A 72,089-nucleotide genomic window follows, 5' to 3' on the forward strand; every position below is an offset into this window, starting at 1 on the left:
AGTCCTAGTTTGAATTATTCAGCCTTTTTTGAAAATGAAAGTAAAAAGGTAAAGCGGAAAGTATTGAGAGTATGAACGCACTGTTGTTTTAGTCTGATTTATGATGAGTTGGCAATAAAAACATAGAATAACTCCAGCTTTATCCTCTAAGAAACTAAAACTAACAGATTGTATCTGGAGCGAGGCAGCTTGGGTCATCAGATCATGTTTCCCTCCTCTCACAGATTATTATTTGTGCTTCTGTCTCTGTGGAAACGTGAGTGCCGTGCTCGCAGATGCCAGATAAGCATCTTCTGCTCTGATCGTCAGCGTCTCGACTCGTGGCAGACGCAGAGTGTCTGGTGGTATCTGCGGCCCGCTGCTCTGTTACAGGAAGCCTCTCTGTTTCCTCGTGGATGACGGGATTTTAAAGATGGATGAAGGGCGGGTCATTTCCTCTTGGATCGCTGCCACCAAAGCAACAAGATATGGATTTGATTTATATGTGATTTAGTTCCACGTTTCATGATGGCTTTTCAGTAGCCCTTTTTTATTTATACTATCACAAAGACATGCTCAATGACCACAACATGACAAAAAGTGACTATAGGGATGCAAAACGAACATGAAAAGATGCTAAATGAATAAAAATAGACACAAAACTACCATGTAGAGAAACAAATGACGAGATAGAAATGCAAAATATCCACAAACAGATGTGAAACCACCACAAAAAGATGCAAAATATCTATGAATAGATGCAGAACCACTACAAAAAGATGCAAAATTACTAAAAATGGATGTGAAACCGACACAAAAAGATGCAAAATGACTAAAAATAGATGTGAAACCATCACAAAAAGATGCAAAATGACTGAAAATAGATGTGAAACCATCACAAAAAGATGCAAAATGACTGAAAATAGGTGTGAAACCACCACAAAAAGATGCAAAATATCTATGAATAGATGCAAAACCAACACAAAAAGATGCAAAATGACTAAAAATAGATGCAAAACCACCACAAAAAGATGCAAAATGTCTACAAATAGATGCAAATCAATTACATACATACAAAACGTCCTTTAATAAGTGCACAAATACTACAAAGGGACCCAAAATAATGGACGGGGGTTGTAAAAGACACAGGTGCAACCGTATAAATAAGCCAAAAACACAACATGGAAAAAAAGAAGAAGACATGGAAGTAGTGTAAATGATTACAAACCACTTCCTCACTAAGTAACTCCTGCAGTAAATAGGACATCTCAAACCAACACTTTACAGTGCTAAGGATGAATTTCTACATTCATGATTACATTATACTCACGTCTTTGTGGCAATGTCACACCGCCGCGGTCAGAGCAACTCTATCTGCCGCATCACTCTGAAATTAGGGTTGAATTAATCTGTTTTGCCTCTGCTGAGAAATGGCTTTTCAGGGGAAGCAAATGACCCATTTACACTCACGCGGGCGGTTTATCAGATCCACGTCAGTGTGAAATTAAACCCACAGTCAACCCACAGAGAGCCCGGGCCGTGCACGAACTGCGCAATGATCCCTAAGTTTGCAGAATCACTTTTCCACTGGAGAAACGTGGTGCTGATTACGTATGGCCTGCTGGCTGCTGATAGTAAAAGCCAATACATCACATCCCCACTTAGTGCTGACTGTGGGAGCGCTGCAGATATATGTGTAGTGGCCAGTATTTCTTCACAATGATTACAAAATAAATGTTTACTCAAGCTGTCATGGTTTAAAAATCCCATCATCTGCTGAGTGCAGCGGATCTGAGTTATCTGAATGAGCTGTTGAATGAGTTCAAGGTGCTTATTTTTACGACTACGACCGGCAAAAAAATATGATTTTAAAGAACATGACAGCTACACATTTGTTTTTGGATAAAAATCACCGGGGTGTTGAATTTACGAGCACGAAGCAAGAGATGAACTTTTCAGCTCAAACGGGGTCTACACATGTTTCAACTCACTTGAAGAAAAACATTTAAGAGGTAGAAAACAGTTATTCTCAGTTTTCAGAGAGGAAGATTTACTCAAAAGATCTAATTGTACTGTAAATCTAAGGTACTTGTGACAATCTGATGACAATTTAGCCTCCATTCTAGGCTAATGTTTCAGGCTTTCCGGTGCAGCCAGTGGATATCTGGGCCAAGACTTCCTCTTCTGAGCAGCGGTTCAATCATTTACGGTGCGACTAGAAACTTGAGACATGACAATGGAGTTGGAGTTGAGAAGCTTTGTCTAGATCAGGGGTGGGTAATTCCGGTCCTGGAGAGCAACTGTCCTGCATGTTTTTGGTTTCTCTCTGCTCCAACACACCTGATTCTAATGATTTGCTTGTTATCAAGCAGCTGATGCTCGTCACAGTTTGATTATTGTTAGACTCAGGTGAGTCCAACAGCCTCTTCAGCCTGCTGCCGTCGGGGAGGAGACTGCGGAGTCTCCGAGCAAAAACCAGCAGGCTAAAAGACAGTTTCTGCCCCCAGGCAGTCAGGAGACTCAACTCCCTCCCTACTCTGCCCCCCCTCCCCCCTCTGACTCTGCCCCCTGCCACAGCCACCCTTACACCTCCCCTCCCCTCCGTCATCTGACTTCATGCCCCCCCCCCCCCCCCCCCCCCCCACACACACACACACACACACACACACACACACACACACACACACACACACACACACACACACACACACACACATTACATCTGAACTCGGACTCTAACTGCTATTTGCACTTCACTGCACTACCTCACTTTAATGAACAATACCGCTCTACCTCAATTCAACAAATGTCATTGCACTGTTACTGTCTATTTATTATTATTATTATCTATTCACTTTACAATCCACTGCCACTTTACATTTTTTTACTCTTTGTATATTTTTCACTCTTTGTATATTTTTATTATTTTTATTATGTTGTATGTATATTCTGATTGCACTGGGTCTGAGAGGACTGTAATTTCATTTTTTGCATTTGTATGTCATACATATTGCAATTTTTGACAATAAAACTGACTTGACTTGACTTGACTTGAGTTAGAGCAGGAAGGAACCTCAAACATGCAGGACAGTGGCTCTCCAGGATCGGAATTGCCCACCCCTGGTCTAGATGGTAACCCTGGGTTTGCGAAAACTTGCAAAAACTCTTACCTATACTGACCTTAACCATCATGCAAGACTTTCTTAAATCTCAAGTTACCATCTAGAGTTGACAGATGGCGTCTCTATAAACAGATAAATGTGCATGAATGTAGATAAATCATAATAAAAAAGCGAATGAAAGGTAAAACGCCGATAGCGGATGCCTGCATGCGACAAACGTGATTGGTCAATAATACACGGACGACAAACGGAAACAGGATCGCTTCCGCCACCCAAATCTTGTCCCGTTGCAACATGTTCTAAATTCACACAAGTGCCATCTATTAATAGAGATTACGTTTCGATTTTCAACCCCAGTAAAAACTTTTTTAATGCGTTATTCTCCTACTTCTTAAAGCTGCAGTCGGCAAGTCTGGCAGATCGAGTTGACTCGAATGTTTACAACTCTCACGCCCCTCCCCCTCTACCACCGAGCTCCTCAGCTCCCTTCCATCCAGTGCTCGTCAGTGCGTGGGCACCAGTTTCCTGTGAATGCGCCTGTGTCTTCTCTTATCGATAAACGGCATTGAGTACACGCTACACGGAGGTAGGCTGGCTGGAAAGGGAAAGGGAACAACCCAGAGAGATGTCACGAGATCAGCACGCCGCTGTGACATCGTTAGCCAACAAGCGTCGGCCGGTATCAGCTAACTGAATGAGTCCAGCAGACGAGCCACTCTCCAGTTACACTCCCCAAGAGAGAGAGAGAGAGAGAGAGAGAGAGAGCGCGCTACTTCACACAACCTGAACAAAGGGATAAATGTGTCCCTGGATGAGTGTCAGGCGAGTGCAGAATGGCTTCCGTGTGAGCTCGACCACCAGCAGCAGCAGCAGCTACATTAGACTGTCTTTTTAAACAGCTCGGTAATTAGCAGCTGGATGAAGTCATTAAGGGGTTCACTGCAGGAACTAATTCATCAACACCACAGGGCCTGTTTGATATGCTGAAATCAATAGAGTCTGTGCTTGTCTGCGGTGTTCCTTATTGGTTTTGGCTTCTTGCGGAACAGGAGCTGATCTGCTGCAGCGTTTGATGATCAAGATGTTCTCTGTGCTTTTTTTAATGGGTTTTAGAGTCAGGCTTGCGTCTTTGCTCCAGGGAGGTGGTTTCCCTACAGCGACTGGACGGATCGAAATCAAACGTATGCAGACTCTATCCACAGACCGAAGTAAGGACCTGAGGTTTGATGACTTGGTTTTGAGTCGACTTAACCCTCCTGTTGCCCTCAAATTTCACTAACACCATTTATTCTAGGGGTCAATTTGACCGTTAGACATCTGGAAAATTATCATAATCAATTTGTCACTCAAGTTAAGTCGGGTACTTTATGTATTTGAAATGAAACATATCACTGATCTTCAATGGCATGGAGGGATTTCTGTCTGTGTGTTTTAAAGTAAGTCTGTTATTTTAAGTGCTATTTTGTGTTATTTGTAATATCTGGAATGAAAGTAACTTCCGTTATCAAGGACAGTAGCATGAATTTGACCTCATATAATATTTGAATTGTAAAATAGACGATAATAATAATAATGATTAAATCATCCAGATTATCAAATTGACCCAAAGGAACACCGATGCCACAAGTACATGTACGATAAGAACAATAAAAAAATACATATAATCATGCCAATTTTAGGTTTTTATGAGTCGTCCCCATAAAATGAGGAAAAGGCATAAATATAAAGCAAAAAAAGACGTCATTATTTAGAGATTTTAAACATTAAATGGGGTCAAATTGACCCTTGGGATAACAGGAGGGTTAAGTCACCGCTTTGATGACTGACAGAAAATAAAAGACGTGAGACTCAGGGTGTTTTAAGAAAACGTGTCTTTTTCTTCTTTAAGATAATACAATTACTGTCCTTAAAGGGCTGTGCAAGACTCGCCTGGGTATACCCATGCTGCCTGCGCACAATTTCATTTCGCCCTGCTAGGAACCAATCACAGAACAGGAAGGGAGGGCAAGACGATGACGACGTCTACGCCATACAACGAATGATAAAAACAACACAAAGACACAAAAAGACACAAAAAGACACAAAAAAGACACCAAAAAGACACACAAAGACACAAAAAGACACATAAAGACACAAAAAGACACAAAAAAGACACAAAAAGACGCAAAAAGACACAAAAAAACACAAAAAAACGCAAAAAAGACACAAAAAGACACACACAGACACACAAAAACACAAAAAAGACACACAAAGACACAAAAAGACACAAAAAGACACAAAAAAGACACCAAAAAGACACACAAAGACACACAAAGACACAAAAAGAAATCCCTACCTTCTTCACGTTTGTCTTGCACAAACCGTAATGATTGCTCAACGCCATCGTGTCCACATGAATCTCTGACCCATCGTCTTCCTCCTCATTGAATGTCTGCCGCTCTACATACGTCATCTACCGTTATTGATAAGATTGGCTATGACCTACGTACAGACGTATTTGGTAGACATTTGTAGCGCCCAGTCAACGGCTCTAGGCGACCGTGAACCACGCCTCAAATATAAGAAAATGAATGGGTGGTTCCCGAAACAAATCTTCTTGAGATGTTGTAGCGTTAGCCGCAACTCAACACAACTGCAAACTCACTCTCTGATATTAAAAACAATGTTAAAGAAAGTCAAAATGTGCAAACATTGTATACAGTACAAGGTATTTAGGGCGCACTCACACTGTCGTTCTGTCCCGGGCCAAAACCGTTTTTTCAGCTAAAGCCTAGTGCGTTTAAGCAGTGTGAGTGCACCCGTTCCGCGCATAACTTTAGCGGTGGGCTTTAGCAGAGCCGTTTGCACATGTACGAGCACGAGCGTGCGCACGTGTACGAGCCCTACAGCGGTAGCAGTATGTGCGCCTGTTCGGACAAAGAAAATAGAAGGACGGACCATGCGCGAACATTTAACAACAACAACAATGACGGTGAAAGGTTCACGTTGGTGTGATGCGGAGGTGGAGTGTTTACTGCAGATTTGGTCGATGAAAAGATTCAAAAACAGTCGACAAGACGCACAAAAACTCAGAGTTCTGTGGAAAGATTTGTAAACAAAGCCACACACACGCGATCAATGCGTGTGACGTGTTACGGCGTGATGACGTATAGACAGCAAGAAGCATTGGCCGGCCCTGGCAGTGTGAGTACAAACGGGGCTGGGGCGCGGGGGGAGAGGGAGGGGGGACAAGTACCCTAAAGCCCGGGTCGCGGTGCGGAAGGACAGTGTGAGTGCGCCCTTACTATACATGGACATATATACTGTATATCTCACAACTCTATTGATGCAAAGCTTTAGTGATGAAGCCTTTTTCCCAACAGCAGCAGCAGGATGAAGAGGTGCAGGATAAACAGAAGGCGTGCTGGATTGTTAGCATGTGAGTGTCTTTGTCTTTTCTTCTCTCATCATTCCTCTTTAATCATGTTCCCACAGCGAGGAGGACCGTTTGTTTATAGCCCCCTTCCACTTAAATTAGCCTGTTCCTGTGTGGCAGGTCAGGTCAACTTCCTTCAGAGCAGAACATAAAATTGTATTTAAGGGCGGAAAAACTTGACACTTTGACAAATGCCTTGCAGCTATTAGCAGCTAATCTGAAAATGCATCCAGATGTGAAGACTTTCTGGTTGACACTACGGGGCTTGTTAGTGCTTGTTAATGGCTTTTTGTCTTAAACTTCTGACTGTGAAAAGATGACAAGAGTGCATTCTTCTGCTGGAGGAGGACGGAGGATCACATGCATTCATATATCAGCACCTGGGGGCCTTTGATGGTAATTGTTTCGGGAGAGGAGAGTGTGCTAGTCATGCTCGTTTCTAAAGGAAGATGAAGTGTTAGCCGTCTCTCTTTCGCCATCCAGATTATTGCAGATCTGCAGTTACGGTAGCCTCGTGAGGCCATCCTTATCTCGCGAGCTCCCTTGCATCAGTCTGGTAATGTGTAATGTGACAGAAAAAATTTGGATATGTTTGCCAAACGAACGTCCAATCAGCGCTGGTTTTGAGACGGGTTTAAATGTGACGCAAACATAGACTGTATAAAAAATGTACGTAGCGTCTCCGTCGAGATCCGTTCTCTCAACTTGGTCCAATCCTCCGCGCCTACGGGAGTCGCCATCTTGTCAGACTTTGGCTCCGCCCCATTTCCTCTTACCAAAAAAGGCCATGTATGTGACGTTGGGGGGAGGGAGAAACGTCCATCTCGCTGATGTTTACCTCCGAGGAGAAGTGAGGGCCAGAGGCTAGCTGTCACTCAAGAGGTCGCGCTCCTAATTATTCATAAACTTTAACCTCCAATAAAATAAAAACTAGCCTTGGAGAATTTCTTTTGCCCCAGGCCTTAAACAGGTTTAATGATGCTGTGTAAACGGCCTCTTTAACATGGGGGTCAATGAGGAACTGCTCTATTATGAAACTTTCCCCTAGTGGACACTCGGATAACTGCAGTTTTTGGCACTTCCTGTCTCTTTGGTGGAGGTTTGGACGCAAAGCATGCAAATCCGACAGCGGTAGCCCTAATTCTGTTAGCCGCTCGCTAACACTTTTGTCTCTTGGATCCTTCGGTTGGAATATGGCCCGGGCACCTGAAATTGAGCCTTTTACCCGTAAATTCGCATTACACAAACGGCAAATTTCCTATACCGCCATTTTGTTTTTTATACCTCCTGTGTGTTTTTGTAAGCTGCTGGAATCTCAATTTCCTTGCTGGAGTCATCCCAAAGGATCAATAAAGAGAAGTCTGGTTGATTTGGCCTGTCTATCACCAACATATGGTAGGATGTGATAGACAGATGGTTCATCCAAACAACAACCAGTATTTTCGCCCCTTCCCAAAAGATCTCCACGCGAGAGTTCCCGGATGGAAATGCTGAGCAAATGCGAATCAATCCATCTGGAAGAGTTACAGTCACAAGGCCACTTCTCTTGATATCCCCTCAGTGTAAACACAACAAACCATTAAAGGCTCAACACTTAAGAGTCAGCAGCATTCAGTCTATTAACGTCTTGTGTCCGTTTATCATTCAGCTGCGACGCTGCGGAGTGAGAGTTTGCAGCAGCAACAGAAGTCAAGTGCTGCTGGAGGTGAGACAGAGTCCCTGCGGTGCACAAACTCAGCAACAGAGGAGAGAAACACGATAATCAGACGCCGGTTGAGTTCATGTGTAGCTTGGATGTCAGACTCGGGGAATTCACCTCTCTCTTGTTGCACTTTTTGCTTTCTCCCACCGTTGTCAACAAATAAACAGGTCAATAAGGTAAAGACGCTGGAATAATGTTTAGAAAGTCCTGAACCAGAATTCAAATCCAAGGATTGAGAAAACAGTACTCCGTCACTGGGATTGCTCCTTAAATTTCTTGCTAAAATAGTATTAAAATGATACATATTTATGCTTTATAACTGTTTTCCTATATTACATTTGAAATGGATGTTGTACTCACTCAATTTTATTGTGGTATCCTGGTTCGAATCCCGGCTGTGGCCTTTCTGTGTGGAGTTTGCATGTTCTCCCCGTGTCTGCGTGGGTTTTCTCCGGGTTCTCCGGTTTCCTCCCACAGTCCAAAGACGTGCAGGTGTTCGGTTCATTGATGACTCTAAATCACCCGTAGGTGTGAATGGTTGTTTGTCTCTGTTCGTCTCTATGTGTCCTGTGATAGACTGGCGTCCTGTCCAGGGTGGACCCCACCTCACGCCCGACGTCAGCTGGGATCGGCTCCAGCCACCCGCGACCCCGATAAGCGGTTGAAGATGAATGAATGAATGAATGATATCACCTTAGCTGTGTTTCTACTATTCTACTGTATTAACTGCCATAACATATAAGTCATATTCACATAACTATAGATATCATTATAGTTACTGTTACTTTTGTGGTTTGTTCGCATCTCTGGGACTGTCTCCCGATGTCTGTCCTCCATAGAGCTGGGTCTGTTTGTTCCTGCCTGTTAAAGGGTTTTCGTTGCCACTGTGTGCTCATGATTGCTGGAGTAACACTGTATATAATAACTTTAATAATTATTACTACTTTCATTAAAGATAGTGCAACTTGTTGCTGCTCATGGGGGAATTGTTGGGTCTCTGTAAATCATGAATAAGTCATAGAGTGTGGTCTTTACCTGCTCCTTATGTAAAGTGTCTTGAGATCACTTTTGTTATGATTTGACACTGTAAATAAAACTGAATTGAACTGAATGTATTTCCCTTTCCATTGTCGTTGTCTCCTACGTTGATGTCCTTGGTCTGTTTCTTATATGATTTGCTGATATGTGCTGAAACTTTAATGAGCGTATATTGTTTCATAGGTGCGGGAATCAGGGCATCAATCCCTCTCCCTGTTAAAATAAAGGTTTCAATCAGTCAATAAGACGTTACAGAGAAAAGTGCTTTATGAATCCACTTAAGTGTCTCGTTAGACGGATAAAAGCAGTGACTCCTCACCGTATGCAAACTTGAACTGGGGAAGTTTTGCTTTTTGTCAGTACACGTGAAGACTTCGACCCGTAAAACAAAAGCTCAGAGATGTGATGAGTCAGCACGCAGTCATGCCGACGGCTGCTTATAACAAACAAACTTCTCAGGAGATATTTCACAACACCTGGCTGACTCCGCTAACGCAGCTCCACTGTTCTGATCTCCTGTGCGAAGCTCGCTCCGTCTCTCCCCTCTCAAGCTCAACCACACACACACACACACACACACACACACACACACACACACACACACACACACACACACACACACACACACACACACACACACACACACACACACACACACACACACACACACACACACACACACACACACACACACACACACACACACACACACACACACACACACACACACACACACACACACACAGATTGGCACAGGGATAACTGATCTGTTCTGGAGTTTATTATCAGGAGGTTTTTCTCTCTGGCTGTCCAAACATAGTGAAGGCAGCAGCGAGGGGCGGAAGACTTAATGGTCCTGGTTCTGGCGGTTTCGCACGGACTAAAAGCAAATTCAAACGATGGGAAGAAAGAGAGATTAAAGGGGAAAATGGACAAAGACAGATGTAACAAATATAAAACCTGAGTGTATTGTAAAAAAGCTTCTTATTATGAAAGAAATAAAGAGCAAAACTGGATGAGGAGTCCACTTTACTGTCAAACTGCCCTCCAGCGAGACACTCCAACAGTGGATCCACACCCATCCAACCTCCTTTGATGAGGTTTAAAATAAAAAATCTGAAGAATGAAAGACGCAGAGAGAAAAGAAGCTGCATCCGAGGGAAAAAAGAGGCGGATAAAGAGAGAAAGTGCAGCAGTGGGAAGCCTGATACTCTCCCTGGTGCTCGCCGGCCCACTCATTGCTTGCAGGTGTAATAACACGGACTGATCCAGTGCCGGGGTCGGGGGTTCACAGCAGCTCACAGAAGATATTTCTACCGCCCCTCTCCTCTGGAAAAACAGCAGCTCCGCTAGTAAAATGTCTCATATCTGCAGCTACGAAGACGTCCGCCATTATGAGATGAGCCCAGATACGGTCCTGTTTTATTATTGCTTTTATGGCTTTTGCTGTTGCATTAAATCATGTTGAGTGTTCTGGCCTGGAAGCGACGCAATTGGAAGTAAATCATCGTTCAAGGCGCCACGATGGGCCAAGTTTGGAATCCACAGTCATATTTGTAGAGTGGAGGTTTAAACTCGGCATTTATTGTGGTTCAGGCTGCAGAGATTATTGGTAATATTTTGACGTTATTGCTCTCTGGAGGGGGAATTATGTCCTCTGCTGCAGGTCAGAGGACAAAGGTCAGGTTTGTGTCTTGTTTTGAAACGTTTCCTCCATTTTGATCCTAGTTTGCAGAAGAATGGAGATGAATACGCTCTCCTTCAGAGGAAAGGTTTGATTTTGATTGGCGAATATATGTGATATGTATTTAATGACAAATTCCAGTTTAAAGAGATTATTTTACATGTGAAGAAAGTCACACTGCGTCGTTGGTTTGTCAGTGAACTACATCGTTCGTCGCACACAAAATACGCCATCTTGCTCCCTCACTAGCTAGCTAACTTACATTCCGCAACACGTGTAACATTAACTCACCTGCTGCATTTGATCCAAGCCCCCAACACAGCCACTTCCTGGTTGATCCAATCAGGAAGTGGCGAAAACTGCAGTTCTCTGAGTGTCCACTAGGGGCATGTTTCATAATAGAGCAGTTTCTCATTGAGCCCCGTGTTAAACAGGCCGTTTTCACAGCATAATCAGAACCATAATCAGCTTTAATGGCCAAGTATGCACACACTGGTACTGCTAGACAGGTAGACATATACAATAAAGACACTTAGTACACAAATAAAATAATGGGAGAAATATACAAATATATAATCCAGGTGGCATAAATAGACAAATAAGCGAATAAGTTATGGATATATACAAATACATAAATTTAATATGAGGTAGGGTCTTATATACAATAATACATATATAAAACAAATGTACAGGATGAACATGCTAAATGCTAAATGCAGGAAGTAGATTTAAGCGGCTGTACAACAGATCAGCTGTTCAGAAGAGTGATTCATCATTAAACCTATTTAAGGCCTGGGACAAAAAAACATTATGGTCTGTATGTTTAGCTCATATCTCCATGACAACACTGAGGGAGGGGTGAATGATTTTTGTACCAGGCTAGTTTTTATTTTATTGGAGGTTAAAGTTTATGAATAATTAGGGGCATGGCCTCTTGAGTGACAGCTAGCCTCTGGCCCTCACTTCTCCTAAGAGGTAAACCTCAGCCAGATGGACGTATCTCCCTCCCCCCCAACGTCACATACATGCCCTTTTTTGGTAAGAGGAAATGAGGCGGAGTCAAAGTCTGACAAGATGGAGGCTCCCGTAGGCGAGGACGATTGGATCAAGTTGAGAGAACGGACCTTGACGGAGACGCTACGTCCACTGATGTGGTTGCAGTAGCACAAAGCGTTCAGGAGATAATATGACATGTTTTGCATTGTTGAAGCCCCGCCCACAGCGTTTTGAGCAAACTTTGATGGGTCAGCTGTCAAAAAACTGCACAGAACATCAAAAATCTGAAAAAGGTCACTCTTTTCAGCTCGGCCCAGAGATGTTCTGAACCAAGTTTTGGCGACGATTGCTCAAAATTTTTGGGAGGAGTAGAGAGAAAAAACAAGATGGAGACTAATGTAGGCGAGGATGGTCGTATCAAGTTGAGAGAACAGACCTCGATGGAGACGCTACGTCTGTTTTTAATGCAGTCTGTGGTTTTTGTGGTCGTGTGAGTGAAGTTACATCACAGTTAAACACACACAGACATGACACGAGCCAGACGTCACTTGTGCAACTTTGCGGCATTCAATCACGGATTTTCACAGCGTTATGACAAACAGAGGCTTTCTTGACTTGCCACATTATCTTTTAAATTGACGAACATCTTATATGTAATTATGTATAATAATAAGTGTGATTTGTAGCCCAATTCAAACAGGATTAAAACATAATCGTCCCTCCCTGTTCACCACCGTACATATGTGTTTCTGACATAAGGTCCCATGGTGGTCCACTGGAAGGGGAGGGGCTTCGCCTCTCTCTCTATACCCAGTTATGAATTACAGCTATAACGTTTCTTCATTTATCACCCACATTAACGTGTCAGATAATATTTCTCTGCCGAGGCCTCTACACTAATTTTGCATCACTTCTGCAAATCTGAAGGTGAAACGGCGTGCGATGGAAGTTACTCAGGCGTTAAAACGAGAGCGGGATCAGATAAGAGGAGAAGTGGAGTAAAGGGAACTGAGGGAAATTTAAAGCAGATGCTGGTTTGACTCCGGGTCACTGCGGCGCTCGACAGGAGTTCATACAGCATCACACGAGGGGTTTTCACATGCAAGGGGTTCATTTTGGTGAGTTGGTGAAACAGGAAACAGAAATTAGAAAACGTGTAATATTTAAAAAAATACTAGATTCTATAGATGTGCAAAAGTTTACTGTATTAAGAATGAAAATATCCTCAAAGCAGTTTCAGTCAAAAGCAACTGGACTTGGTTATTAGTCTAGGAAGACGTTTCACCTCTCATCCAAGAGGCTTCATCAGTTCATGTACGCATCTGACGAGGCTGGGACTGGACCAGGACCAGGACCAGGACCAGGACCAGAACCAGACTGGACCAGGACCAGGACCAGGACCAGGCTGGGACTGGACCAGGACCAGGACCAGGCTGGGGCTGGTCCAACTACCTGGTGTGGAGATCCAGGTATTTAACCTCTCACAAGGCCGATGATGTCACTGGAACCCTTCGTGCTCCAAGTGCCAACGACCATCGTTAGAGTGGCACTCGTTGGTGGGAAGTTGGTTTGGACTTGGTTAGTGCTCTATTGGGTCTTAACGACAGTCGTTGGAGTCACAGGAGGCCATTTGTGAACCTTTGTTCTTTGAGGTTAGATTGTTGAATCTCCTGAAGGGATGAAAGGGCAGCATTGTAAATTGGAGATAAGTGGTGTCTCAGGGCGCACTCCCACTGTCCTTCCGTCCCGTGCCCCGTGCTTTAGGGTCCTTGTCCCCCCCTCCAGGCCCGTGTGTACTCACACTACCTGGGCCTCGGTGAATGCTTCTTGCTGCCTATACGTCATCACACCGTAACACGTCACACGCATTGATGACGTCATCGCGATGCATTGCTTTGTTTACAAATCTTTCCATAGACCTCGGATTTTTTGTGCGTCTTGTCGACTGTTTTTGAATCTTTTCATCGACCAAATCTGCAGTAAACACTCCACCTCCGCATCACACCAACGTGAACCTTTCACCGCCATTGTTGTTGTTGTTAAATGTGCGCGCATGGCCTCCCCTATGTCAAAACAGACGCACATTAATTACGTCAGAACCGTCGTAGGCCTCGTGCTCGTGCTCGTACACGTGCGCACGCTTGTGCTCGTACATGTGCAAACGGGCTCTACAAAAGCCCACCTCTCTCAGACGGGGCGTGAGAGAGGTGGTACACGATGGAAACACGTCTTCCTGACTTTAACAGATTTTACACAGAGTTAGAGCTGAAGGTACACCGAAATGACGGAACTTTCTATTTGGGAACGATGATCACAGCAGGAATAATTAGTTCAGAGACGCTCGGGTTCATAGCGAGGTTAAATAGTTTGTTTGTGTGCGTTATGTTCGTAGGGAATATTCTGTTAAATCCTTTAGAGCAGCACTTTCTGAGCTGAGACTCCCTTTGAGAATCAAGCGTTTGACGACACACGGACACAATCGTGTTCAGCAAACACAGAGGCCTCCTGGGTAACTCAATCACAATAACTCAATTCATTACTTCTCTAAACAGACTGCTCCGCTGTAAGTGAATTTGAACCGATTTACGCAACACAAGTGACGGACAGCTGACGCTAAATTTAGACAAAGCTGCCTCAGTGTCCCTCTGCAGGAAGTCACTTTAGACAAGAGAAGCAGAAAAACTCAACGTCTCTGCGAACCACAAACAGTGTGTGTGATATCAACGTTTCTGAGGCCGTCCTCTTTCCCTGCTCGTCACATACCGACACATGATTAACGTTACCCAGTATAAATTAGGTTTGAAGTTGTTTTGAAGTCACTTTGGCTCTCTTTGTGGTCATTTTACGACCATTTTGAGTAGTTTTGTTGTTGTCTTTGTGACTGTTTTGCCTCTATTTTTAGTCATTTTGCATCCTATTGTGGTGGTTTCGCATCTATTTTTAGTAATTTTGCATCTCTTTGCCTTGGTTTTGCATCAATTTTTAGACATTTTTCATCTTTTGTGGTGGTTTTGCATCTATTTTTAGTCATTTTGCATCTTTTTGTGTTGGTTTTACATCAATTTTTAGAAATTTTGCATCTTTTGTGGTGGTTTTGCATCTATTTTTAGTCATTTTGCATCTTTTTGTGGTGGGTTTGCATTTATTTTTAGTCATTTTGCATCTTTTGTGGTGGTTTTGCATCTATTTTTAGTCATTTTGCATCTTTTTGGGGTGGTTTTGCATCTATTTTTAGACATTTTGCATCTGTTGTGGTGGTTTTGCATTTATTTTTAGTCATTTTGCATCTTTTTGGGGTGGTTTTGCATCTATTTTTAGACATTTTGCATCTTTTGTGGTGGTTTTGCATTTATTTTTAGTCATTTTGCATCTTTTGTGGTGGTTTTGCATCTATTTTTAGTCATTTTGCATCTTTTTGTGGTGGTTTTGCATCTATTTTTAGTCGTTTTGCATCTTTTTGTGGTGATTTTGCATCTATTGTTAATCATGTTTCTGTTTCTGGAGCATAAAACAGTGATTCGATCGCATGTTGACCAACTTAAATTCTTGATCACGGGGGCGCTGATGTTCCACAAACATTTCTTCTGTCAGAGAAGGGTTGAAATATGTATTTTTTCACTTGTTATTCCGTGCCAATCTTTCCTCCACGCATGAACACATCTGCTTTCACCGTGGGAGATACAGAAACGTCTCTCTTTCCTGTGTTTGTTTGGTTTGACTCAGTGAGACGGCCGTTTGACGCAGGTGAAGCTGAGAGCAACGGTACCACAAACAGTCCCCGCAGGTTATCATCTGAGGGACTGAGGAGAAAAAGGAGAAGCTCGGGGTGAAAATAAACAGAGGAGAGCGGCTTGAAGAATCTCTCTGGGTTTAACCGAGGAGGAGAGATTAAAGGTAAGAAGAGAGGAGAAGAAAGGGTTGAGGGTAAACGAGACAGAGACAGACGGAGGGAGCGGCGCTGACACTGACAGATGAAGATGAAGAGCAGGTTCAGGGGTGTTTTTCGCACTGAGGTGCGTCCGATCATCAGTGATTCTGACGACGCCGTAGAGAGGAAATTAAAGATGGTGTGATAAGCAAACACTTCAGATCCAAGATTACACATTTTCTCAACTTTACACCCAAATTCATCTGAAGGAAAGAAGCAACAACAGGATCCTTTCATCGCCCGTTGATCAGAACGTGTAGATTTACTCGGCTCTGCTTTTAACTCTAAGACAGTCTCATTAATCAGCTGCTCGTCGGTGAAAGATTGAGTCAAATACGTCAAAAACAGTCGCATAATTCTGACACTGAAGCTGTTTCCACATATGCATGGATGTATTATGAGACAACGGGCCCCTGGGCACAGACATGTAAGAGGCCCCGCACTCTGTCTACGGAGGAACAAGACACACAGATTCAAAGAGTCGACTTAAAGTTGTTTTTGTGTCTCTTTGTGTCATTTTACATGCATTTTAGTTGTTTTATATGGCTGTTCATTGGTTTTACATTTATTTTTAGACATTTTGCATCTTTTTGTGTTGGTTTTGCATCTATTTTAAACATTTTGCATCTTTTGTGGTGGTTTTGCGTGTATTTTTAGACATTTAGCATCTTTTGTGAATGCTTTGCATCTATTTTTAGTCATTTTGCATCTTTTTGTGGTGGTTTTGCATCTATTTTTAGTCATTTTACATCTTGTTGTGGTGGTTTTGCATCTATTTTTTCAGTAATTTTACATTTCTATGTCATCGTTTTGTTTCTCTTTGGTCCTTTTACATCTATTTTTCAATAATTTTCCGTCTTTACATAATTTTTTGTCTCTTTGTGGTCATTTTTGGTCGTTTGTGTATACTTTTATGATCATTTTTCAGCAACATTTTATGAGTAGTTCAATAATCCATCCATGCAAAGGTCATTTTTATGATGCTGATGTTCAAGTGTTTGGTTTTAGTGAGTTATTTGATGCTATAAAACCCTCGGTGACACATGATTGACAGCCCTGATGGACTCACGTTTGGTGATGCCGTTGTATGGACGTCACTTGGATGACTTCTGCGTAGTGTGTGGATAATTCCAGGTTTGCAGTGAGACAGAGATTTAACATTTCACCTGGGTCTGCTTTAAAGAGTCCCTGTGCTCTTAACTTCAGACTCCAAAATGTGTTCAGGTAAAAATCTTCCTCCGTCTGCTGTGTGCTGCAGCAGGGTGCAGTCGTGTCAGAAGCACATTGTTAGTCTGCACGCTGCTGCTGCTGCTGCTGCGACACTCTGAACTGCAAACTTTGCATTCTGAGATTCTTTTCTTCCACGAGCCGAGGCGGTGCTCTCCTCATCCACCACTCTCCAGAGGCTCAAACAATTACGTCCCTGCTCACACTTCCTCACACTCTCGTCTCTTACCTTTCTCTCAACGCTCTAACCGGCAATGACTGTTTCTCTTTTCTCTCTCAGGCCGCATTTCAGCACATTCACAACATTTATATGGTCATTCATTCATTCATTCATTCATCTTCAACCGCTACCACATGAAATATGCCGTTGCTGCACAAGACCTCTAATTGACCCAGTAGAGTGTGCGCCCAACGTGCATGAGAGTCCTGTGCAGCGGCTGGGTTCAAATCCAACCCTCAGCCCGATCATTCTCCAGCTGTTCTGCATAATAAAGGCCCTGAAAACGACCATTAAAAAAATGCTGCACAAAGCATGCTGGGACCAAGGAGTTCAAGCGGCCGCATGGATCATCGAGGCACACGTTAAAACGATTTGGTGCAGTGGATGAGCACCGCAACGCTGTGAAATAGCGACTGGTACGTGTGTGTGTGTGTGTGTGTGTGTGTTGAGTTTAGGGAGCAGAGAAATAAGGTTGTGGTTTGCTCAGTACTTCAGGGACATGAACACCGGTCTCCCCGGGTGAAAGTCCTGTGTTTTAGGACCATCCGGCACCCTGGCTACTAGTGTCTAAAAACACACAATAATAAAAATTATACAAGTTTAGCATTTTGTGTGTCTATTTTTCAGACAGTTTGCATCTTTTTGTGGTAATTTTGCATCTATTTTTAGTCGTTTTGCATCATTTTATGGTGGTTTTGCGTCTATTTTTTGACATTTTGCATCTTTTTGTGCTGGTTTTGTGTCTATTTTTAGTCATTTTGCATCTTTTTTTAGTGATTTTGCATCATATTATGGTGGTTTGCGTCTATTTTTTGACACAAAGAGACACAAAAACAACTTTAAGTCGACTCTTTGAATCTGTGTGTCTTGTTCCTCCGTAGACAGAGTGCGGGGCCTCTTACATGTCTGTGCCCAGGGGCCCGTTGTCTCATAATACATCTTTAGTCGTTTTGCATCTTTTTGTGCTGGTTTTGAATCTATTTTTAGTCGTTTTGCATCTTTTTGTGGTAATTTTGCATCTATTTTCAGACATTTTATGTTTCTATGTTTTGTTCCTCTCTCTGGTCGTTTTACAACAGTTTTTAATCATTTCGTGTCTTTTTCGTCATTTGTGGTCGTGTTGCATCCCTCTAATCATTTCTTTCTCTTTGTGATCATTTCTCAGCAACATTTCTGCGACCAGGAGACGTGTTCATGTGTTTCTTTCTTCTTCTTCTTTGTAATTCCTGCAGTAACAAATCTGTAGTTTACATGGGAATCACAGTGATATTTTCCGTGGTTATACGTATGAACAGTGAATCAAGACAGCCTGCACGTTTCCAACTCTCCATCATTTCTTCTTCTGTTTCTTCCGCGTTGCCTCCTTCTTCATCATTTCTCTTCTCCCCTACGGATGCAGAGAATTAGAGCACAACTTCCTCCTCCATCGGAGACGCTGTGAGCTACATGATCATTAAAACCAGGAGGGGGATCATCCATCATCACCCCCTCCACCTTCAGGACACTTGGTTCTTCTCCTCCTGTGAGCAGAAAGGGCTTCATGTCGATGTTCAGAGCCCGGTACCATCTGTTAAACACGGGTTGGTGTTTTTTATTACTTTAATCAGCTGTTCTTTAGAGAAGTGCCTCTTTTTTCTTGACAATTATGGTTTTTATTGGAAGAATGGATCTCAGATTTACAATGCCGCTCCCCCTTGTGTTTCTTTGTTACTCACTGATCACCAGGACTCTGCCAGGGTTGAGGGTTTGACTCCCTCAGTAGATCAATGTGTAGAGCAAGGCACCAGAACGGTCAAAAAAACGTCAGAAACAATCTACAAAACAAAGAAGAAGAAGAAGAATTACTTTATTTATCCCGCAACGGGGAAATTTAATTTGTTCACTCTTATTATTAATCATGTTACACACACAGGCCCGAAATACACACATGCACAGACAGGACCTATACATGCAATTAAGGAGAGATGTTAGAGCGAGGGGGCTGCCAATGACAGGCGCCCCGAGCAGTTGGGGGTTCGGTGCCTTGCTCAACAGCACCTCGGCAGTGCCCAGGAGATGAACTGGCACCTCTCCGGCCACCAGTCCACACTCCATACATGGTCCACACAGGGACTTGAACCTTGAACCAGCCAAGTCACCTATGGACTGAGCTACTGCCGCCCCCAAAGTAGATTGTTGTAAATCTACGAAACGAAGCATCTGTCGCCTGAAAAACCCACAACCTGTCGTATTGTGGCACTCAAACATCAGCACATCACAGAAATGTCCTGCATTCTGCTGGAGAGTGGAGATTTGGATGAGTCTGGTGACTCACTCGCTCCGTGTCACATCCTCCAGCAGACTCGCTGTGACCGACTGTTTCCTCTTCACTTTTCCACTTTGGAGAATTATGGAAAAACTTTCCAACGTCTCTGTTCGTATGAATGAGACTCAGTTAGTCCGTTGGAGGACGTTTCTCAAACATATTCCCTTTTACGGTACATATGACATCAACGTGTGCACTGCTAGTCATTTCATGCTCTTACTTCGCTCCTTTTTGATCCAAAATTGTACAACATTAAAGGAATATCTGCAGGTTTCATGTATTTTCGGTGTCTTCAACAGCAGGGTAACAACAGAAAATCGCCAACCTGTTAACACCGGCATGACGTGCATGACCAGTGCACGTGAGCGGTCGTGTGATGTGTGTTTTCAGAGTCTACCTCTGCAAACTTTAAAGTGTGCGCTGTGTTTTATGTGTGTGTCAGACAGTAGGTGACTAAAAGAAGGAGAAAGGGAGTGGTCTCTGTGTCGGCGATAAGCTGCTGCCGCTCTACTCCCAGAGAGATGACAGACGAGGAAGTGAAACCTCCTGAGACCCTGAACAACACATCAGCTCATCAGTGTGTCTGTGTGTGTGTGTGTGTGTGTAAGTGCATGTGTGTGTGTGTGAGAGAGAGGGAGAATCGCTGCTCACATCAATTTCCGAGAAGTTAAGCTCTGGTTGATCATCCCGGGCTTCCTGGCAGCGTGCTGATGATAAGTCCTCCGTGAGTCAGGATGTGGTCAGCTTTGATGATCACTTTTAATATTTAGACTTTGAACCAATCAAAGCCAGACTCAAGATCGGCTGAGTGAGCAGTAACTGGTTTAAGATGCTTTACTTTCAAATCAAACCAAATCAACCTTTATTTATACGACGCTTTTCATACAGAAAGTGTTGCAAAGTGCCAAGTCACAGAGATGTACAGAAAAAGAGAAACATCAGATCAAATCAGGAGAAGAAAGTTAAAAGAACCCTCCCACCCCCACAGTCATGCACAGAGACACACACACATATGTGTACGTTCATACACACATTCACACATACACACACACGGCCACGCTGACACACTGACACACAGACACACACACTCACACCTACACAAACACTGTGTAGGTGAAGGTTACAGTTGTGTTTTCGTTAAATTAAGTTAAATTTAGTCCAAAGTGTCCAGGCTCAGCTGGTTTAAGACTGTAACTGGACCGAGTTCAGCACTAAATTTCAAGCTTTTAGTAAAAAGAAATATATAAATGTTGTGCTGGAAAGGAAAGTGGAAAAGAGCTCAGTGGTGAGAATGACTCAGCTGTCGCTCGGATCCAGTCTCATTCAGACCTGGATCGGAGAGCAGTTACAAATTATTCCAATGTGTTTGTTTTGTTTTGTTTATCCTGCAGAGAGAAGCAGGTGAGATCTGCAGCCAGGAGCTTCAGCTGACGTGACTTTCTGCTGAATAAGAATAAATACTTAAAACGGGGAGTCTGAAAAGCCACTCAAGCTGCAGGGAAGATTCAGGTTTCGCACAATCTGTGGTGGCATTGGTTGTACTCTGAACGTAGGATGTTCACACTCCGCCCCTTATCTCATCGATCTCCATCTTGTCCCTCAAATATCTCTGTTCATCCGATCCACTTCACACTTGGCAGGTGTACTGTTGAGGATCGTTGAGGATGATGTGCTTCGTGTCAAATTCGGTGCGTTTTAATCAGACGGTGGCGCTCCAACATCAAACTTTAACATCACAACTGTAAATCTCAGGAACAAAATTAGTTTTTTCTCTCTACTCCTCCCACAAATCTTGAGCAATCGTTCCCAAATTTGGTTCAGAACATCTCTGGACCGAGCTGAAAAAAGTGACGTTTTCAGATTTTTGATGTTCTGTGCAGTTTTTCGACAGCTGACCCCACAAAGTTTGCTCAAAACGCTGTGGGAGGGGCTTCTATAATGCAAAACATGTCATATTATCTCCTGAACACATTAGTGGACATCATAGACTGTATTAAAACAGACGTAGCGTCTCCGTCCAGGTCCATTCTCTCAACTCGATCCAATCGTCCTCGCCTACGGGAGTCTCCATCTTGTCAGACTTTGACTCCGGCTCATTTCCTCTTACCTAAAAAGGACATGTATGTGACGTTGGGGGGAGGGCGATACGTCCATCTGGCTGACGTTTACCTCTGAGGAGAAGTGAGGGCCAGAGGCTAGCTGTCACTCAAAAGACCACGCCCCTAATTATTCATAAACTTTAACCTCCAAGAAAATAAAAACTAGCCTGGTACAAAATAATTCACCCCCTCAGTGTTGTCATGGAGATATGACCTAAACATACAGACTATAATGTTCTTTTGTCTTTTGTTCTTTACATGATGCTGTGTAAACGGCCTGTTTAACATGGGGGTCAATGAGAAACTGCTCTGTTATGAAACCTGCCCCTAGTGGACACTCAGAGAACTGACGTTTTGGCACTTCCTGATTGGATCAACCAGGAAGTCGCTGTGGTTGGGGCTTGGTGGACATGTGAAGATATGATGTCGGAGTGTTCATGACAAGTTTGGTGCCATTCCACCAATATATGGCGCAGTAGTGGCTTCTGTTGCATCTTTTTGTGCATTAATGAACGTATGAACGTCCGTCACATATCTCAGGAAACATTCATCCAATCCACTTCTCACTTGTCTGGTGTATCGCTGAGGACCAAAGGGAGTGCCAAGGCAAGTAAGAAGTCGATCGGATGAGTGGTTCTTCACGCAAGCAGCTCTTCGCTACAGCAGCCCAGGTTCTGGTGAACTCTCAAATAAAGCCGTAAAAAAGGCAAATAACCATTAAAGTTTTAATAGAGTGAAGCAGATCGAGGCACAGGTATTTTCATTTTACGAGCCTTGTTTCTAAGAGGCTCAGCTTTCTTTGGCTCAGACTGCTTTCACAGAGTGGACTCTTCTGCGTCTCTGTTAACAAAAACAAAAAAATGCAACATTTATCCTTTAAAGAGGTCCTTAAAGGGTCATTGGATCATGATGGATGAGGTAACAGTACGCAGGGTAAACACACACTTTACATCCCTCTGGTGAACCTTTCTGCTCCTCCACACCTGCACCAGATGAAGTCTACCACCACCGCTGCCGCCGCCTTGGGAATAGGGTCGTCATGGCAACCGTGTCCCCATCTTCCCCTAACCCCCCCTGTGTGAAGAAGTGAAGGTAAACACCCGTGAGAGGAAAGGGCAATGAGTTTGTCTCCGCTGCTGCTGCTGCTGAAACAAGACGTCTCCTGTTCTCACCCTCCGTGCTTTGTGCAGCTCCTGCATTTACCTTGTGTGCATTGCATTGTGGGAGTTTGCATCAATGCAACAATCAACCAGATTTAGTCTGCATGCCGTCTGCTTCGAGTAACAGACTAAATACATGTTTGTAATGAGTGTGTGGGGAAGTGGGACGCAGCTTCACGTGTCAGTGCTGTCAGTTTATACTCTGCCGCCCTCTGCTGATGAGGCGCCGTCACTGCATGACACAATATGGAAGATTTCTCACTTTACACAAGATTTTATATTCAATTCATCTTTAGTTCGCTGGAAACGGAGTGCACGATGGTTTCCATTAAGTAAATAATGTTTTTTGTATAATACTGAATACATTCACCTCTTAAAGTCTCTAAAAATCCTTCAAATTAAACAATCAAAGAAGGAAAATCCACTTTACAGATAAGCTGTTCACATACAGGCTGTAATAATCTGTGATGTGGGGTCACAACTGTATTTTAAAGGGTTCGATCACTGGTTTAGTCGCTGCTTAGTCTCTCATCTCATCTCATCTTCAGCCTCTTATCCGGGGTCGGGTCGCGGGGGCAGCAGCTTTAGCAGGGGACCCCAAACTTCCCTTTCCCGGGCCACATTAACCAGCTCTAACTGGGGGATCCTGAGGCGTTCCCAGGCCAGTGTGGAGATATAATCTCTCCACCTGGTCCTGGGTCTTCCCCGAGGCCTCCTCCCAGCTGGACGTGCCTGGAACACCTCCCTAGGGAGGCGCCCAGGGGGCATCCTTACTAGATGATCCTGAACCACCTCAACTGGCTCCTTTCAACGCAAAGGAGCAGCGGCTCTACTCCGAGTTCCTCACGGATGCTGAACTTCTCCCCCTCTCTCTAAGGGAGACTCCAGCCCCCCTCCTTAGGAAACACATTTCAGCCGCTTGTACCCGCGCAGCTTAGTGACATAAATTAGAAAAAAGGGTCACGTTTTTATAAAAATTCTAAAAGTCTGATGTTTCCTGTGACTTTGACCTGTACCGATGCAGTAATCAGTCATTATTGCAGTAATTAATCATTAAGAGCTCCTTAAAAACACCATCTCACGCGTGTTTTTACTCTAAAATACAACAGAGAGTGAAGAAATTACAGCTCGTCAGATGCATTTAACAAAAACAATAGATGGACAAACTGAACGTAACGCTTCTCCACATAATTTATTTGTATCACAATAAAAATGCATAGAACAGTATATACAAAAAACAGCAAAATATAACTTTATTGAAATAATCAAGTCATTCTAGGTATTAAAAAAAAAGCCACCGAGGGGATAATCTTAGACATACAGTACAAACATCAGGCACAGGTGGGATCATCTCTGACCAGTGCAGGTGTAACAGTAACGACAGGCTCCTCTCATCACAAGCACTCTGAAACACTTGGAAATGTGAGTTAATGGTTTTGTGAAAACAATGATTCTTTCAAAACTTGCTCTCAAAAGACGGATACGTGATCCGACACATGATGAAACGCTCAATAACTTGTGCATTTAACACACGACGCCTTCTTTCTTGTTATTTTCCCGCCGGTTGGCGATCATGATTGAATCCCCCCCCCTCCCCCGTCGTGTCGACTGATAAATCGCCTTGTGCGTCACGATCCTACAGTTACATTTCATTGCATACAGGTGATCAAATTAGGTTTTTCTACAGCGCTAACTTTACGGTCCAGGCGCGGGAAACAACGCCAAGAATCTACAGAAGCTCAGAGAACGACACATCTCAACCGCGGGGACCCGGAGAAACACTGACTGTCGAAGAAGCGGGAGAAAAAGATCCTTCAAAATAAAAAAACATGAGGAAATAAACGAGAAACTGAAGCTGCGGTGACGGATCAAAGCTTCCCAGGTACAAGGCAGAAGGACCGAGACGGATAAACACCTCTGCAGCCGATCAGACAGAAGTAACGGTTATAAATATAAGTGATGATTACTTTCTTTTTTTAAAGCATGTAAACATTTCAAGTAGCTACAGACTGTGTGCAGCGAGGGCAGAATGTAACCTGTTACTGGTGTGTGTGTGTGTTTGTGTGTGTGGAGGGTAACCACGGCGCCGGTGTCGAGGACGTGACCCCAAGAACAAGAGTCAGCGGTGTTTCGACTTAAATAGAAGAGCGGGAAAAAAACGCACTCGCTTCTTGGCTTCTGTTTTACATCTTTGTTTTTAGTGTTTGCGTTATCCAACATGGAGTTAGGTGGATTATAAACGCATTAGGGGAATTAAAGTAGTGCCCAGTAAGTTTCTAATCCAAAATATACCTTTAAAAACCTCACTGTGATTGTCTTATTTAAGGTTTTCCTGTTTGGTAAAACCCCCAATTATCCGACACCGATGTTGGATAAAAGTACCCATAGAAAGCGTCACATTGCAGAAAACACAACCAGGCAAATAGAGTCAAAGACTGAGATAACGCACAGATCGTTAAAGCGTGACAGACATAAATTAGGTCCGCGGTTTGAAGTTGTCAGTGTCTTTGGAGAAATCTCAGTCTGACCGAGCGTAGTATCGCCACCCTGACCAGCAGGGGGAGCTCTAACAGAGGACCACAGCCCTTCTTCTCTCAGATTAAACCAGGTGCAACAAACCAGGTATTGAAAGGGTCAGACGGGAACTAATCAGTGTTGACTTTACGGACCGATTCACGGATATGAATACTTAAGAACGGAAGAATGAATGAAAGTGGACCGACCCTCAAAAACCTGGATAAAGATATACATTCATGTAACACACAGACACAAAGAGCATCTCCTTCACTCAGCTGTCACGTCACAAAAAAACAAAAAGAAAGGTGCATTTGAAGACGCTCGGTGTGTCTCTGAAAAAGCTGCGAGGCAACATCACGCAACGCGGATGCAAAAGGGAAAGGCGTGTGTGTGGAAACATTCAAATAACATGAAGACTTTCGCTTCCAAAGACTTCAAAGGGTTATGCACCATTTTAAACCTTCACCAACAAATAAAGCCACGGGAGGAAAGTGAAACAAAGACCGTAAGGAATCACTTTCCTCCGTAACAAAGACATTTTGAAATACAGCCTTCGGAGACAGTTTGTCAAGTAAAGGAAGCCGCGGGTCGCTCAGACGTGTGTTTTTTTAAAGCGTTCGACGTCGCAGCGAAGCAAACGGCACTTGAAGCTTTCACGCGGCGGCTGCAGACGCGAGGCGAGTTCATCAGACAGGAGCTCGAGACGACGGACGTCTCTGAAAATGCACTTTAGGGTTCGTGTGAGCGCTTTGTCCTTTTGTGTAACGTGAGCACCCGAAGCGGAAGATTAGACAGCATTTGGATTTCTCCATCCTCGTCGAACGCCAAGCCCAGACCTGCTGAGCTGCGCGGAGTCGGACTCGCATTCCTGTTTCCTGAAAGCAGAGTGTGTGTGTGTGTGTGTTCACTCGGCCAAACCACCCATTTGGTTTTGTCGTAACATGATTCATTAAAAATCAATGACACAGCTCAAATTGTATGGGACAACTCAGACTGGAGGTTAAAGTCAAACAAAGTGTTCTGTACTGTACCGTACGTTTCTTTAGGAGGAGAAACTGGTTTAGCTTGAGTCGGAGCGAGTCACAGGTAAATACTTTAGGGAGTGTGGATGGGAATAGCAGCACAAACTAAGCCTCCAGCAACAATTACTAGGACGTGTTCACCAGGAAGCTCTTTTAAAGCGAGCAGCAATAAACTGCCGCGTGTGGGAACCACTGGTTTCTACAGAGACGTGAAGTCTGAGAGCTTCACTCTTATTTCACTCTTGAAAAGTTTAGACCCTCAAGAGCGCTGAAAACAGTATTCTCTGTCAAGTCAAACAACATCCCAGTTCTTAGTCTTCCTATTTATATAATACAGCATCAAGACGCCCCATCGCGGAGCTGACACACAGTGTTAAAGCATTATAAAGGCCATATAAATAGTCGTGATATAAATATGTGCACGCAGAGAAAGATACGCTCACTTTGGGGTGGAGATCGTTCGACAGTAAAGCGGGGTTAGCTCGTTTACGGAAGTGACGTCGAGTCAAAATACTATGGTGGCCGTTCAAAAACAAAGACGCATCCGTCCTCGTCTTTAGAGCGATAATGCATCGGCTTCTCCGAGCTCAGGCTCCGGGAGACCGTGATAATAATATCTTAACTTAAAGCTGCCGACTCGTGAGTCTTGACCCTGTTCAAAATTAAATATTAGTCACTTTGACCTTTTGGGAACAACCTCCCAATGTCCTCTTCTTCTGGCTGTTTCAGTCTCAAACCGCCTGCCGCGGAGGAGGAGCCGTCACTGGCAGGTCAGGTCAGGGCTACTGAGCCAGGCCCAGATCTGGATCATCTCCTGAGGGGTCCGCGGGTGAACCAGCATTAAACTCTTGTAGGCGCAGGGGTTCGATCTGTACTTCTCCTCTATGTTAAATGTCCTGAAGCCTTTGTGCTTCTCGGGGGACAGCCCCAGCTTCCTGAGACACATGCCTGTGTAGACGTCATCTATGGGGTACAGCGCGACATGCTGCGAGACGTTGTGCAGACGAGCAGCGATGTCCCCCGAGTAAAGGTACCCGCCTCCTCCTGCATACGGAGGGTACGTCCCCGTGTACATGCTCTCCGGGATGAAGTATTTGACCTTCTTGTCTCTGTGTGGCCCCGCGTTGGTGATCAAGTCACCCACAAACAGGTCCCTGGCTTTGGGCCCCGAGAGGCCCTTGAGGAAGTCCAGGATGCGGTAAGTGTTGACGAAGACGTCGTCATCGCCTTTGAAGATGAAGCGAGCGCTGGAGCAGCGAGTCTGAATCCACTCCAGGAACAGAACTTCTTTGACAGTCAAGTTGAAGAACGAGTCCCTGTAATCCCACTGGATGATGTCGTTATGGCGGTCGCTCTCATAGCGCAGCATCCCGGACAGGTCCGGGTGGTGGTCCCCAGCTGTGGCGTTGCCGAGAAGGAAGATGGTAACCACCGTCTTGTTGGCTATAACACCCGCGCGTCCCCAGGACTGACGGATGGCCTGGCGGCGGTCGAAGTGCGGTGCCAGGGACTTGACCGCCAGGAGCAGGAACGGCGGCTCCTTGCAGATGTCCGGCTGGTCCACCATGATCGGGTAGGAGCGGCAGTGCATGTAGATCAGGAAGTCCTTGAAGCGGCCCGGTAGGGAGTTGTAGTCTTTCACCTGAGTAGTAACCCTGAAGTTAGGCAGGCAGGGGTCAGAGGTCAAACTGGTAGCATTAAGCCAGTCCGGCATGTCTGCGGCGCTGTAGTTCGTCGCCAGGATAGGATTGTTCTGAAGGTCCATAATCTGCTGCTGCCGGTTCCAGTAAGCGGCGCTGGGAAGCAGTTTAGTCCAGAAGGGTTTGGCGGGGACCTGGACCTTGTGACGGCTGCTCTTGTCCTGGCTGCTATGTCGGGAGACAATGATGAAGATGAAGAGGTTGACCATCATCACCGTCACCACGAGCTTCAGCCTCCTCCGCAGCAGCGCCATGAGAGCGTCCTGCAGCCGTCACCACCTGAGCAGACACACAGAGAGAGAGACACAAATAAAGACGAGGGACATACTTTTGTACCACCTGATCACCTGAGTGGACTTATGGACTCTTTAGTGGACAGAAAGTGTTTCATATTGTATTCAAATCTGCGTAGTTAGATAATGATGATCCCTGATGTGCCCAGACGTGTCCGGACGTCTCCTCGATCCTGTAAAACGAGCTGCTGTCTGTCTTAAGGGAGGGACACGCCAAGCCCACTGTTGCGTCACCTCACTTCGCCTGTGTGTCTTGCACCAACGGGCTCACACAAGTGCCAAATACATCTGAATATTAATATAACGTAGCAGGACACAACGCAAAAAACTGTCACGGCCTATCGTCTACCTTTGTTCGTCTCTGGGTCAGTTATTGATAGTATTTTGTTGATGTTTCCTGTACCCACCCACCTCAAAAAAACCCAAAATGTCTGCCAAAAAGAAAGGAAAAACACTACAAAATACCACTTCATCGCAGCATTAGACAAATGTAACAAAGATAAACAAAAGGTCAAATAAAAAGAGTAGGTTTGCAGCTTAAAAGTGCAAATTTTGGGAACGCAGCTGCAGAACGAGCCACAGAATACGCCTTTCAGCATCAATGGTAAATGGACTTATAAAGCGCCTTTCTAGTCTTCTGACTACTCAAGGCGCTTTCACAGTGTTTGTCGCATTCACCCGTTCACACAGACATTCACACTGATGGCAGTGGACATCTACAGACCATCTAATCTAACCATACACACCACATTTACACACCCATGTGTAACACAGGGAGCAATTCGGGGTTCAGTGTCTTGCCCAAGGACACTTTCACTTGTGGACCGGGGAAGGTGAGGATCGAACCGAATGGAGGACAACCCACTCTGTCACTAAGCCACAGTCGCAATGTTGCTCAGTGAATCATCTTTTACAATAGGGCATAAAACTATATACTGTAGAGTTCACAGTGTGATGCCAGCAGACATTTAAGTGACCTGTCGCTTCACAGATTTAAAATGAGCATTAAAAAAAAAACGATCTTTGCTAAACGACGAACCCGGAGCAGCTTCTGTGTGAGCTGGTTCGGTGCCAGTCATGGTGATGGATCACGACCGAGGTAATAACCGTTGAAAATATGCTTGGAATAGATCTTTCACGCAGCGAAGCCTCTTGAAGGATGGGTCAGTGTTGGCGAAACACAATCGATTTATCAGGGTAAAGATCATGTGCCTTCCATTTCAGGGAAACACAACATAGTCCTCTCTGTCTCTACGGTCACTGAGGGGGTGGCGCGATGGTGACGGAGATATTTTCAACCACAAGACCTCTGGGACACGAAGTCACATGAAGACGCACAAAACATTTCCATGAAACTTTGAAGAAATACAATGTCTGGAAATCTAAATCACATCCCCACGCTTCTAAACAGTGTCCCAGTGTCCCTCTCAAACACACTTCACGACCTTTAACCACAGGAAAAATCACAAATCCTTCTGTTAGCCATTTCTACAGCCCCACTAAATCACCTGTTACTGTTTTAACCCACTGTGTAACATTAGGTCAGAAAATCATTCTGCAAACTCTGCAAATCAACAACCAACGGATGTCATTCAGGCTCCAGAGCTGTGTGTGCGTGTGTGCGTGTGTGCGTGTGTGTGTGTGTGTGTGCGCGCACTGAAGAGAGAGATATTTATCACAAGCTCCTTTGCGTTGAAAGGAGCCAGTTGAGGTGGTTCGGGCATCTAGTAAGGATGAACCCTGGGCGCCTCCCTAGGGAGGTGTTCCAGGCACGTCCAGCTGGGAGGAGGCCTCGGGGAAGACCCAGGACCAGGTGGAGAGATTAGATCTCCACACTGGCCTGGGAACGCCTCAGGATCCCCCCCTCTAGATCAGGACATTTCTTTTTTAATGAGGTGGGCCTTAGGATTTATGATCACCTCATTTAAGAATGTTTGTTTTCCACTAACAAAGATGTAGGTCCTTTTTTTCCCTAACTGAATATAAGGTTTAGTGATTCTAGTGTCTTTATGTGCCATTTTAAGTGTTAAGTATTAGCGTGATTATCTCTATAAAATCACAAATCGCCGCTATTCTGACGTATCGTTCCACTTCTAGTTGTTCTTCTTCACTGAAGCAATGTGACGGCAGGAGACAGAGTCATCGCAGCCATATATTTTAGGATGCATTTGTCACCTCGGGTTTCCCCCTTTTTGGCCAGCTTCAAAACCAGAAAGGAAGGAACGGAAATGAGAACAACGTGCGAGTAGAGCAGCAGACCGAGTCTTTCAGGAGGTTTGAGTGTGCCTCGGGTTTCTGCTCTGGCAGGCTCACGCACCCTCGCTGATAACGTCTTCTTTGTGCTCTCTCGTTTTCTTCTCTCTTTTTACTGGAAACGTCGGTATTCTGTCGTCTCCCTTTCTTTTTGTGACTGTCCATCTGCTCAGTTCAGTTTTATTTATAGTGCCAAATCATAACAAAGGTTATCTCAGGACACTTTACAGAGTAGGTAAAGACCACACTCTATGACCCCTGCAAGGTTTTTATTGAGGTATTGACTATTGCGCCTTTGAAATTCTTGTGGTATTAACTTTTCTACGCTAGAGGATCAGGAAACGCTGCATGTCCAAAAATGATTATATGCTTTTCTTTTGCTTTTATCGTAGCTGGCAGTGGAACAGCAACAGGTAACGAGGGGAGTGTGGAGCTATGACGGAGATCCCCGGCCGAACTAGCGACCAAAATCTCAATATCTTAAACACTAAGGCTAGCATGACATGTGGTACATTTCAAATTAAACACATCCTCCATTTACAGCACTCTGAAAACACTAAAACCCTGATGCCTCGATGATAAAAACATTAAAGATGGCGGTAAGCGTGCAGCTTTTGCTCCGAAACTGAGCCAACAGGCCAGAGGGTGAGCTCTGAAAGTCTCAGCATCCGGGGGATATTATGGTCATTTAGAGGCAGTGAATATCTTTGTATACTTCTTGACCATTTCACTACAATCCTTGTTGCCCCAAAAATAAAATACAGCCTTGCTAGCAGCTCTGCCCTGTACCGAGGCATGGAGGTACTGTGAGGATACAAAGCTGAGTTTGTTCTGCTGCTATAGGCCGAGTGTGCCGCGGGATAATCCTGTTCGTGATCCTCTGAGCTTCTCTCCTCTCTGTCTGTATCATTCATGTCTCATCGATGCTTGTTACTAATTCAACTTCATCCCCGGAGTTGTTTGTGCTTCGTCGTCACGCAAGTCTCTGCTGCCGTGGTCCTGCATGATGCTTCCTGCTGCTATTATCACTATTACTCATATTAACTATCATTAGTTTATAAATTATTAAATCTGTAGCCATAAACCATCATCAATAATTTATCTCATTGTATCACAGCTGATATTACTCATCATTGATCCTGTTTGGCACCATAATTATTACCATTGTCTTATTCTGTCACCTTAGCTGTGTTTGTTTCTACTATTCTACTGTATTAACTGCCTTAACATATAAGTCATATTACTATAGCTGTTATTATAGTTACTGTTACTTTTGTGGTTGTTTGCATTTCTGGGACTTTCTCTCTGTCTGTCTTTGTCTCTCTCTGTCCATCTGTCTGTCGTTTTCTCTCTTTCTCTCCTTTTCTTCCTCCCCAACCGATGCAGACCCATGTCCGTAGAGCTGGGTCTGCTCCTTCCTGTCTGTTAAAGGGAAGGTTTTCATCGCCACTATGTGCACATGAATGCTGGATTACTACTGTATATAATAACTTTAATAATTATTACTACTTTTATTAAAGATACAGCGACTTGTTGCTGCTCATGGGGGAATTGTTGGGTCTCTGTATATCATGAATAAGTCATAGAGTGTGGTCTTTACCTACTCCTCATGTAAAGTTTTTTTTTAGATAACTTTTGTTATGATTTGACACTATAAATAAAACTGAATAGTGAGCAGCAGCATGTTAAAGCTCACAATGATGAGGCTGACACACTGATGTTCAGCAGGTTTAATGTTTAAAGTGCTCCCTATCTTTATTGAGTGCATTTGCATGCCAACCTTTGCAAGTTAGCACCAAACAGAGTAGAGCTGAGGCTGATGGGAATATCATTAGCTCCGCAGGTGAGGGTGGATGGATTAGGATCAAAATGCAAACAAAGAAATGCAGCATGAAAGAACCACAGTGTCATTCGAGGTTTTGCTCTCTGATCCCCGTCATGACTACAATAATAACTCTAAATCAAACTGTTGTTTGTACAGTGAGCGGACTGTACCTGACAAGTTCAGATGGATAACCGACTCGTGCCTCAGTGGGTTGATCTTCCTCTGCACCACTGCATGTTTGCTTCCTGCCTCTGTATCATGTTGCCCTCTCGGCCTCCTAGCAACAACTCTGCACTGCTGCGCCCCTGTTTGCTCTCTTTCCTACTCCCTATCCCTTGTTTACCCCCTTTTTTCCACCCTCAAATCCTAACCCTGCCTTTTACTGGTCCTCCTCCTTGTTCTCTTTCCTCCTTTCTCTTGAATTTTTGCTCATATTTACATGAAAACAGAGAGAAAGGCCCGACTCATCCCTACACAAGGTGATGATACATTATCCTGAAGGTATATCAGTGTTATATTACCAACAAGGCAAAGGCCAGACGTAGCTTTTTCCTCTTTGGACCCCCCCCTCCTTTCGTTCTCTTTCTGTCATGGATGATTTCCTGTCCTCTGCATCCCCATAAAAACAAAGAGACTTCTGGGAAATGAGTGGGTGGGGGGAAGGCGTTCTAAAGAAGGAACAACATGTTGACAAGACCACAGCTTCCAGATGTCTAATTAACCATCAGTAGCGCAGGGCTAAACATACACCTACCTGCCTGCCTGATGGAACATCTGTGGCTGGTTAGAAGACGTACGCTTCAGCCGTAATGTTGCATCAAGGCCGATTTAGCAAACGCTCCCATCAGTGCGCCGGGTACAGCCATTACCTACTCAATTTACATCAACTGTAATAATGTAAAAACTGTCCATCGGTGAAACTCTTCACATGGAAACTATTCCAATCACATTAAAGTTTGAATGCCCTCGTCACCTTAACTTAAAGCATGTCCCCTCTAATGTTCAAATGCAAACTTGCAGTCGCTTTGTTGCTGCTGTGGTTGACACCCGTTGTGGTCTTGGTGAAACTTCTGCAAAAAAACTTAATGGTGCATTTGGATGTTCTTAATACGAATATGCACAGGAACAAATTCAGATGCAGAGCACGAACACACACACACACACACACGCCCGCACACACGCACGCCCTGATGTCCAAGAAAAGACCTACGAGTCAGAAAAGCACCCTGACGACAGGAAGCGCAGGGTGTTTGTACTGCATCGTGGTACAGAGCGCTCGTAAACGACGCTACAGTGGGAGAGGGAGAGAGTGGTGCGTCCACATCTTTGGATGGATGACTCACTTCTTACTGTATGGAGATGCTAACTGCTGGTTAGTCTCGGGTTAAGTGCACAACCCTTTACGGCATCACCACTGATTTCAGTGAAACTGGATCATATTGAATGTTTTAGGTTTTCCCTCTGATGACGTCCGGCTGCTCTGCCTCGACGCTCTGATTTACGAGTTTCCTAATGGACAGAGTGCTTTACTTGTTGCTAAAATAAGGCTGCCTGCTGACTGCTGCTAACTGAAACTGAAAAATCGAACAATTTATACAATTCATGCACAATGCAGGTTAGATCCCGGCAACGACAGCAGGCCAGATGGACTTTGTTGCCGCTCTCGGTTTCATTGATCCGCACAGAGAGCAGCTCTGTGACACACTGATTACATCTGGCAGTAAATCACCGGACAATGCCAGGCTGTGTTTGACCACTGTGGTTTCCACCTGATAAAAGGTTCAGTGAGGGGAGGCATCTCACCTGTGTGGGGGGAGGGGTGAGTGAGACGACAGGGAACAATGGCCGCTGCGGGTTAAAAAGGGATGTGTGTCTGCAGCTCCTTTCACGCAGAGATTCAGCAATGTCGGCTTTTTGTTCATGCTCAAAAGGGCCAAGCAAGGCGGTGTGGTGCCTCCCCCAGGTGTGATGCCTCCCCCAGGTGTGATTTCCAGCAGCCGTCCTTTCGGAAGCAAATGGGGCTGCGGCGTGTAGAGCGCTTGAGCAGTTCAGCACTGTTGATTACCCACTCGTACACGAACCGATCCACAAACTGACCTTCTCTCTACTGGTAGTTGTGTTTCTACTAGAATGTATAAAGTTGTTTGAGACGAACTGCAGCGCCACGGCATCCGCGCATGTGTGTATGAGAGAGAAGGAGGGGAGGAGACGGTGGACTATTGCACGCAATGTTTATGCAAGTTACTAACAACATTTTGACCTGCCCGTGGGTCAACTACTGTGTCGCTCTGCCCTGGGTTCAGTGGGTTTACATGCAGTTTAAAAACCAGACTATATTCGGGTTAAGGGCGTTCGCCTGTTTCTCAAACACGATTTTACACGGGGTATGTTGTTTACATGGTCGTTCTCATACCCCGGTTAACAGACCTCGAGAACTCCTTCAGTACCCCGATTATTCGTTCCCAGGTTACTGTCGGGTTTCGTGTCTGCGCATGCTCCGTGGGTTATAACGCCCCCTCCCCACTCCACAAAACAGGAAGCAACAGCGCCGAAAATAGTGTGAAATAAACAACAACAAAAGAGCGTTACCTTTAAACCGAGGGAGGACTTCACCATGGCAACTAACATCACTACCAAGAAAAACAGTTTCCGTCATAATTCTGTCCAAAAGTCGGCCGCTTGTGATTTTGACAGAGGTGAACTGGAAACAAAGGCGTATTCAGAGCAGTTGTACAGTCGTTGTTGGTGTTCAACCTTTCCCTTAACCATTGAAAGACCATTTTCCGGTAACTGAGTTTGGAGCTGTTGCGGCTCAGAGGCCCAACAGATCAGCCCACCCCCCACTCTGTCTTCAAACCTTTCCCACAGACACAAAGGCATGTTAAAGACGCAGCAGCCCCATAATAAACAGGAGCTTGTGTGTGTGTATCCCTGAGTTTAAGCAGATCTTAATGAGTTTCTGTTTGGACACAACAACAAAAGAAAAATACCTCTCTATGGCGTTGGTAGGTACAAGATGTGATCATCTTCACACAAACTGAATGTCGAGACTAACTGACAGCTCAAAACACTTTTAAGGACTCACTCTTGGAAATAGTCCCCTAATCTTGTGCTGCATGTGTGAGGGTGTGAGTGCACATGTTACCTTTGCAGGTTAGGGGGCCTCCTCAGCTTCTGTCTTTCTGGTATCTCCTCTTAGCGCTCTTAACCCATATTTAGCTCCACCCTCTGGGGGAACGGCAGCCAATGGGGGGGAATAGGATCAGGAAGGTGAGAGCGAGGGGAGCCTTGGAGGGCCAAACCTGAAAACACATTAAACAACCGTTGTGTCAACACCTGTAAGGAACTTGGCTTGAGGGAAATGACAAGATAAATATCAACAACACGAGGAACTCTGAATACTCGTCTCGGTTATTAGACATGTTGAAAAGCAAATATGTACAGAAGAGAGAGAAAGAAGTGCTGCAGATCAAAGAAGAGGTGCTGTAAACTGATCAAACATGTTCAGGAGCAGGAGCTGGTGTGTGAACAATTTATCTTGTGTTAGATCTGTCATCAGGTTTGTCCAAGCCTCCATACCAATGGGAGAAAACCAGGTTTCTTTTTGTTATTCAGATGCATGAAAATGTCCTGATAGGTGGAATAAAGACCATAGACTGTAGAATTCATTATACAGTCTATGACAAAGACAGAAGAACTCATGGTTTGCAGAAGATTTAAGACACAAAACAAACACCGACCCTCTGTACAGCACACAATGCAGAGCGTTCTCACTGCCGCACTTGTGGAAACACGCAAGGAAATGCTGAATTGACTCGAAGTCCCAGAAAGAGTCAAAAGGTGCGTTTCCATTTGGGTAAAATGTGGCCGCTCGGAGTGTTGCAGGGCACGCCCTCTCCAAAGATCTCTCATCTCCGTGGTTCCATTACAACAAAAAGGCCCCAGAGGGATTTACGAGACGTGACGTATCATGGGTTTCAATCGCCGGGGATCGGCTGATCAGTGATACGGCAGCGCTCCGTTCTTTCTCCAAGAAATACTGAAAAGTTGGAAGTTTGATTTAAGGTGGTCCGTACGATTCACAACGTCAACTTATGTACGAGTAACATGTGAGAAAACACTCCACCTTAAAAACTCCAGGCGCTCTGAAAGTGTGTTTTAGTTGGGGGCGGCTGGTGGCACAGTGATTAGAGCAGTCGCCCCGTGTAAAGAGGCTGAAGGTCCTAGAGGCAGCGGTCGGGGGTTCGACTCCGACCTGCTGCCCGTTACTGCACGTCTCCCCCCTCTCACCCCATTTCTATTCTATCTATTTCATAAAAAGGCTTGAAACTGCCAAAAAGTGTGTCAGTGACAGGCAGGCTTGCAACCTGCTTGCAGTACTGTCTGTGTGTGTGTGTGTGTGTGTGTGTGTGTGTGTGTGTGTGTGTGTGTGTGTGTGTGTGTGTGTGTGTGTGTGAGTGAGTGAGAGAGAGAGAGAAAAAAGGGCCGCAGGTCGGAATCCAACTAGGCCGCTGCAGCACTCATTTTAACAAGCCCGTACAAAGATGCACGTGCACGGGTCATTTTCTGCGCTGAGTTCTTCTTCACCACCGGATAAAAGCGTCTACTCTACTTCGCCGTGTTGTTGCGGTGTCCGTACTACCACACGTCATGTCCCGCTTAGAGCTACATCCAATCAGCAACCGGGCTTCTCTCAGGCAGACAGGGTGAACAAACGGCAGCTCAAACGGCCGCTCGAGCGACTCACGTGCAAACTAGGGGTGTTTCGGCGAGAAAGACCCGCCTCACTCCGAGTATTGGACCCTAATGGAAACGCACCTGAAGATGTTCTTCCCACCGCAGATACCCGAGGCTGCTCTAACAGTTGTTTTCATGGATTTGCAGACATTTGTGCTCACACGTGTAATTTTCCCTCCGGAGGCTTAGGGCTCTTTATGTTCGAGCGTCTCTTACTCATGCAGTCGTGCCGCTGCATGCACGGCTGATGTGATCCACCTCCGTCAGTGCTGTGCTGTTTTCTGTGAAGCGGGTCCAGAACAAAGCCCTTTTCCACTTGGAAGTGTGCGAGTAGCTGATAACTCCCAAGATCCCCGCTGTTCCCATTCCTCTGAAGTCCCTATGATCCTGTCGGACCTTGCATCTGGTGTTCAGATCTGTCTAGATTGCCTCTACGTGCAGGGAAAGAGATGTTTATACGTCCAAAATGTGTCATAATATTTCTCACATTTAAATTTACATGTGGGGAAAACATTTCCACTCACGCTGCTGGACAGAGGCCTTTTGGTACCTCTACTGGAGGTTGGAGTAAAACAACTATTTTTCTAAGCTGCTGCGATCAAATAAAAACAAATGTGTGAACGGGGTCGAAGCCAAACACAGAGGGGAAAAACATTCACAGGGTACACAGCATGCTGGTAAACTCCCACCCAAAGCATGCGTTCCCATTTGAAACCTGACTCAAAACCAAGGCTAAAAATCCCTTTTGTATATTTGGCAAGCTACCGACTGCTGTCCACGGACTGCACCGCATTAATGATTAATGACAACGGAAATAAACACCTGTCAAGCACCAAATAACCGTCGGATAAATCAGTGAGCGATCGAACACCTGCAACACACTAAAACATCATCTAAAATCTTTCGCTTAAAGCCAAAGACACTGTGCAAAGCTCCCTTCATACACAGGACTGGGGTCTGTTAATCATTAAGCCAGTGCTTCTGCTGGTTAGATATGAGAGGTCCACTGAGGACCTTTCACTGTGTGGCGTTAACGTACAAACTGAAATAACCACCCGGAGATTACCCAACGCCCACGAACACGAGCAGGAGAGTTAATCAACAGTGGAATAGTTTCTGTGTGTTACAGACGGACTCTAAAGTTCACGCTGTGCTTCTTTCTTTACAAAACAAAAGCACTGCTCAAACTTAATGGTTTGACTTGTTCAGAGACTTCACACCTTTAAGTCCCTGGTTTCCACTTTTTAATTTTAAATGACGACCAAATGTGACGTGGATCACTGTGGAACAGTTTTTGTACGGATTTCTTTTAACAGCTTTTAAGGTTAGTGTTTGAGGAAACCGAATAATCATGCACAATCAATCTTTTGCATGTTGTGATCTCAACATATCACAACATGCAAACGCACGTCCCTATTCAGGCTAGAGGTAGACTGATTAATCGGGCCCTGCTCCGTACCCACACCCAGCCCCGGTGTGAGGAGAGGAGATAAAACATGAATTTAAATACGACAGCAAAACGCAGTAAAAACTCACTGTGCTGGAACGGAAACACTGAGCTGCAACACGTTTAATTCAATTATTTTTTAAAGGAATCTGTTATTGTACAAAAGCGACATGGTGGGCTGGTGGTTAGCTCCGGTTTCCTCCCACAGTCCAAAGACGTGCAGGTGTTCGGTTCATTGATGACTCTAAATTGCCCGTAGATGTGAATGTTTGTCTGTCTCTGTTTGTCTCTATGTGCCCTGTGATAGACTGGCGTCCTGTCCAGGGTGGACCCCGCCTCACGCCCGATGTCAGCTGGGATCGGCTCCAGCGACCGCGATGGGGACGAGCAGTTGAAGATGGTGGGATGGATGTTATTCTACAGTTTTAAAAATCCAAAAAACAAATATCCGAATCTCAAAATTGAAAAGCAAACCCGTTCCCATCAAACAAATCGTGCCTCACACATCCAGCATTGCTTGGGCTGTACTTCAGACACGCACTAATGAACGCCTAAACGTGCTGCAATCAGTCTCGCTACCTGCCACAAAGAATTAACGCGTGTGACGCTTCTTGACGGATGACTCCCGTGTTGTGTCACAGCCCCAGGGCCATCATCAGCCGAGAACACGACTGATGAAGCTGCACTGATTAACAAAACCGGCCTTTTCTGTTCAAACCTCAACGGCAGGCGTCAGGATACCAGAGGTGTTTGAGTCACGTCCAAACACTGTCTGCAAAAAAGTGGCGGTTACCTCAAGAGCTCAAGCGCTTAAGTACGTAACTAAGCTAAGAAACCAGTCTGAAATGGGTCATCAGGGCAGACGGAGCATGCAAAGCCAAAACACGCTCATATTGCAGAGGGCTGTGAGTGTGTGTGTGTGTGTGTGCGTGATAGCAGATAAGAGGCAGCACAGAAGCCAACTTGCCACCGCGGAGGCCACTGGTCAAGGGGAATCGACCAATCAGAGAAGACCACAGAAAAGGAGGGGCAGATGATAAAGGCGGGACATAAAAGGAGATATCAAGGCTGTGACTTGTAACAGCTTCCAATTTCCAATGTTGCTCCCAGTACACTATAACCTATACTGGGTCTACTTCTCTCATGTTCTACTTCTTAAATCCCACAGTGGAGCACGATGCTAAAAACGCATCAGCTTGAAAATACCGCTGACCTCAAACGTGTCCTGCAAATCAGCCTATGACTATAAACAGAGGAACGTTTGATTACACAGACAAAGACTCATTATTCATATTTTCATATAATCAAATATGTTTTACTGCTACCTGTGGTAAATGGTAAATGGACTTGTACTTATAAAGCCCCTTTCTAGTCTTCTGACTACTCAAGGCGCTTTCTCAGTGTTTGTCACATTCACCCGTTCACACAGACGTTCACACTGATGGCAGTGGACATCTACAGACCATCTAATCCATGGGTGTCAAAGTGATCCAGTAAAGGGCCGTGTGGCTGCAGGTTTTCATTCCAACCAATCAAAAACACACCTGGTCCAACAAATCAACTGTGTGAAGACAGTTCAGGTGAGTGAGTAAGTCGAGTCAGGTGTGTTCTTGATTGGTTGGAATGAAAACCTGCAGCCACACGGCCCTTTACTGGATCAGTTTGACACCCCTGATCTAATCTAACCATTCACACCACATTTACACACCCATGCGCAGCACGGGGAGCAATTCGGGGTGGGACATGTGGACCGGGGGAGGTGGGGATCGAACCACCAATCTCTCGAATGGCACTGAGCCACAGTCACCCCTCTGTTTTCCTTTATTTCAAAAACTACAAATTCCTTCTATTTACGACATCAATATTTCTCAAATATGTGTTTTTATTTATAGGATCCAGTCAAGTGAAGGGAATATTCCTAACATTTCACAAAATTTACACAAGTCACAGGTCCGTTCCCACTCAACTCGTCCATCTTCACATCTTCATCTTTCTAAACGTCTTACTAGTCGAGGTCAATTTTCAATAAGATTCAGGGTTTTACCAAATTATGGGATGGCTTTTCCCGTCCGGCAAAGAACTGTTCCTCCATAACATGCTATAAAAGAACCTTAAAAGATCATTTAATGGTTGCTTTGTAATTCCTTTTTCATGTATTGTTGTTCATTTCTTACACATTTGTCCATTTACATGTTATATACTCACTTTCTTTGCTTTTATATTGTATGTTATTATTTTTTATGATATATAATTTGCTACTATTAACTTATTTAGTTATTTCTGTATGTACTTTTTATTTTTTATTATTTTTTTGTATGTTAATTTTGCGTTTCCTTATAATATTGTGAAATTTTAACCTTATTTGGGTTTCCTGCCTCTTCCTGCACTGTGTGTTATTTCTCTTCTTTGTCAGTATTTGTGTATTTTTTTAAATTGTGCTTAATAAATAAAACCTAAAAACCTTTTGACGAGTGTGTAACAAGTCATTTATCTCCGATTTAACCTTTTAATTGCTGCTCGGTTCGTTTTAAAGCCCTTTAAAAAGCCTTTGCTTACAAGTCGTGCTCTGTAAACAAACACATTGTGGTTTCTTGCACAGGGAGTCGATCCTGCGCTTGTGTAGACACAACTGACAAAGAGGTAGACGGATATTTTGGTGCACTCCTTGACCCAGGTCTGAAGAATATAAAAAAGGTGTCTTACCGCATGAGGGAATGTGGGCCTAATGGCAACACGGTGCGAAAAGAGAGCGCCATAAATAGCCCCGGGGCCTGAAAGTGAGAGAGGTGGCGTCTGAGCTGGAGTCTGCCCACCAAATATCGACTGTCAACAACGGTATTCAGAAAGGGCTAAAGGTCCCACTACTAGTACAGATGGTCACAGACACGAGGGCTTGACCGATGGTCTCTGTAGCTTTAACCTTGTTTTATTCATTTTAGTCAGACGCGCACGACAGTCAGGCCGGGTTTCTAAAAACGCCATTGCATCAGAATGCCTGACGTTCCTGCCTGTTATAGTGAAGGTTTTCAACGCCACCGTACTCTACGGGGGAATTGTTGGGTCTATGTAAATCATAAATAAGTCATAGAGTGTGGTCTTTACCTACTCTGTAAAGTGTCCTGAGTAAACTTTGTTATGATTTGGCACTATAAATAAAATTGAATTGAATAGAATCAGAATCAGAAAACCTTTAATGTCCGGCAGACGGGGAAATTTGTTTGTCACAGCAGCAACAGGATATAACAAAATACTCACTGACTATTGAGTCTGTAGAGTTGCATTTAAACACTTAAAAAGTAAATTGATGCGACGTCTTTTATGATAATTCTGAATAGAAACAGGTTTTTTTTTAGTAATGCACCAGGTTAAAGGGTCACTTGTACAATTAACAGCATTAGTATTACTGAGAATCCCTTTCATAACTAATATATCCCCTAATTTTTAATCGATATGGCGACAAATATTGAATCGAAACCGTGGAATCAGAAAATAATTCCTCAGTGGCGATAACCGATTGTGTCTTGTTCGGTGACACTTCAGCAGCATTGGAAATTAACAATCTTCCAAATAAACGTCAGGTCTTTAAAGCAGAATATGTTTTAGCAAATGGGGATGAAATGAGGGGAAACTTACATCAGCTGACTATAAACCTCACACACACACACACACACACACACACAAACACACACACACACACACACACAAACTGAAAATAGAATGGAATTTCTAATTATCAACAAATACTTGTCAGTCCAACTCTGTACGCTAAAGGTCATCTCTCTCTGTGGCGTGACTCGTTCCCTCACACTCAACGTAATCTAAACTTAAAGATGTGATAGCGTGTGTGTGTGTGTGAGACAAACAGTTGCCGTCTATGTCAATGCTGGGTTCATGCGTGACATAAAACATGCCGCGTTTAATCCGGACACATGACTCGCAGATGAGCAAAGACATTGTGTACATATCTCAGGCTGCAAAACGACTTGTGTACTTATCCTGTCATGATTATACTTTAGAAGATTAATAGCTGTTGAGTAGTGATACACAACAAATAGCCAGGATTACGATTAAATGGCATTATGGAGCAGGGTTACATCCACGAATGCAACGGCATTAGAGTTTAAACCTATAAATATCCACCTTTAACAGTATTATATAACGTGCATCAAAATTCCCATCGGTCTATCGTGCACAGCCAACTTCTATGGTGCATGATATGGAATATGAAATGATATCCCAATGCAGCTGCTTAGAATAATGTACGGCCTTCACCGTCATGTGGCACCAAACTACCGTATTTTCCGCACTATAAGTTGCACCTAAAGACCTTCAAATGTCTCAAAAGCCGACAGTGCGCCTTATAATCCGGTGCTCCTTATATATGGACCAATATTGAGCCACAACAGGTCTCCAACTACGGTGAGCAGCCGATGACTCTATTTTCCCCCGTAGAAGAAGTAACGCGCGGTGCATGTTGAGATGTATGACTGCGTGAAGCATGCCGTTTCATTTCCATGTGTGTGTTTGTGTAAAGAGCCCAAAATGGCTCCTATTAAGAGACACGCTTACCACGCAGAGTTTCAACTCAAGGCCATTAGTCACACAGTAGAACACGGGAATAGAGCAGCAGCCAGAGAGTTTAACATGAACCAATCAATGGTGCCGAAGTGGAGGAAGCACTGAACACTGCCTGAAAACTTTACCTTTACACCGACAAAGAGCCTCTCTGCAGCTGTGGGTGATGTGGTTGTTCAGACTTTCAGTGAAAAAAAACGGCAAATTGCAACTAATGACAGCAGTTATTACAGGAAGGCAGAGAAATCCGCAGAGCCTCGGGGCATTACCGAGTACATCTCTTTTTATGAAAGCGGACCGCAAGACAACATAAATAAGTCGCTCTGACAGATAAGGCGGGGGAGTCAAGGAAGTGTGTGTCAGTGAGAGAAAGAACACAGACAAAGTGGCTTTGTTTACAGCAATAACGCTAATGCAGCGAGGAAGGCGAGTCTCATTAAGAGGTTTAAGTGATGGGGTATTTTGAACTCCCGAGATGAATCACTTTAACAAATCAAGCGCGTGCTACGAGCGAAAAGGAGAGGATGAAAACTCATGATTTTGCCAGTTTTCCAGTCAAAGTGAGGGAACGTGGACCATCTCAAACTTTGTCAGCTATCGTTCAAAATCCACCTTTTCGGTTTTCCTGATAATTATTATTACCATTTTAAGTCGTAACATTGAGAGAGCGCCGACTCTGCCACACCCACCTCACACGGTACACTTCCCTTCATCCTACATGACACAACGAGCCGCGCGCACATGACCACATTACAAAACAGGATACCGAAGTGTCTGAATGGTGTCCCTGACATTGTGTTTGTACAACTGCGCTTCAACGTAATCAAATTCAACGATCAAAATCACATTAAAATAACCAGATTATAATGCTTCATGTGCATTGGGTTTGAGTGTTTGTAACTGAATAAACAGAAAGAGATCATAACTCAAAGATGAAGAGACTGGAACCTCGGATAACCTTGACCTCAAAGAACCGGCAAATAATGTCTTTGGGAACAAGTTAAGGAACTGATTGGTTCCCGTGCAACATCCGAGAACTGGCATATCTGGCATTACATGTGGATTATGAACTATGAACGGCTAAATAAGCATGGTGCACATCCTTGGGGACTGACAGGAAGAGGGTACATGGAAGAGAGAGAGGAAGAGTGTAGACCAGGGGTGTCAAAGTGATCCAGTAAAGGGCCGTGTGGCTGCAGGTTTTTATTCCAACCAAGCAAGAACACACCTGACTCGACTTACTCAACCACCTGAACTGTCTTCACACAGTTGATTTGTTGGACCAGGTGTGTTTTTGATCGGTTGGAATGAAAACCTGCAGCCACACGGCCCTTTACTGGATCAGTATGACACCCATTATCTAGACCAGGGGTGCCCAATCCTGCTCCTGGAGAGCCACTGTCCTGCATGTTCTAGGTTCTTCCCTGCTCTAACACACTTGAGTCTAACGATTTTCAAACCTGTGACGAGCTTCAGCTGCTTGATAACGAGCACATCATTAGATTCAGGTGTGTTGGAGCAGAGAGAAACCTAAAACATGCAGGACAGTGGCTCTCCAGGAGCAGGATTGGGCAGCCCTGGTGTAGACACTAGTGCAAACAAGGGAACAGAGAAGTGAAGTGTCTGCAGTCTAGCATCAGGGCTTGGACGAATATATCGCCTATCAAGGATGCCGAAGAAGAGTCTGACAGCTGCTAATCATACAGCAGGGGGGAACAGCCGGCATATTTTCACATCTTACTGTGAATTAAGTATGTATTTTTCACAAAACCACAGTTGGTGATTGTCAGAACAGTAGAAAGACAAACTAGGACGAGTTTGGTGAGTTTTATCTGAGTGTGTTTTACGACGAGTTAACGAGGTAAGTAAGTTAATGTCTTGAATTCAAGTGTATTGTTGTATTTTTTGGGTATTTAAAAAAAAATAACAGCTTAACCTTGGTTTCAACTAACTTCCTTGTGCGATACAAGTAATCTCACTGTGTTTCAGTAACGTACTGCGCTTGTGCAATTGTCCGGTGTGCAATATTCCTCTGCGACTGCCTTCTGTGTGTCAAGTCAACTGCTCACATGTCGCCAGACTCCAAACAGTCATATCCTGTTGCACAAGGAGGGCTGCCTCGTCAATCCGTTTCAGGAGCATTTTTGGAGAGTCGACAGAAGGGTGGGACAAAATCCTGCCAAACTGGTTTCCACAACAGGAATTTAACAAACCAAAACCTGGCAATAACCTGAACCTGTCCATCACGAACTCCAACAGTCAGGATACACTTGAATGTCTTGTTTTGCGCAACCAACAGTCAAAAACCCCCAAATATTTAGTAATATGTCATAAAACACCGGGGAAACCAGCATATGTTCACATTAGACAACGCAAAAACAGTCAGTCTTTGGCATTTGTGCTTGAAAAAAACAAACAAAATTGTAGATTAAATAATTGAATAGTTTCCGTTCTAGTCCAGTTTCTGTCGGCCCAGCTGGGTGCAGGTAAAGGACCTGGTGGATTTGATAGTAAACTGGATACGTTTTGGTTTTGTGCTTTCGGTCAGACAAACCTAATTTCAGGAACAGAAAAGCAAAAGCAGAAGCGGTGACGAGGGCTCACAAATTACAGGTCGACAAGTTCTCCCAGCGGAAACGGCCTAGTTGTGACTAATTCTGCAAAAATGACGTCTGCAGTAGATGGTGTGTTCATTCAGGGTATTATAAAGGAAAGTATGTTTGAGATTAAATGTCTTTATTATCATCAGACTCGGTCATTATTTCCTTCGAGATTGCTCTGCTGAGTGATTTGTGTCCAGCGCTTCTACGGTTCATTTGTCCTCATCAAATGTTCCTCCTGCCAAAAGCTAATCTACCGCCCAGGTACATTTCCTTTCCAATCATCCTGGTCGTGTAATGGAAAGAGACGGAAACATCACTGAGTCAGACTGAGGAATAAGCACAGGCTTCCTCTGGTTTCAGAGAAAAACACTAACAACAGGGACTTTTCGACCAGTTAGTTTTTTTTTTAATGGCCAAATTGTTGAATGCCCTTCAGTCATTAGATCTCAATCTAACTGAGCATGTTTTCCACTTTTCTAAAATCAGATTATGGGGAAACGGGCCCAGCGAGAAGCAAAGATTGCCGCAGCACAGCTCGGGCAAAGTCTGTGGGCTGAAGACGCCGAGCCATCGATGGTGTCACATCCTCAATTTAAAGCAGAGTCACCTCACAGTGATGTAGTGTGTGTGTCATTGTCCTAAGACTGTCTAACTGCCATTAGCCTGATTGAAATTATTGAAACTTCAATTTGTTCAGTGTGTTGCATACATGCAAGGCACACACACACACACACACACACACACTCACTCTGTTTGCCATTATAGGCAATTCTGGTGTCTGTTTATCTTCCCCTTAATGCCCATAAAGAGTTTAAACCCACTGATGTATTCGCCAGGAGCTCCTGCTGTCGGCAAAATGACTGTAGCAGTATGGATTAGTTGTGTGTCCGCGCAGCAATTTATCCCTGTAAGCTGATTTTAATGGATCTTGGAAAACAGCGGCAGCCGAGCACTTTAATAGCAGCGGCAGCGTCTGACTGGAAAATACACATTTGACTTTAAGCGCCTTATAGGAAGAAGAAGAAGAAGAAACAGAACCTGCCTGTTCGACACCGGCTCTCCTTTGAGGGTGAGCTAAAAATCTGGATGATAAGTCATTAAAGAGCTTCCGTTTGCTTTTGTGTTGCGTGACTTCCACTTTGCTTCGTGGTTAAACTGGTGTCTCATCACAGAACTGATACAAAAGGTCGAGAGAGCCATGTGACCAAAGTAACGTCTCTCAGGGTAGTCATCCCTGACTTCTGTACCCGCCTTCAGAAGTGATCGTCCTCTGTCTATCTGCTGCCATGGATACCAAATAAATACTGTGTGTTTTGGATCCTCTTTAATATATATTTAATCGGGGCAGCGTGTAAGCTGTAATGGAAACTGATAATTAGGGCCACATGCTAAATCTATAACCCTATAAAAGCTGATATTTTTGGAAATACTGAATGCTTGTTTATTTCATTTGAATTAAGTTATGTGATGAATTAAAATTCAATAAACAAATGTGCACACTGTACTTAACTTCATCAGGATATTGCAGTAACGCCACATGACTTAGAACCACTGCAATCCTGAAGTCTAGGCAAGGCATGTGCTGCTAGTATGTAGTTTTTTACACTAATACACCCGAAGAAAGCATCAGTATTCATTCATTCATTCATTCATCTTCAACCGCTTGTCCCTGTTGGGATTGTGGGGGACTGGAGCCGATCCCAGCTGACATTGGGCGTGAGGCGGGGCACACCCTGGACAGGACGCCAGTCTAACACAGGGCACATAGAGACAAACAGAGACAGACAACCATTCACACCTACGGGCAATTTAGAGTCATCAATGAACCGAACACCTGCACGTCTTTGGACTGTGGGAGGAAACCAGAGAACCTGGAGAAAACCCACGCAGACACGGGGAGAACATGCAAACTCCACACAGAAGGGCCCCAGCCGGGATTCGAACCAGAAACCTTCTCGCTGTGAGGCGACAGTATAGTGAAACTAGTGGTTAGCACTAATTCACTCAGCGTCCACTTTGGCTCAGCGGAAAGAGTTCAAACCAGGGGAAAACGTGGATCCTAAATGTGCCGAGGGTCCACATCACGTTTTTTTTCGGAGCTTTCAATTGTTCCCAATGAGAGAGTGAATGCAGCTGCGTACAGTAGCCTGCTTTTTCTGAGCACCCGACCTTTTTTGTGCCGTTAGTTTAAGCGCTTCTGGTTAAAATCTCCGAACTTTTCACAAAGGTGCTGGTGTCGTCACTGTCGCTCCTTCTCAGGAAACGATCACGACGAGGACAGAAAAGTCCATTTGTGAGAGAAGATCGACCAGACAATGATGTTTCTGGCGGGTTCTGCTTTTATTACTGGGTAGATAACTTAACGCTCTGTTAAAGTACCATTAAGTTATCTACCTAGCTAACATTAACATTGTCGTCATGGAAAGAAAACGCAAAGGCCGCGCTTCGAATCGCTGGGATGAAGCGCTCCCCAGAGAAAAAATGCTCCGTGGACACTTTTATTCAACAGGTGGAAACTGAAAGTTGTCTCTGTGGGTTACATAACGATTTCATGACCAACAGCTGCGCTCAGTGACTGCATCTGTCCTCGTGGTCAGGCTCACAGTTTGCTGCACCTTAACAAAAGCCAGGTGACAGATTCATTGTTGGGTTAGCCTACTTAGAGCTGGATGTGATAAGGAGCTCAGGCGTGCGGCCGTGTAAACACACAGGCACTCTGAAAAACTGGTCTGGTCCGGGGTGTAACTGGAGAAAACGCTGCAATGAAAACTAGTACGAGCGGAGAAAGTGTGAGCGCCTCTCTCTAAACGGGACAGAGCATAGATCTGTGTCAACATGAATGACAAAGTGGTTATGGCACAGACCTGATTGGGTGTCCCCATAATTAGCAGCAGCAGCAGCACCCCTGGGTAGCCCCCCACATTAAGGATGTGCTGAATTAGTGACCTTGAAACGAGAGGAAGGCTGGAAAAGGGGCCAGATCCGTAACTCAGCCGCAGCCTTCGAGGCAAAACGCAGTAATTCCTTCAGGTGGTCTGCAACTAAATCATCCTGTTTTCTGCTCAAGGTAAAGTCACGAATGGTCGACCTGCCTTTGACGTACACGTTCTCAAACACATTAAAGAAATGAGATGCCTGATATAGATGAACCTTGTTACTCATCCATCCTTTTCCATCGAACGTGTGGAATAGTAATGAAGAGGGGTTCAATGGGCAGCGCGGATTAGGTGAGATTTACACACGGGAGCGGGCAGAGAAAATGTCCTGTGTGTGAAAGGTCACAGGTTCGATTCAATCAACAGGTGAATGCACATCCCGTGACGGTCAAAGTGTCCTTGAGCAGAGAGCTGGTGCTCGTGCCTGCTCACTGGCGGGGATGAATATCCGCGAGTGTGTAAAAGTAAGCTCTGTACACGTGGTGTGGAGGAATGACTGCATATTTACGCAGTGATGGCTGTGTGTGCTGGCAAACCGGACTGTTCTGTATTTAAAATGAAGGGAAAATGACACAGAACAACACCGGTTACTATTCTTTGCGCCCTGGGGTCATGAAATAATACGCATATGTTTTTATAACGATACCCAACACCTGGATATCTACCGCAGGAACTTGATACCGAGCTGAATGAGCAACACGCCGAATCTCTAAAAGACACAATCACCAAACGTGCTCTACCCCAACATCTCAAATACTCACAAACGTGTCGTTTTAACTTTCTTTATCTGCTGCAACTCATCAAAACATAAACCTACTGGACATACTGGTCTGCACTGGACAAGCCATGCTAACTATGAAGGGCAGGGAACATTAGCAGAGGTAAACAGAGATTAGTTGCATCCGAGAGTCACAGGAAAAGGTCATTATCACGGTTCATGATGACAACCTGATATAAATGCAACACCCTGTGAATCTTTGCTGTACAAAAACTGGGTCAAACTCCCAAACGATCCCATCATTTTGCTCCAAAATGTCTCATTTTCCACATATAATCTTGATTATAATCTAATCTAATCCGAAAAAAGGGGTTTTATACAAGAGACACTGCTTAGGTTATTGTTCTCTGAACGTTTAATGTCATTTGCTTCTTAATGTTCACTGTGTGGGGGTCACAACTTGGCCTATTTTTCGGATTCAAAGTCGCTCCGGCTGAAAATGCAGAATAAAGAAGGAAAAAAACATCTATTAGTCGCACTAGAGTATAAGGGCGTACTCACACTGTCCTTCCGCACCGCGACCTGGGCTTTATGGTACTTGTCCCCACTCCCTCTCCCCCCCGCGCCCCAGCCCCGTTTGTAATCACACTACCTGGGCCTCGGCCAATGCTTCTTGCTGTCCATACGACATCACGCCGTAACACGTCACACACATTGATCGCGTGTGTGTGGCTTTGTTTACAAATCTTTCCACAGACCTCAGAGTTTTTGTGCGTCTTGTCGACTGTTTTTGAATCTTTTCATCGACCAAATCTGCAGTAAACACTCCACCTCCGCATCACGCCAACGTGAACCTTTCACCACCATTGTTGTTGTTGTTAAATGTCCGCGCATGGTCCCTCCTTCTATTTACATGTCCGAACAGGCGGACATAACGCTACTGCCGTAGGGCTCGTGCTCGTGCTCGTACACGTGCGCACGCTCGTGCTCGTACATGTGCAAACGGCTCCGCTAAAGCCCACCTCTTTCAAGCGGGCCGTGGACGGTCCGCTGGCCGCAGTTATGCGCGGAGCGGGTGCACTCACACTGCTTAAAGGTACTAGGCTTTAGCTGAAAAACCGGTTTTGGCCCCGGCCAGAAGGACAGTGTGAGTGCGCGCTAAGTCGCATTTTTGGGGGAAATGTATTTGATAAAATCCAACACCAAGAAACGACATTTCATCTTGAAAGGCAATTTAGAATAAAAATAGAATAGAGAACAACAGGCTGAATAAGTGTTTACGTTATATGACGCATAAACAACGACCTGAGAACGTGCCTGGTGTGTTAACGTAACATATTACGGTAAGAGTCATTCACAGAACTATAACATATAGAACATGCTCTACGTTTCCCAAACACTCTGTCACTGATCACACAGAACTATAACATATAGAACACGCTCTACGTTTACCAAACACTCTGTCACTGATCACACAGAACTATAACATATAGAACACGCTCTACGTTTACCAAACACTCTGTCACTAATCACACAGAACTATAACATATAGAACCTGCTCTACGTTTACCAAACACTCTGTCACTGCTAATCACACAGAACTATAACATATAGAACATGCTCTACATTTACCAAACACTCTGTCACTGCTAATCACACAGAACTATAACATATAGAACATGCTCTACGTTTACCAAACACTCTGTCACTGCTAATCACACAGAACTATAACATATAGAACATGCTCTACGTTTACCAAACACTCCGTCACTAATCACACAGAACTATAACATATAGAACATGATCTACGTTTACCAAACACTGTCACTAATCACACAGAACTATAACATATAGAACATGCTCTACGTTTACCAAACACTCTGTCACTGATCACACAGAACTATAACATATAGAACATGCTCTACGTTTACCAAACACTCCGTCACTAATCACACAGAACTATAACATATAGAACATGATCTACGTTTACCAAACACTCTGTCACTGCTAATCACACAGAACTATAACATATAGAACATGCTCTACGTTTACCAAACACTCCGTCACTAATCACACAGAACTATAACATATAGAATATGCTCTACGTTTACCAAACACTGTAACTAATCACACAGAACTATAACATATAGAACATGATCTACGTTTACCAAACACTGTCACTAATCACACAGAACTATAACACATAGAACATGCTCTACGTTTACCAAACATTCTGTCACTAATCAAACAGAACTATAACATATAGAACATGCTCTACGTTTACCAAACACTGTCAGTAATCACACAGAACTATAACATATAGAACATGCTCTGCGTTTACCAAACACTCTGTCACTAATCACACAGAACTATAACATATAGAACATGATCTACGTTTACCAAACACTCCGTCACTAATCACACAGAACTATAACATATAGAACATGCTCTGCATTTACCAAACACTCTGTCACTGCTAATCACTGAATCCACTGAACTCTTCTTCCTCTGTGTCACTTCTGAACAACTCCGCCAACTCAACGGTACGGAAGTAGCAGCTAGCATCTTTTTTTTCACAACGCACTTCTGCCATGACCCGCCCCTGCCCAATTTTGATTGGTTGACGTGTGTGTGGCGATTGCTGATATACGCCTAGTCTCTTATGTGACTGACATAAATAATAGCCCGGGCATGTGTTAATAATTTCACACATAAGTCGCTCCAGAGTATAAGTCGCACCCCCGGCCAAACTATGAAAAAAACTGCGACTTATAATCCGACAAATACGGTATTTACCAGCATTACAGACACTCCTCCTCGAATGGATGGAGGCTACTCATCCAGAGTGTGGTTTGAACCGTTCCGTCTAAACATAGCAGGCCTACACAGTCAGTGCTGACACACACATCTGTAGCAGCAGCAAGTCTGGAAAATGTTACTCATGTGATTAACAGATTTTTTTTATCTCGGAGAGCACGTATGTCATCAGAAAGAGAGGCGAGGAGAGACGAGGGAGAGTAGAGGAGACTAGCAGGTCTAAGCTCTCCGGGTTTGAAATGCAGGTTACAAAAAAAACAAAAGACAACAAACGCACAAGTCACACATTTCCCTGTTATCTCCTTCAAACACTGGACTAAAGTTAGCCTGCTCTTCCGTCTCCGACATCTATTATTTGTTTGTGTTGGAGTCTCCACGGTTGCAAGGACACATGGCACCTTGTGTGCTTACAGTGACCAGGGGAGAAACTAATCAGCACTTTCATTATTGATTCATTTGTTGGTTATTTATTGATTTATTTACCCTGAGCTGGTCTTTTGTTCGGTCTTACAATACATGGTAATTTGGTCAAATGTCTGCCACAGCGTCTAAGAGCCCATTGTGACGACTTTAAAGTAATTTACTCTGAAGTAAAAAGAAAAATACTGTAACGTACTGTGAGGGACATAGATGAGTCTGTAAAAGTGTGTTTTGGTAGTGAATGGTCAACAGTAAGCTGTGTTGGAGCTAGCTAATAAGAATAGGCTTGTTAATCTTGATTTATTTATTTATTACTGCCAATTTCTCCCCTCTTGTTGTGCGTCTTTTGTGGTTATTGTTTTCTTCTGTGTGTTTGTATGTTTTTGTATAAGGGACAACAACAAAAACGTGGGGGAAAAATACTGTAAAAGCTGCTCTCCTGGTATGATTTAATGGAGGACTAAACATGACTTAAGTTTCAATAAATAAATTGATGAAAAATACAGGAATAAATACAGAAATGCTGAAATAAATGAATAAATAAATGCATGAATAAATGGGACCTCCTACCACATTAAAACAGACACAGAGATCTAGAAATAAATAACATTAAATACATAAATACATTTATTTTTTAATTAGTGCAATCATTTATTTATCCCTGCATGTATTTATTTATTTTTTGAGACTTACATAGTGTTTAATCCTCCATATATTTATTGTGTTTATCTGATAAAAATGTTATAAAAAAGACCATTTTCACATCTGAGAAGGTGTCACCAGTGAATGTAAGTTATTTTTTAATATATTTGTTATTTAAAAGACTTTTAAACAACAATCAGGTGAGGATCAACTTATCAATTTCTTTTAACATTTTAAAAAATGTACTGTTTTAATATTGCTGTATATCGTGTTTGACACCATAATCATATTATTTTCATGTCATGTTCTTAATTAAAGTTCACATTTTAACCACTTTTTAACCTGTTCCACAAACGTCCCACACTTCGGCGCTAACTTGACGCCAAACGCTCGGCGAACTTACGTCTGCGAGCGAACGTCGTCTCTCCTTTAAAGTCCTGACAGAAAACTCCTCCGGGGGCACTTTGTTTCCAGCCGCCTCTCTTCACCGCGACTACGGCGGAAAAGTTGAATAAATCCACGGGACTCCTCTCGTCGTTCCCCCCTCTCTCCGGTGGATAACAACGGCGTCGTCTTCTGCCGTGCGTCGCTCCGGTTTTCACTCCACCGCCGACTGAAGACTCTCAGCAACGGCGCCGTCTCTTTTCCAACGGTTGGTTTCATGACGTCGTTCCATGTGGGCGGAGCGAGGTTCGCACACACACGCGCACACACACACACACACACACACCAATACACACACGGTTTTAACATTTAATATCTTGCTATTTATAATGTTAAAGAACATTTAAGATAAATAAAATTCTTCCCAGTAGCCTATAAATGACGTCACTTTTGCCATTCATGTGTATTGGGCTTTTAATTCAATTCACTTCAATACGATTTTATTTATTATTATTATTATTATAACTAGGAAAAGTGCAGCTGTACATCTACATTATGACATTTTTTACAAGTCAAAATGTATTTTAGAAAGTTAAAATGACATTATGGATATCTGAAATGTTTGTTTCTATTCAATTCAATTCAATTTAATTTATAGTGCCAAATCATAACAAAAGTTATCTCAGGACACTTAAAACGAATGCATTTTTCATTAGTGAAAATCTGAAATTAAATTTATTAATTCAATTTATTTAATTTATTTCAATTCAATTCAATTCAAAAAACTTTATTTATCCCCGGGGGGCAATTCCGGGCACACAGAGCAGCAAATAACGACAGTGCAACTATACAAAAACATTTTAACCTAACAACAAGAATAAAGTGTAAAAGAAGAATATGTGTCAGGATGTTGGTGTTAGTACAGGTAGAATAAGTGATTCAGTTTATGACTAGTAACATTTGAATTGTAGATATCTGAAATAGGAGTTTTTATTACAGATATCCAGAATATCAATTCTAGATCTCTAAAGGTAAATAATCTTTACTGATTGTAATGCACCTTAATCTTTTAGTAAATGTAAATGACAGAAAAAATATCTTTTCTTCTTGAATTTTTTTATTTTGCTTATATTGTATTTGACTGTCCTTATATATGTGATTTAAATGCCATTTTACGTGGTTTGTTTCACTGTTTTTAATGTTCTGTGTGAAGCACTTTGAATTGAATTGCTGTTAAAACACGCCTTAAAAATAAACTTAACTTGACTTTACTCAAAATGAATCATGGATATCAAGAATTAAAGGCCCAACACACACACGAATGACAAAAGTGACGCCATTTGTAGTAGTAAGAATGATGTTGTGGATCTCTTAAGTGTTATTTTTGACTAGGAATAATTGGATTTAAGAAATTTAATTCTCACTAGGAAAGAAAACTCCAGTTTCGGGTATTTAAAATCCAAATGTTGATAGTCATAATTTTAATTTCAGATATCCCAAATGAAAAAAAACAACATTACAGATATCCATAATGTAATTATCCAACTATCCAAAATACATTCTGACTAGTAATAATAATTACAGATATGTACAACTGAAGTTTTCCTTGTAATAATTGCATCACAGATATCCATAATTTTCATTATAGCACTTAAATAACAAGCATAACAAACTTTAAATTTGTCTGAAGACACTGGGATTCGCTTAAAAGGGAAATATTTGGGGGTCTACGCCTAGTTCGCTTTCACCGCCAAGAGCCAGAGGAGCAGGATCGATACCACTCTCATGTCCGTGCATTAACCGGAGTCCATTAAGGCTGCAGAAGGAGCCGGTCATTGAGTCTCTGTTTGCTAAATTACTGGCAAATACAGGGACTATCATCAGTCTGTAAACAAAGATTGACCAGTTATACCTGTTACAGTCCAGTGAGACTGACACGTTAACATTTAAATCAACTCATACCTGTTTAATTAAGTCGTTAACAAATCAGGAGTTTAACTGCTGGTCAAAAGTAGAGAAACAGAGAAACGGAGAAACAGACAGAGCAGTTGTTGGCTCTTTAAAAGGCTGTTCACTGCGTTTAAATGCACAGAAGTAACCCCAAAAATGTTTTATCCCCAGTTAAGGGAATAATCAGAGTATTGAAGTTCATCCAAGCTCCAACCACAGCGACTTCCTGTTTGATCCAATCAGGAAGTGCCAAAAACTGCAGTTCTCTGAGTGTCCACTAGGGGCAGGTTTCATAACAGAGCAGTTTCTCATTGAGCCCCATGTTAAACAGGCCGTTTACACAGCATCATTAAACCTGTTTAAGGACAAAATAACATTCTAGTCTGTATGTTTAGCTCATATCTCCATGACAACACTGGGGGGGGGTGAATTTTTTTGGACCAGGCTAGTTTTTATTTTATTGGAGGTTAAAGTTTATGAATAATTAGGGGCGTGGCCTATTGAGTGATAGCTAGCCTCTGGCCCTCACTTCTCCTCTGAGGTAAACGTCAGCCAGATGGACGTATCTCCCTCCCCCCCAGAGTCACATACATTCCCTTTTTTTGTAAGAGGAAATGAGGCGGAGTCAAAGTCTGACAAGATGGCGACTCCCGTAGGCGAGGACGATTGGATCAAGTTGAGAGAACGGACCACGACGGAGACGCTACGTCCATTTTTACAGTTTATGAACTCACCCAGTTTACATGAGCGGGGGCAAATGGGAAAATGACGGAGTAACTCGACCTCTGGTGCAGTAGGTGGTGCTTCACCAACATACAACTGGTCGGAATAAGGCTTTTTCTGCAGGTTGACCTTTGTCAAAATCACAACAACTTGTGAAGTGGGGGGAAAAATGGACGACTTCTGGACAGAAGAACAACAGACAGGGGTCTTCGTTGTAATGATGTTAGTTGCCATGGCGAAGTCCTTCTCCAGTTTAAAGGCAAAGCTTGTGTTGTTGTTTTTTTCACGTTGTTTCTGCGCTTTTGCTTCCGGATTTATTCTATTTTTTGGGTCAAAAGCCACTGGGGAGGGGGAGCTATAACCCACGGAGCACGTGCAGACGCGTAACCCGCTGTTACTCTGGGTGCGCTGTTTACATGCACGAATACTCAGATTACTGAAGCAGTCATAGGTCTGTTAACCAGGGTTTGAAAACTCTGATTTTACCCTGGTTACGTTGTTAATGAGGGTTCAGACAAGAGGACCCCAGATGGCAGTTGGAAGTTGGAGGTATGTGTTGTGTGTTGGGTGTGGGGTCTCCAAACAGCAGGGGACCAGTCCCCAGGCTGTCCTCTCTCTTTAATGACCCAGGCCAAGACAAAAGGGGGTCTGCAGTGTGCAGGACTGGAGGCTCTGTGCCCTTCTGTGCGACAAACCCCCAGCTGGTCACCTAGAGGAAACAATGGACGCCCAGCCTGTGCTCATAAATAATAATCTTAAGGTTCACATATGATCACACTGGAGTCTGACACAAAGTTGTGTCACTGCTCTCCTCTTTCTTCACTCTCTCCAGGGGCACATAAGGTCAAGTGCCCTATAAAGTGATTCAGACTCATAAAATGTCGCTGAATATAATACACAAACTACCACAAGGATACAAAAAACGACAAAAAAAGACTATAGGGATGCAAAACGACCACAAAGAGACACTAAAAGACTAAAAATAGTCACAAAAAACGACAAAAAAAGACTAAAGGGATGCAAAACGACCATAAAGAGATGCTAAAAGACTGAAAATACTCACAAAACGACCAAATAGAGACAAAAAATGACGACAGAGACACATAAAATGATTAAAAATAGATGCCAAACATCAACAGAGATGCAAAACAATTACAAACACATTCAAAACAGTGAAAAAATGGACGTAAAATGACCATAAAGAGACCCAAAGTGATGACAAAATGACTAAAAGTAGACTCTTTGAATTTTGGGTGTCTTGTTCCTCCGTAGACAGAGTGGGGGGCCTCTTACACGTCAGTGCCCAGGGGCCTGTTGTCTCTGAATACGTCCATGGCTCTCCCTAAACTGCTCAACAAAGCAGAGGAGCTCGAACTTGTGTCTTCAGACTCATGTTGAATCATGACTTTAGGTCTGTTTGCGGAGCTCGTTTGCAGCCAAAAGGATCTAAAATTGCAGCCGAATCAAAGCCAAAGGTTCCCCGTAACCAAATACAACTTTGTCTACGGTCGGGCAACAATGCTGCGTTTGTTTTTTACTGTCACATCTTTCAACCGTTTTCAAGATATACAGGAAATGAACTAGCGCCGGTGAGCCAAAATGGAAACGGCAGTGCTTTTCCGTCTTGCCTCACAAGCTCCTCCGGGCATCTCCTCCTCATTGATCCTCCAGCTGCACATATAGAGCAGCAGCAGCCATTCAATTCAATTCAATTCAATTTTATGTATTTATTTATAGTGCCAAATTATAACAAAAGTCATCTCAGGACACTTTACAGAGTAGGTAAAGCCCAACAAACCCCTCATAGAGTACGGTGGCAATGAAAACCATGAGCAGGAAGTGTTGCATTTACCAGCGCTGTCAAGGAAACATACAACATTCAGATTTGATTGAGTTAAGGCTGACGATGTTCTTTGTTTTCTTATTGTCAACAAACAAACTTCCTTCATTACCACAAGTACACACACACTGTAGTTTATTTGGACTCAATCGGCAGAATGAACCAAAGGGCTTGAGGCTGCATGCCACAGGGTGGGAAAGTCTAAAAGAAAATAACAAAACAATATAAAATAACACCATGGAGGTTCGTTCTGTAACTGATATGAAAGTGTTAAGAGAAAATCACGTCAGCCCACAGAAGCAGGCCAATGTATCTGTCCCACACACTTCCTCCTGTGTGATCATCTGCTGGCAGAATGAATCAATATATATTATATTAATATTTTATTTAAGGCTCACTAATGATGTGATGAATCACCATCACATCTAATGACGTGCTCCTCTGTGGAAATATGATTCCAATGACGGACATTAACTCGCAGTCATCCTCAACCTAATTACCTCCGAGAGGTGATTGAGATTACTGTCATTGTCGTGAATGCATGAACGCATACGGTCCACACCCTGCTGTGGGTCAGGGTTTAATTGCCTCTTGTGCATTAGAGCCCTCCACCAATCACTGTGTCATCAGAACGGAGGGCAGGGTGCTAATCCAGGCTAACAACGTTAACAAGAGGGGCAAGAACGGCCACCGGAGCGGAGGGTGTGAGGGGACCTGCACGCAGCCACCTCCCAGAGTCTCAGGTGGTCAGCGAGACGTTGTTAGCTGTGTATGTGAACACCCAAGGGTGGATGCAGAGCTCAGGCGGGCACTTCTGCCACCCAGCTGCTGGTGCGTTAGGTTCAATCAAACACACTGCTGTTAATGAGGTGAGGAGTAAGGCCCTGTTTCAGTTCTGTTTTCACATTCTCACTTTATATTCCGCGTTTAGATGAGTGTCTTTGGGGGGAAATCTGCGTGCATACGGTGACGCAAAAGGGTGTGAGCTGGAGCTGTGAAGCACTGCCACACAACACCACCAAAAGCTCATGGATTCATAGGAAGTTCCTTCTACTTCTCTACCCAGTAGCAGGAAATAGCGTACAGTCAAAAACCAAAACATGGCGAAGAATCGAAGTAAGACGAGACGAGGAGGTCGAGTTATTGCTACATTAGATTACAAGGCCACAAAGGCACAAAGGGGAGTGGACTGATGGAAGTAGTCCCACATGTATGTTATTGTCTGTACTGCACATGGATGTTACGTAAACGCGTAATCAACGAGAGCCAGCGAGAGCAGATCAGAGCACACTTTTACGTTTTTAACCCTTTAGACAGAAACGCAACTGTGCAGTGTTTTTTAGGATTTCTACTCTAGAGGATGGTTTCACTTTTTTAAGTTTTAAGCCCAAAAAAAACGCTGTTGCCGTGTAAACGAAAGGCACATCTGATAAAAATATTTTGTCGTTTTAACCCATGAGCGTTGTCGTGTAAAAAGGGTCGCTGCACACAAGAAGCTTAGAAACAGTTAATTGAAACTAGAAACTAGTTTACTCTCTTATAGTTTTAAGACTGACAGGGCGACTTAAGTGACCCTGGATACAACACAGAACAAATTATGTGAGCAGGACTGACGATGGACTTTAGCATCCACCATGAGGATGTTTCAGCCCGACCTGTCCTCAGAGTAAGACGTTGGCATTGCATGTTTCTGCAAACCACAGATACGTTGAATCTCAATATTTCTGAACTGCTGCAACACGTTCTCCTTCCCTACTTGCCCACTTTTTGATGCTCCACATGTTGGTTGATGTTGTGGGTTAAAATGGGTCTGTTATATCATTAAATTTCACTTTGGGAACAATCTGAGGTCACCCGGTTTAAGAGTCTGATGTGTGTATGACCCAACATCAACCTTAACTGCTTCCCTAAGCAGAGTGTCAGGTTATACACTCTAAGAAATGATTCAGGAGGTTAGTTAGTATGACTTAAAAAACATGAGCTTTTTCAGCATAAAAAATACAATTTGTTACATGTCCATTGTTTTATTAAGTTGATAACTTATTTCAAGTAGTTGATCAAAATTAAAAATGAAGAAAGATGTCTTAACTCAGAAATATATTGATTTTGGACAAGCATTTCTGCTTTCACTTAACAAGGAACGGTATTAAGTTAATGAAACTTAATATTGTATTATAATATTAAGTTAGTGCAGCTTCCTTTCATGTGTGCATGTGGTGACCAGCAGCCATTTTATGCTGTCAGACTCCCCCAGCAACGGCCAGAGGGAGCCCACCGAGCCCACAAGGAGTGAAGGTCAGCTCAGACTAACTTTACTTGGTGAGTAAATGTTTTTTTATGTTATTAATTCTATTTGCAACAGCAAGTAACTATCAGCGCTCAGTCACAACACTAAAATTGAAATGGCGCAGCATGCTTTGTCCTCGGCTTTTAGCTAGCTAGCTAATGTCTTCAAAGTAACTTAACTTTTAACGTTAGAAGTGTGTTAGAGTAGGCTACGGGGTGCCTGAACTTGCGGTCCCAGAACAGCTGCGGGCATGAATCTTCAGCCCTCGCGTTTGCAGACACATAAATGAGCTGGCATTGGTTTGGAATCTGTTGTGGAAAGGCGCTAGCCGTTAACCGCTAATGCTAATAATGATAAATGAACAGGGAAGCGCTAGCCGTTAGCCGCTAACGCGCCAACTACCTCAGGCTGTTTTTGTCACCAGAAAATCAGGGTTCAAAATGAAAGAAATCGCAGTGTTTTCAAACCTTGAATATTGAAAAGAATAATAATCTTTTTTTATATAGGCTATAATTGGAACAGTTAATATTGCAAATTTGATAAAGACCAAATCCAGTGCTTGTATCTCAAATAAATTGCAGTGTTAATATTCTCCTCTGATACTGAATGTTTAGGAGGTGTGACTGCATGTATTCTATAACTTAAACTTAAGAGAATAGTTCATTATTTCCTCGCCCTCATGCTGATGCAAGTTCGGGTGAATTTTTTGAGTCCATGAAATACTCCCAGGGATTCAGGGGAAAACAGATTACAGCATTCACCCAATTGTGACAACCTTAAGAAGGATATTGTGTACCAAAAAATGTTAAATTACTCAAAACAAAAACATAAAAATGCCCTCAAACTGCTTGTTTGCCTTAATCAAAGTACCCTGAAGTGTCCATGCTGAGTTGAAAAGACATAATTTACATTTTATTTGCCAATATCTACACTGTTGCTGCACACCTCAGAGCTGCGCGTGTGTGCACAGTCCCCACACACCAGTCAAGATCGTGTGTGCACGGCTGTATGCTAAGATGTACAGTGAGGCTTTAGTATAAAATCACGGAGTAAATTATGTCTTTTTCAAGTCAACTCTGCATGTGGAGAATTCAGGAGATGTAGATTAAAGCACATGAGCAGTTTGAATGCATTTTTATTTTGTGAAATTTAACATTTTTCGGTAGTCACAATTGAGATCTTTTTTTGTGGAAGAATGCTGCAAGCTGTTTTCCTCTGAATCTCCAGAAAGATTTTATGGCTCCAAAAACGTTGCTCAACCTGCCACCAGCATAAGGGTGAGTATATGACAGATTTTTCATTGAAACGGAACAACTCTTTAAGTGATGTGTTTTCACATACAGATGCTCCAATGTCTCAAGCCAAACTTCGGGTCATTCTTCAGGACCATGACATACGCAAACTGGACTTGCCTCATGGAATTCCTGAAACTGTGGAAGAACTTGAGTCCATTGTGAAAGAGACATTTAAGCTTGATGGGAACTTCACTTTGCATTATAAGGATGCTGATTTTGGTGAGGAATATTTCTCCCTTTCCTCAACAAGTGACATCAAGGACAAGGACTCTATTAAGGTGTTTCACATTGTTGAACCTCCCACATTGACTATGACCTTCACTGATGTGGACTATCCTGTTGAAAGTGCAGCTGAGACCTCCATCACAAGTGCAGATGCAGCCTCAGTCAATTATACAGAGACTTCCAACTATTCTTCTACCAGCACTTGCTCCTCTGGATCACAGGATACAGTGATACTTTCATCCTCTGAACATGAGCGTTCACAGCGTTGGCCAACTGAATTCCAAATACCTCGCTTTGCCTACGACACAGAGCTTGTGCTTGCCGCAGGAAATGAAGCTTTCAAGAAAGATGGAATTCATGTCAACTTTACCACAATTCTTCCAGACATCCTTGAGAAACTGGCAGAGAGCATGTTTCAGTATGTTGCCTACCCAACAAACGCACATAGGGCTGATGTTGCTGAAGCACTGATTCGCAAGCATCCTTGCCTAAAAGAGCCAGGATCGTATAATGGAAGCTATGCATGGCAACAAAGACTAAAATATAAAATGGGCAACTATAGATCTAAATTGAAAAAGATTGGATGTCTTGAGCTTGAGGTCAACACTCTGTCAAAGAAGCGAGGACATGAGAAAGCACCGGCAAAGAATATCAAAAAGCCAAGAAAGGCAGAGGTGAACTTTTTACCTCCTCACCCACAAGGAGAAACAGAAAAAAGTTTGGAACATGAGAGATTGGATCTCCTTAGTGAAGTAAAGAAGAGGAACAATCGCCAGATCATCAGTGAAAAAATGGCAAAAACATTTTCAATTCGCAGACAGGAAGTTGTCAATGTAGCACCACCAGTCATCGACTTAAAGGACCGATGGCCTGCTCTTTTCAATGCAGCTCAGGTAAATATTTTTTCATGATATGGTTTGCATTATTTGCTATATTGAAATCAATTTCAATACATTAACAAATTGTGCTGTTTTATTTGTGCCTTTTTTAGTTTTATACAGATAAACGAAGAATTCAGAAGAGTCACTACAGTTAACTTGGAGACAACATTAATGGCGAAACTGGACGAGTACACCCCAAAGATCATGTCCTTTGTGTCGTCAAGGGGCGGGGCTGCAAGAGTGGCTATTCAGCGAATAATGAAGATGCTGCAAGAGGTATGAATGTATATAACGTGGTTCATATCAAATAGAACATCCCCCCCCCCTTCCTCCCCTCCTCTACCCGTTTCTCTCTTTCTCTCCACCACTGCTCCTGCTTGTTGTCTTTTCCTTTTACTCCTCTTCTGCTCCTTCCACTCCTCTCCTCATCCTCTCCTCCATCCTCCTCTTGTTCCTCTTTGTTCTGCTCCTTATCTCTTCCCCCTCCTCTTATGCTGCTTCCCTCATCCTCTCTTCCTTTTCCTCCCCTTCTCTTCCTCCCCCTTTTCTCCTCATGCTTCACAGCAAAAACTCAAAATCTTACAAAGAATATTTGTCATATTTCTTCTCAAAATGTGTCATTACTCTTAAAATTAAGACATAACCTCAAAGTAAGCTGTTTTTGACTTATTTACAAGTTAAATTTCACCCATTAATGCTAATTTTTCACTTGAAATAAGTAAAAAAAAACTCTACTTTGTGTTAGTCTTGTTTTTAATTGTTACTCGTGTTTAATTCTGACATTGATTCTGACCTATTTATGCTAGGTTGATGGAGATCTCACTTCTGAAGTGTTGAAGATCATTGTAACCAGAGGTTTCACATCTGATCCAGCCAGCGCACAGATTGTGATTGAGGGAACAGAAGTCCTGGAAGACGTAGACGTACCCAGAGCCTGTGCCCTGCTAATGGGGTTGATCTACTCACTCAATCTCAGCTACCCGAAGGAACTGAGAAACACTTTTGAAGTGTTTCAAAAGTTGTTCCTTGAGCTGGATGGTCTGAAAGCAAGTCCGAAGGTAATGTCTCTGAAAAGTAAACTGCTGTACTAAAAAATGTGAATACTGTCCACTTATTGAGCAGGAAATGTTGCATTTATGTTTATACATTGTGTTTGTACTTTTTAAAAGTTTTTGTGTGCTTGTTTAAAGTACTTGAAGTACACGTTTACACCTGAAGTACACTTGAAGTTCAGTAAAAGTTAATGTCTCAGCTAAGATCTAAAGTAAAATGCTGTACTAAAAATGTGAAGAATTAGGGTGTCCACTAATTCTGCAGTAAATGTTGCATGTGTTTTATACATCACATCTGTACATTTGGAAAGTTTTGCTATATACATTTTATTCTGTCACAGATGTATCATATAATCACTCAAAGATGAAAACGGTTTCTAAAATGTGCAAGTTCATCACACTGTTTATATTTAAGTACATTATACTGTGAGTATATTTTTCACAAGGGGAATTGAGTGAATGTTGATGGTTTCTGTTCTTCAAGTGCTGATATCGCACAGAAACAGGATATTTTGGCAGGTCTTTAGTGTTTACCACATCTGCAACAATGTCATTCACCTGATATTGCTGGTTCATTGCAATAAAATTGTTATTGATTGGAAGTTTACAATAAATACATTTTGACAGTAAAACTGCAATTGCCATGTCTAATTTATTCTGACTTAAGTGAAATAAGTTACTTATACTCAATAAAATTGAGGTAACAATTTGCATTGACTTTTCTGAGTTGAAGGAAATTAAAATAAAGGCATTATAGCAACTTAAATAGAGTAATTTGACTACTTATTAACACTAAATCTTTGATATAAAAATTGAGTTGGTTCAACATAATTAAGCTTGTAGAGGACAAAACAAATTGTGTTGGTTGTACTAAACTAATTGAGTTAGTCCAGCTATAAAAGTCTCATGGAAAATACTCAATTATGGCTTAGTTGGAATTACTTAATAAGATAAATGCAAATTGTTACAACAATTTTTTTAAGTTGAGCCAGTGTAATTTTTTTTAGAGTGTACTACGTCTGAACGTGTAATGCGTTGATGCAGATGGTTTTACGTTGGAGTCAGTTCACAATTTAACTCACAATTAAAGCCCCGATCAGACAGACCACGCTTGACGCCCCAATCATCTGCCTCTTTCTGTTCTGTTCTTGCTACTAGACAACCACCGAATCAGCTGTAATTTGGCTGTGAAGCTAAATAAAAAGCTGGATAAAAATACAGTTTGAAGAGTTCTGTTCAAAATGTGCAGCTTAGTTTAATGCTGCAATCTGAAATGATTCAAACATGTTTTAACATTATTTTGCACTTGTTGTCACTCATAATTTTCTTCCCTTGGAATTTCCTTTGATAGTATGGGAAAGCATGTTTGTTTTTATTTTATTTGGTTGCTCAACACATCATATTTGTTGTTGGGATTGAACACAGATTTAGCTCAGCTCAGCCTGGTTCCTTGGTCTAGTTCAGGTGTGTATACATAAGGAACGTGATGCTGCTCGGCTCTAGATGGTGTGTGTGATTACAGCCTCCAGGGTAACTGAGCCAGCACAATGCATGTTTCCATAGTCCAGCGACCAGCCGGATACACACACACACGCACGCACGCACACACACACACACACACACAGTTTCCAGTAAGACGTTGATTCAGAAAGAGGAAGTAATACAAGATAGACTGTAGTAACACTCAACTACTCGTGAAGAATTTTGAATATTACGGTTGAACGGTCAAAAACAGGAGTAAACGGACTCACTTCCAGATATAAACTGGGAAAAATGAACTCAATTTATGGAACGGGATGAATGTTTGTGGAACTCGGTTGAAGTAGACACCGTCTACTGCGTCTGCGTCTGTACTTTATCAATGTCTGAAGGTTAATTAAGTCCTCAAAGCAATTTCAGTCAAAAGCAACTGGACTTGGTTATTTGTCTAGGAAGGCGTTTCACCTCTCATCCTAGAGGCTTCATCAGTTCATGTACGCATCTGACCAGGCTGGGACTGGACCAGGACCAGGACCAGGCTGGGACTGGACCAGGACCAGGACCAGGACCAGGCTGGGGCTGGGACTGGACCAGGACCAGGTTGGGGCTGGGACAGGTCCAACTATCTGGTGTGGAGATCCAGGTATTTAACCTCTCACAAGGGCGATGAGAGGTTAAATACCTGGATGCTTCCCAAAATCGAAGGTGTTTGTGTCTCGGGTCAAGCGGGTCAGAAGCAGTAGGTGCCACACGCACACACAAAAAACGTGAGTGTTTACCAATCAAGTTCATTTGAGATGAGAACAACTCGAGGAATCGATCACTCACGCCCATCGCTACATACAACATAGACGTTTTTAACATAACACCATCAATTCTCCACTCTTTCTTGCACACAAACACACACACACACACACACTTTAATTATGAGGGTAATGAGTGCTGAAGTTGCTCATTATAAAATGAAATGTTAAACACTGAGCTAATGCACAGGAAAGGTGTGTCTGCCTGCTCTCATCTAAACATTGTGACCTGTCAAACGGTAACGCAGGTGTCCGTAGGCGAGCTCAGGGAGGACAGAAACCTCCCGTGGCGCAGAAGGGCTAAAGCTCGCTTGATCTTGATTTTCAGTATGAATACAGACCGTGAAAGCGGGGCCTCACGATCCTTCTGACCTTTGGGGTTTCAAGCAGGAGGTGTCAGAAAAGTAACCACAGGGATAACTGGCTTGTGGCGGCCAAGCGTTCATAGCGACGTCGCTTTTTGATCCTTCGATGTCGGCTCTTCCTATCATTGTGAAGCAGAATTCACCAAGCATTGGATTGTTCACCCGCTAATAGGAAACGTGAGCTGGGGTTAGACCGTCGTGAGACAGGGTTAGTTTTACCTTACTGATGATGTGTTGTTGCCATAGTAATCCCGCAATAGTAAACCCCTTTGTTTACAAAATAAAATGTTTATTTTGACAACATGAGACGACAATGTAAAGAGTTAAACCTCCAGTGCCAACACCTAACAATGCAGGTACAAATGACAGGTGAGTGGATGAGAAAGGTGAACGCGGTTGAGGATGACAGCTGACATTGTGGAAGAATGAGTGCAGTAGGATGTAAGGGGAGCGGGGGTTGGCCGAAATTCTCTGTCATTTGTCTGTGCGAGGTTCCTCTCGCAGCAACAATAGAAGCTTTGTAGCTCTCTGCCCAGATCCTGGCAGCGATGTCCTTGAGTCCTGTGACTTTGGGTCCCGGGTGTCCGTCCGTTCGTTCCCTCCAACACAATCCAAGCCCTCTTGTGCTTTGAGTGGTGCGGGCAGATCAGAGAGGGCCGTCCGACCACAGAGGACTGATTAAAACACATGACTGATCAGACCCTTCGGCTGGAAAGTCAAACGCAGACATTACCTGCGTCCACTGGCTGATAATGCACCATTAGCTCTATGCCATTCAGTACGGGCTGATACCTGTAAAAGCTCCGCACGCACACACTTAATTATTCAAACGATTGTTCTTGCTTAGAAGACCTCTAATCAGGTTACAGCTGGGTGGAGCTATAGGCTTTCTTTCATGGGAGACATGGAAGGGAAAAGCACGGATAAACGAATGAGGGCTGACCTCCACTTAAATTTAGTCTCATGCTCCCGTCACAGGTCAAATCGGGCAAATTAAGTGCCAACTCCAATAAGAGATGGAAGAGATAACAACTACAGTATACTCCACTAACACATACAACCTCTGAGAACAGGGCGATTATGGAGGTGATGGGGGAGTGGACGGTTGTGCAGAACTTGGTTTGAAATGACAGAGATTTAAAGGTAAGCGTCCAAAAAACTGATGGCGTAATATAACGCAGTAAAAAAGCTGATTGTTCAGTTAAGTTGTTGCGTAAAAACTGCGAAAGAGAAGCACTTTTTTCTGCAGCCTAGGGAAGGGGAGACAGGAGAAAATGGCTCCTGTGAACGAATGGATGAATGAGCGTCAGAGCGCGGAGGATCCACTAGCAGAGGTTCGAATGGCAAACGTGAAAGAAAAGCGCTTCGTAATTCAAATTCTTGCTCTCACTTTCACATTTGGGACTCATCCAAAGTGTCACCGGTGCGTCCATCGTCAGTGAGGAAGGATTATGGACATAAATGATAAATGTTTGGCTATAAAACCCTCAAACAACTGCCGCAAATGCCGTTATGTTCTGCATTTTATAACGGCAAAGAGCTTAAACTGTCATAAACTTTAGTGTTATTGACACAAGTAAAACGAGGAGATCATGAGTGGATTTTCACCGACGGTATTCCTCGAAATAATGGGGCTGTTTTGCATTATTTCTGTTAATTTCTCTTAATATAATTGTGTACTTGCATTATAGTGAAAATTCAGTATCTCTTCAGTACATGAACGCGCTCATCTGGACCTGTTTGTGCATGACGCCGAGGAGATTATCACCCAAGGCTAATATGTGATTTAAAAGCATGTTTCCAGAGCTGGTTAAGTTGTTAATCATAAGCTGTGACAGTAGCTGCCGGAGATAGTTGCAGCACTGGATGTTCTGCCTTGATGAGTAAAGAATGGAGCGGCTCTCACGTCGGTATCTTATTTGATAGAGAAACTTGTCCCAGACATCTCCCTGTCACTGTGTTTGTTCTCCTCTAATTTAAACATCATGTGTTGTCACCAAAGAGCAACAGAGACAGACTGTCCTCCTTCATCGTTTCTACATGTAACTACGCAGAGTAATGCACTGTAATTTGCGTGAAATCCGCGTGTTGATCACTGTAGAGATTAGGACCGGAGCAGAGAAGGAAATCAGGTGAGCTGCGTGCAAAACCCTTACCCGACACGTTATTGAAAATAAGTCGACAGAGAACAAAGCTATTTCCAGATGTCAGATTCACATCTCTTTAACAATTAAAGGGCGCCCTCACACTGTCCATCTGTACCGCGCCCAAGCACATTTCACGGCTAAAGCCTAGTTCGTTTGACCAGTGTGAGTGCAACCGTACCGCGCCTAGGAGTGGCACACTTGCCATCCATGGCCCGTTTGGGAGAGGTGGACTTTTGTTAAGCACGTTTTCACATGTACGAGCACGAGCGTGATCACGTGTACGAGCACGAGGCCTTCGGCGGTACTGAGGTCATTTCCTGTGCGCCTGTTGGGACATAGAAAAAGGAAGGAGGGACCATGCGCGGACATTTGAAACAATGGCGGCGAAAGGTTCACGTTGGTGTGATGTGGAGGTGGAGTGTTTACTGCAGATTTGGTCGATGAAAAAATTCAAAAACAGTCGACAAGACGCACAAAAACTCCGAGGTCTACGGAAAGATTTGGAAACAAAGCGACGCATCGTGATGACGTCATCAATGCGTGTGACGTGTTACGGCGTGATGACGTATAGGCAGCAAGAAGCATTCGCCGAGGCCCAGGTAGTGTGAGTACAAACGGGCCTGGAGGGGGGGACAAGTACCCTAAAGCACGGGGCACGGTACGGACGGACAGTGTGAGTGCGCCCAAACTCTACAACTGGGAGGGGAAAAGTGCTGATTGTGTCCTTAACCTTTGACCCACAGGACGATGGGGACACGGGATCAGTTGCTCAATGTGTGGAACTTCTCATGATTGTAGTTTCGAAGTGCTGCATGCGTGTGTGTCTTTCTTCCCCCCCCCCACGTTGTTGCACACATCTTTGAGGTTTTTGGTCAGGCGGGGTGAAACACACAAAAGGCAGAAATGAAAGAGAAAAACATCAAGTCAGTGGGAAGTTCTGCTTCACACTGAGACGGATGGAGGAATCACGCAAACGCACACGTGCTCTCGTCAATACAGTGGCGTCTTTCCATAAAGCTGACTCCATACGTACAGACAAAAGCTCTTATTTAACTTGCAGCCATTAGTGACTCATCCTCTCAGATCACGTTTAATCCCGGCTAACAAGAAGCATTGAAATGAGACCGTTCGGTGAGTCGGACGCTGTAAACGAAGCCTGTTCTCCTGTGACAAAGACGGACAAAGACGGAGAGATTAGAAGAGACGATACGCCGCTACAAGCCTCGTTGAACGGCAATGACTCGTACTTCTATTTTTTTTGTTAGCCTGCTGTCATGTCAGGTGTTTTTCTCCCAGTCAAGTGTGTCGATGTGGAGCACACACACGTCCTTCATTTGGCTAGGGAAATGTGTGTGTGTGTGTGTGTACTTCAGGCTACATGTGTGTGTGTTTGCATGTTTGCACTGCTTTCTGTCTCGTTTCCATAGAGACTTAGTGTTTCCTCGAGGGCCAGAGAGGGTTTCTGTAGCACCGTTGAGTTTATAGTAACAGTGATCACACAGAAACAAACGTCTCTCCAACACCTTGTGGATTCATTCTGCCAAAAAAGACTTGCAACTCTGCGTTTAAGGCGTCTTGAAGAGGAGCTAAAAAGCATTAAAACATATAAAAAAGTACCAGAACACCAGCCAGACACTGACTCCCAAGGGTCACCCTATGTAAGATGATGTAATTGATGTAATTTGATATATGCAGATGACAAGATCTTTAAATTTAGATTGACATGAAATCTTGAAATTTGATACTTCTTTTCATTTACTGTCAGTGATCATCGCTCTCATAGTTTACATAGATGGTGGCGGAGTCGGCCGTTCCCATGCAGGGTTCAAACGCATACAACAGTCACAGGAAACACGACTGTAATCAAACGTAATTTGATCTCTCTCAGCCTCGCTGTTTACTGTTCGACCTCTTAGACGCGTCGTCAGAGCTTTATTAAGTTACTGCTGATGGAGAGTGAAACATTCCCAAGACTGCTCCTGGCAATAAGGCACAGTGTTGAACCAACCACAAGAAAGGCTCAAGGGTTCAAGGTTCAAGGTTATCTTTATTGTCCCGCAAGGGGGGGGGGGGGGGGGGGGGGTTTGTGACGCAGCCACAGTTTCACATAAAAGCCGAAAACAAAAGACAACACAAAAACTACAATGAATCGCAGCGCTCGGTCAGAGAGATGGAAAGTCTGAATCTTTGTGAATCAAGTGTGCAGATGTGCAAATAAGCACAGGAAGTGCAAGGGATGCAGACGGAGAGAAGTGTGTTTATGTTATTTTTACTTAATAATGTATTTATTTTCTTACTTGTTATTTTTTTGTCATCTGCAGTGTCTTGTATGCGTTATGTCTGTTTGGTCTTCTTGGGTAAAAAGGGAACTGCTTTGTACACGTAACCTTTAATGTATTTGTGTTTATGGTCACAGCGCTCAACGGCCACTGACTGCATCCACAAAATAGGACAACAGTGGGTTTATATATATAACAAATAAGGATAAAATATACAAAGAACAAATAAAGATAATATACACAGATAGATAAGAAAAGAGGCGGAGGTTAGAGGTTATTGCACAGTAGTTTTTTTATTGGTGCAAGTTATTTGAGGTGTTTTTTAGGCAAGGCAAGTTTATTTGTATCGCACAATTCAACAACAAGGCAATTCAAAGTGCGTCATGGTAAATGGACTCGTACTTATATAGCACCTTTCTAGGCTTCTGACTACTTCACATTCACCCGTTCACACAGACATTCACACAGATGGAAGTGGACATCTACAGACCATCTAATCTAACCATTCACACACATTCACACACCCATGCGCAGCACGAGGACCAATTCGGGGTTCAGTGTCTTGCCCAAAGACACTTCGACATGTGGACCGGGGGAGGTGGGGAGCGAACTGCCAATCTCTCGAGTGGAGGACGATCCACTCTGCCACTTAGCATAAGGTACAGTAACAGGGCACATAACAGTCTTCTGGCTCTCCCAGTGTTCATACTATGTGTTTAAAAAAAGCCTGTAGGTGCCATGTGCCCTCATATCATAAGGGGGAGCTGGGGATCGAACCGCCAATCTCTCAAATGGAGGACGACCCACTGAGCCACATTAAACATTAAAAGCATTGGGAGAAATAACACATAAAACATATGCATTTAAAACATATAAAAGATGGTTACAGTTACAGAACTTACAGTGCAGTTTACTACCAACCAACAAAACTGTTTTTGCAGAGAAAAGCAGAAGAACTGGAGTCAGTAGGAGTCCAGCGGCTTGATTACGGCGACATTT

The 72,089-nt window shown here is 43.5% G+C and overlaps 1 protein-coding gene across 1 annotated transcript; it reads right to left on the reverse strand.

Moving 5' to 3' along the window:
- Nucleotides 1-24,076: 24,076 nt before the first annotated feature.
- Nucleotides 24,077-53,976, reverse strand: b3gnt2b (UDP-GlcNAc:betaGal beta-1,3-N-acetylglucosaminyltransferase 2b). The gene is made up of 3 exons (XM_083923136.1): nt 53,784-53,976; nt 35,631-35,787; nt 24,077-28,393 (listed from the first exon to the last, which is right to left on the reverse strand). Exon 3 carries the CDS (start codon nt 28,366-28,368, stop codon nt 27,175-27,177), a length of 1,194 nt encoding a protein of 397 aa, XP_083779262.1. The 5' UTR covers nt 28,369-28,393; nt 35,631-35,787; nt 53,784-53,976; the 3' UTR covers nt 24,077-27,174.
- Nucleotides 53,977-72,089: the final 18,113 nt, after the last annotated feature.

The sequence above is a fragment of the Echiichthys vipera genome (assembly GCF_963691815.1).
Source record: "Echiichthys vipera genome assembly, chromosome: 11".
NCBI lineage: Eukaryota > Metazoa > Chordata > Actinopteri > Perciformes > Trachinidae > Echiichthys > Echiichthys vipera.

Excerpts from the sequence above, each read along its gene's own strand:
- b3gnt2b (XM_083923136.1), bottom strand. The coding sequence starts at position 28,368 with ATGGCGCTGCTGCGGAGGAGGCTGAAGCTCGTGGTGACGGTGATGATG.